Raw genomic sequence first — 72,089 nt, forward strand, 5'->3', positions numbered from 1 at the left:
AACAAGGTAGATGCAATGGATGTTCAGAATTTCCCTTTGTTGTTATGTTATCAGATAAAGTTTACAACATGGGGATGATCTTGCAACTCTAGCAGCCCCTGTTATATTGGTGGCAACATGTGTGAATGCTACCTACCCCCAGGAGAACTACAAATGATTCTGTCATGAAAAACTGAAAAGTATATACCTAGGATGAAGCTAACAATAGTAAGCATATCTGATCATGATGCATAAAATGCATAAGAAAAAAATCCCCCATATGTAGAACATAATAAAAAGTACAAAAGAATAGATGACAATGCCCAAAAGAAATCTGTGATACATTGCATGGAATGCCATCTGAAAAGCCGTACTATATTTTTCGTTACTTTTCCAATGTCATTTCATTTTTGCTGCAATAATTTCCATGCACTCATTTTGGAAGAAAATCATGAAGCTAAAGTTAATTGTAGGCCTAAAGTGCCCTGTCAAAAGAAGCTGAAGCCTTTATTTCAAAGGCAAACAACGTTTACCAAAAAAATTATATTTTAAACATGTGCTATGAATAACTAATAATTCTCGCATTATGCGTGGAAAATATCAGAAAGCAATTGTACTGCTAGTTCCTACTAATGCCTTTGCAAGGGGGCTTAAGATATCATTACTATAAAATGACTCTATATGACTCTCGAGTTCCAGATAAATGCTCATTGGCTCAATTTGAAGCACCAACAACAAAAACATTATGTTGCATCTTCAAAAGTACTTACAAAAATAAACCACTCTATGCACAACATGCCTCTTTTGAATTGGAGTCAAGATAGCATATTGACCACTCTGAGAGTCTGAAATGTACTTTTCCTTTTCATTATTCTCCTTTTTCTGCTTGCCAAGAGCGGTGATCTTGAAGTGCTCTGAAAATGATTGACTAGGGCACAGAAGCATCCATTTAAGATAATTCGTGAAAGCAGGTCCCTATCAAAGTGATAGATATAAAATATAGACATCTTAGATTTCACACTGTGAACTAGTCTCTTTCTGAATTGAAGACACTCTAATTATTCTCCAAATGCACCAAGGCTATTGATAAAACAGAGACCCCACCTCTAAAATAGAGTTTCATCCTCAGATAGATGGGAAAAACTTGGTCAGGTTGAAAGGGAGAGCATAAAACTCTTCACTTCTAGGATCGGTTTTGAATGAACGGAACTTATCCCACCAATGATGGCCTCTGTCTTTCCTTGTTGAACTCTCCCCCATATGTAGAGTGTTATCCAAAAACAATGCTACGCTACCAGCAACTAAAGGTGGTGACGAGAAAATCACATTGATAATGTCATTGAACTGTTAAAAAAGCCATTCAAAAATGCTTAAAGTTAAAAACATTGAAATTTGAAGAATGAAGGGAATGTTGCCACAACGAACTGCTAGCCAAAAAATTTCAATTTAGTCCCTGAAAGAAGTTGTAAGAACCCTACCCATCGTCCATGAGTGTGGACTGGACCATGACCAGAAGAAACTGTAAATTCATTGAAGTACTGTGGTACTGATAATCCCAAAAACAGAGAGAAGCCCAAGATGAACTTCATCCTGAAACTATTTAGATTGCAAAATTGAAGGAAACTGAGACCCCCACGAGCTGCTCATCAAGAATACAAAAAATTTCAGACATGAGGCAAAACCCAAAGAATTGTTGTTCTACCCTACAATTTTAAAGCTGCATCGTACAAACTGTCTGCCAATATAGGTACCCAATGAATTGTTGTTTTACCCTAATATGTTGAAATTGCATTGTACAAACTAAGTGTCTGCCAATATGAGTTAACCTTAAGGTTTTATGCATACATCCATTATACATTATGGCAACAACTAAGATACTACTAGTTGACTGACATTGCAGCATAGGATTTGTGTACACCGTATACATACCAACATAACCAAAGAGGAGACAGTACATGACAGCGACAATGGGTGCTGGAATAGAAGCAAAGATTGCTCCAAATTTGCCTGGAACACATTAACATGAAATTAGCAATGCAAAATCCTAGACTAGGGAATAAACCCCAAAATGAGAACAATATCCCAACTTGAGTTGATTATCACCAAGAACAGAGAAGAATATTATAAACCCTGCTGATATCTGGAGCACCCTGCGACTCCCAACTCATGTAAACCCCAAAAGACTAGCATTCTCACTGCAAATTCCCAAGATAAGACAAATTTCAGAGCTAGTATTGCCAGAAATGGGTCAAGTTGCAACTAAAGTTGCCAGAAATGGGTCAAGTTGCCTGGTTCTTACACTGATACTGTGGACCCATTTCCAGTTCCAAACATCCCATCCAATAAAATTCCAATTCCCTGTAGAGAGGACCATTACATTCCATCAACGACAATGATACAATCTTCCAATTACCTGAAGCCGTAAGGGTGAAAGCAACGAATCCATTTCCTTACCTGCCAGCCTATACCACGGCTGATGATAGATTGAGGGGGAGGTGTGGCACTTGCAAACCTTGAAACAGCATAGAATGCACCAGTAGACTGCAAATTTATGAAAGAAAAAAAAATAGTAGTCAATACCCAATTTTGTTTTTAAATAGAAACCCATAGATAACTATCAGAAATGTCAACGGGATAAAGAAAATAAAAGAGAAGAAAGTATATCTGATATATGGCAAGCAGGCAGACCTCAACAAGAGACACAAATGCTGCAGCCATCATTGCAAAAGACTGTCCTCCATCAAAGAATGCTCAGAACTTTCTTAAAAAACAAGGTAGATGCAATGGATGTTCAGAATTTCCCTTTGTTGTTATGTTATCAGATAAAGTTTACAACATGGGGATGATCTTGCAACTCTAGCGGCCCCTGTTATATTGGTGGCAACATGTGTGAATGCTACCTACCCCAGGAGAACTACAAATGATTCTGTCATGAAAAACTGAAAAGTATATACCTAGGATGAAGCTAACAATAGTAAGCATATCTGATCATGATGCATAAAATGCATAAGAAAAAAATCCCCCATATGTAGAACATAATAAAAAGTACAAAAGAATAGATGACAATGCCCAAAAGAAATCTGTGATACATTGCATGGAATGCCATCTGAAAAGCCGTACTATATTTTTCGTTACTTTTCCAATGTCATTTCATTTTTGCTGCAATAATTTCCATGCACTCATTTTGGAAGAAAATCATGAAGCTAAAGTTAATGGTAAGCCTAAAGTGCCCTGTCAACAGGAGCTGAAGCCTTTATTTCAAAGGCAAACAACGTTTACCAAAAAAATTATATTTTAAACATGTGCTATGAATAACTAATAATTCTCGCATTATGCGTGGAGAATATCAGAAAGAAATTGTACTGCTAGTTCCTACTAATGCCTTTGCAAGGGGGCTTAAGATATCATTACTATAAAATGACTCTATATGACTCTCGAGTTCCAGATAAATGCTCATTGGCTCAATTTGAAGCACCAACAACAAAAACATTCTGTTGCATCTTCAAAAGTACTTACAAAAATAAACCACTCTATGCACAACATGCCTCTTTTGAATTGGAGTCAAGATAGCATATTGACCACTCTGAGAGTCTGAAATGTACTTTTCCTTTTCATTATTCTCCTTTTGCTGCTTGCCAAGAGCGGTGATCTTGAAGTGCTCTGAAAATGATTGACCAGGGCACAGAGGCATCCATTTAAGATAATTCGTGAAAGTAGGTCCCTATCAAAGTGATAGATATAAAATATAGACATCTTAGATTTCACACTGTGAAGTAGTCTCTTTCTGAATTGAAGACACTCTAATTATTCTCCAAATGCACCAAGGCTATTGATAAAACAGAGACCCCACCTCTAAAATAGAGTTTCATCCTCAGACAGATGGGAAAAACTTGGTCAGGTTGAAAGGGAGAGCATAAAACTCTTCACTTCTAGGATCGGTTTTGAATGAACGGAACTTATCCCGCCAATGATGGCCTCTGTCTTTCCTTGTTGAACTCTCCCCCATATGTAGAGTGTTATCCAAAAACAATGCTATGCTGCCAACAACTAAAGGTGGTGACGAGAAAATCACATTGATAATGTCATTGAATTGTTAAAAAAGCCATTCAAAAATGCTTAAAGTTAAAAACATTGAAATTTGAAGAATGAAGAGAATGTTGCCACAACGAATTGCTAGCCAAAAAATTTCAATTTAGTCCCTGAAAGAAGTTGTAAGAACCCTACCCATCGTCCATGAGTGTGGACTGGACCATGACCAGAAGAAACTGTAAATTCATTGAAGTACTGTGGTACTGATAATCCCAAAAACAGAGAGAAGCCCAAGATGAACTTTGTCCTGAAACTATTTAGATTGCAAAATTGAAGGAAACTGAGACCCCCACGAGCTGCTCATCAAGAATACAAAAAATTTCAGACATGAGGCAAAACCCAAAGAATTGTTGTTCTACCCTACAATTTTAAAGCTGCATCGTACAAACTGTCTGCCAATATAGGTACCCAATGAATTGTTGTTTTACCCTAATATGTTGAAATTGCATTGTACAAACTAAGTGTCTGCCAATATGAGTTAACCTTAAGGTTTTATGCATACATCCATTATACATTATGGCAACAGCTAAGATACTACTAGTTGACTGACTTTGCAGCTCAGCACATAGGATTTGTGTACACCGTATACATACCAACATAACCAAAGAGGAGACAGTACACGGCAGCGACAATGGGTGCTGGAATAGAAGCAAAGATTGCTCCAAATTTGCCTGGAACACATTAACATGAAATTAGCAATGCAAAATCCTAGACTAGGGAATAAACCCCAAAATGAGAACAATATCCCAACTTGAGTTGATTATCACCAAGAACAGAGAAGAATATCATAAATCCTGCTGATATCTGGAGCACCCTGCGACTCCCAACTCATGTCAACCCCAAAAGACCAGCATTCTCACTGCAAATTCCCAAGATAAGACAAATTTCAGAGCTAGTATTGCCAGAAATGGGTCAAGTTGCAGCTAAAGTTGCCAGAAATGGGTCAAGTTGCTTGGTTCTTACACTGATACTGTGGACCCATTTCCAGTTCCAAACATCCCATCCAATAAAATTCCAATTCCCTGTAGAGAGGACCATTACATTCCATCAACGACAATGATACAATCTTCCAATTACCTAAAGCCATAAGGGTGAAAGCAATGAATCCATTTCCTTACCTGCCAGCCTATACCACAGCTGATGATAGATTGAGGGGGAGGTGTGGCACTTGCAAACCTTGAAACAGCATAGAATGCACCAGTAGACTGCAAATTTATGAAAGGAAAAAAAAATAGTAGTCAATACCCAATTTTATTTTTAAATAGAAACCCATAGATGACTATCAGAAATGTCAACGGGACAAAGAAAATAAAAGAGAAGAAAGTATATCTGATATATAGCAAGCAGGCAGACCTCAACAAGAGACACAAATGCTGCAGCCATCATTGCAAAAGACTGTCCTCCATCAAAGAATGCTCAGAAATTTCTTAAAAAACAAGGTAGATGCAATGGATGTTCAGAATTTCCCTTTGTTGTTATGTTATCAGATAAAGTTTGCAACATGGGGATGATCTTGCAGCTCTAGTGGCCCCTGTTATATTGGTGGCAACATGTGTGAATGCTACCTACCCCCAGGAGAACTACAAATGATTCTGTCATGAAAAACTGAAAAGTATATGCCTAGGATGAAGCTAACAATAGTAAGCATATCTGATCATGATGCATAAAATGCATAAGAAAAAAATCCCCCATATGTAGAACATAATAAAAAGTACAAAAGAATAGATGACAATGCCCAAAAGAAATCTGTGATACATTGCATGGAATGCCATCTGAAAAGCCGTACTATATTTTCCGTTACTTTGCCAATGTCATTTCATTTTTGCTGCAATAATTTCCATGCACTCATTTTGGAAGAAAATCATGAAGCTAAAGTTAATGGTAAGCCTAAAGTGCCCTGTCAACAGGAGCTGAAGCCTTTATTTCAAAGGCAAACAATGTTTACCAAAAAAATTATATTTTAAACATGTGCTATGAATAACTAATAATTCTCGCATTATGCATGGAGAATATCATAAAGCAATTGTACTGCTAGTTCCTACTAATGCCTTTGCAAGGGGGCTTAAGATATCATTACTATAAAATGACTCTATATGACTCTCGAGTTCTAGATAAATGCTCATTGGCTCAATTTGAAGCACCAACAACAAAAACATTCTGTTGCACCTTCAAAAGTACTTACAAAAATAAACTACTCTATGCACAACATGCCTCTTTTGAATTGGAGTCAAGATAGCATATTGACCACTCTGAGAGTCTGAAATGTACTTTTCCTTTTCATTATTCTCCTTTTGCTGCTTTCCAAGAGCGGTGATCTTGAAGTGCTCTGAAAATGATTGACCAGGGCACAGAGGCATCCATTTAAGATAATTCGTGAAAGCAGTTCCCTATCAAAGTGATAGATATAAAATATAGACATCTTAGATTTCACACTGTGAAGTTGTCTCTTTCTGAATTGAAGACACTCTAATTATTCTCCAAATGCACCAAGGCTATTGATAAAACAGAGACCCCACCTCTAAAATAGAGTTTCATCCTCAGACAGATGGGAAAAACTTGGTCAGGTTGAAAGGGAGAGCATAAAACTCTTCACTTCTAGGATCGGTTTTGAATGAACGGAACTTATCCCACCAATGATGGCCTCTGTCTTTCCTTGTTGAACTCTCCCCCATATGTAGAGTGTTATCCAAAAACAATGCTACGCTGCCAGCAACTAAAGGTGGTGACGAGAAAATCACATTGATAATGTCATTGAACTGTTAAAAAAGCCATTCAAAAATGTTTAAAGTTAAAAACATTGAAATTTGAAGAATGAAGGGAATGTTGCCACAACGAACTGCTAGCCAAAAAATTTCAATTTAGTCCCTGAAAGAAGTTGTAAGAACCCTACCCATCGTCCATGAGTGTGGACTGGACCATGACCCGAAGAAACTGTAAATTCATTGAAGTACTGTGGTACTGATAATCCCAAAAACAGAGAGAAGCCCAAGATGAACTTCGTCCTGAAACTATTTAGATTGCAAAATTGAAGGAAACTGAGACCCCCACGAGCTGCTCATCAAGAATACAAAAAATTTCAGACATGAGGCAAAACCCAAAGAATTGTTGTTCTACCCTACAATTTTAAAGCTGCATCGTACAAACTGTCTGCCAATATAGGTACCCAATGAATTGTTGTTTTACCCTAATATGTTGAAATTGCATTGTACAAACTAAGTGTCTGCCAATATGAGTTAACCTTAAGGTTTTATGCATACATCCATTATACATTATGGAAATAATTCTTTTCAGAACTTACCATGATCCATTTGTGAAACAGTCCAACTCCGAACACTGCTTATTACTAATGTGATTAATATTAATAAAGATCGTACATAATATGCTATTGTGTTAAAAGTTTAAACCTTAAATATATATTAGACGATATAATTAGGAGTAAATCAGGACTAATCTAAGTCAAACATTTCTGAAACATTTTTTATTCACAATACATTTCCCAAAAACATTTTCTGTTTCATCTAGTTTATGCAATATATTTCATCCTGAGTATCTGTGTAAAAGCAGGTGTTAAGTTCCAACCAAACTATCTGTCTATAAATCACCTACGATGCAGAAAAGCACACACTGCCTCCATTCAAAAGAAGAGTCTGCAGATATCAAATCAAAATATCTATTGCTTCAAGATAAATGAAAGTCCAACAGATGGACCTTGTTTAATAGAAATCGTCATCAAGCCCGTAATTATCCAAGCAATATGGGTGCTAGTCAAGTTAGCTAGCATACTTGAGCAGGTCCTTCTGTTCCAAACCAGTTGTAATCACACTGTAATTTTGAGTACCCTGCAGCTTTCCATATTAACTAACAAAAATGCTGGACTAGGGCACTCAAGCTTAGGAATTCTATACCCATATAACTCAAATGCAATTATGGCATTCATTGAAACTTGAAGCATATGAATTCTATTCAAGCAAATAGAAAATTTGTTTAATACCAAGTGAGTGCAATAGAGATCAGCTTCTGAAATAGAATTTGTTTAAGCCAAGTGAACATAACAGAAATGGTGCTCAGTGTCCACTTACCCCCGGGAACCCAAGTTCATAGAGCCCAAGAGCAACAAGAGTTACTAGCGGAACTGCTGAAAGAGGACTCAGATACCTGACACGCACCATGCCATCAAGACAACAAAATCAGGATCTACAGACTGTAAATCCTTAGTACATGTAGAAAATTTGAATGAAATTACTTGAGAAAATGCATAGAGATCAAACCAACCTTAAAACAACAGCCCACAGACCACTGAATCCCAGGATGATTTGCAGTGTTTCGACTTCTTGAACCAAGATTGGATCTACTTAAATTTGATCGACTTCTACTTTTGTTATCATATATATGAATACTTCTATCATAAAACTGAGTGTTTGCAAGAGGTTGCATAGATTTCAGGGAGCCCATCTACTAAAATAAGAGTAGAATGGGTACGCAGTAAAGAGATAATTTTGATAAACATGTGCCATACAAGTAGGACAACCCATAGTGAGATTGGAATGGAAACTCATACCATACGGGTCGGGCAGATCATAAAGAGACCCAAATTAAAACTAATGCCATAGAGGTGGAGAAAACAGTAAACTACAGTGGGATTGGAATCGAAACTCATGCCATAAAGGTGAAGCTGACCACAGAGAAACTCAAATTGAAAATTATGCTATAAGAATGGGGCAAACAAAAGAGAAATTGGAATTTAAACGTATCCCATACAGGAGGGGAAGCCTAAAAAGAGACTTGAATTGAAACTTGTGCCATGCAGATGGACCAAACCATAGAGTGATTGGAATTAAAAATCAAGCCGTAGAGGTGGAGCAGACCAACTGCGGCAACCCAGAAAGAGATTTGAATTGAAAGTTGTGTCATACATTGAGACGAACCACAAAGAGACTCAAATTGAAACGCATGCCATACAGGTGAAGCGAACCATAGAAAATTGGAATTGAAACTCATACCATACCAGTGGAGCAAACCACAAAGAAATTGGAAATGAAACTCGTCCATAAAGGTAATTGAATTGAACTGCATGCTATACAGATAGGGCAGAGCACGGAGAGAATGGAAATGGAAATCATGTCACACAGGAGGGGTCAAACCATAGAGAGATTGGAATCCTAATCTTGGGATTGCCAGGTCTAGAAGCAAAATTCTGCTCTGTGAGCAGAAGAGGAGTGCTTCCAAATTGGATGTCTAGTCACTCAATTTCAAAAACCTTTTCTGGGGCAAGTGACATAGAGATAATCCTTCAGGGAAACATTTTTTTTAGGTATACATCCAAGATGTTATTTGGATAACTTTTCATTGCAGGGTTGATGCATCTTCATTTGAAGATGGGGATGGATTGACAACAATGTGCCTTTCAGGATGTGAAAGGTTTGTACGACCTGAATGCTGCACAAACTTTGCAGGTGACAAGAATGTGCCATGGCACACACAAACTATACTAACCTCATCTCTGCTATAATTGTACAAGAATCCACTAATTGTTTTCCCATTTGGGCCTAGTCCAGTAGTTGAAACACAGGGCATTTTGGGCAATGAGGATTGAGTTGGAGGCAACCCCGTTCTTGTGGCTAAAATAAGCCTTCGCGGTAGAGGGCCTGACACCCTGCAGATCAACCAAGAGCAGAAATAACACCCTGCAGAGCAACCAAGAGCAGAAATAAGGAAACTATTGTAAAACCCTAACCGGAGAACAAATCGAATTCTTCCAATTTTCAGTGGTCACTTACCAGGGTTTACGCATTCTTGCAATTGTCAGTCGTCACTTACCAGGGTTTACGCTCCACATTAGAACAGAAATTTTCCTGTGGGGTCTTCGGATTCAGCAGGGAAGTTGTCTGCGTGATGGATTCAGGCAACGTGGGAGGAACCCTACACATCACAGTAAATTTAACTCACATTAGACATGGGAAATTGAGATAAAATCTAAATTAAACACCTCAGGGCATGATAAAGGCTACATCTGTAGGGCAACTGTGTGAATCAGGAAATCGAAACTCCAGCAAAGCCATCACTACTGTCTGCGAAGGGTTTCGAGCGGGTAATCTCTCCAGCATGAGATAAACAGGGAGTTCAACAAGCACATGCAATCTTAACTGATTAAAATTCCAACTATAATGATCAGATCCAATGGCACAATCTCTTTTAATCGTCTAACACGTCAGATCAATGGTCGAAAATAGGACACGGTGGCATATAAGGGAGTTCTTCCCAGAGGGAAATGCCTTACGGCGTAAATATATATATATATATATCACTGAAGGCACTCTATGTAATTCATCTATTCAATGAGTTATCACGGAAAGGTACGAGTGTTCTTTCAAATCCATTTCGTCACTAAGCTTGGCTACGAGAGCTGAGAGGTCCTGAGCATCATCTCCATTGTCATTCCTGCTTATACTTTTACATAAACCAGCAAAAATTCCATAGCCTATGTCTACCTTATATACTTCATGTCTCTAGTTAATTGTGCTCCAAGCTTAATCCCTTTGCTTTAAATGTTGATGTCTCGTTCGTGCACATTCTTTACTGGAATTTCCATCCTTGCAAGCTTCTCTTTTCATTCAAACTCCTTCAACATCAACTACCCGAGTGTTAGTGGTGTATTATCCATCATTTCCTTGATGTGAAGGTTATATGCATGAAGGTTATATGCATTTATGGTTTGATTCCACCTATCCTTACGGATGATGTCTCCTTCCCTCGCCTCGTACATTGGTTATTCTTTCACCACACTCTCTCTTTGTTTGTTTCCACCCTTCAAGACTCTTCCATTCCTTGAACTTGATGTTGTCAATAAATGGCCTGAAAAGCCTTAATTCCTTTCTAAGCATTCCCTTGTTTGAATAACCACATGAAAATCCCATTCTTTAAATTTTATAGATAATTAAAATTTAAATATTAGAAAATTAATTTTATATATAGATGAAAAATAAGAATAATAATTAATTTTATGTTTATTAATTTATTTCTAATAAATAATATTCAAGTAGGTTATCTTTTAGGTAATTTACATCATTTAATTATATTTTTAATTAAATAAAAATATTAAAAAATAATGTGAGTACATGTTTTGGGATCAACATAATGTATGGCATGTTTAATGTGCTTGTGGGTGTTTAGTGTCAAGACATCTTTATTCATGACATTGAGTGGCATGAGGGTTCAAAGTGTTATAAGGAACAAGAGAATTAGATGATGCTAGTACCACAGGGGATTCACTCAATGAATCTCTAACATAGCACGTGCGTTCATAGCATACTAAACAAAACCCTTAATTTGACTACATATTGGAAAATATCTCTAAAAACAACATTATTTAACCCCTTACCAATACAAACCCAATACACAATCCCAATTTAAAACACCCCTACTTTCACTAGATATTGTAGGTATCCATTTTTTCATGAACATTTTTTATACCCTTTTATATTTTTTCATTAACTTTGAGCTCCATTTTTTATACCAACCAATATAAAAACCCTTTACCCCCTATTAAATGCTCAATATATTATGTCATTTTTTCCTCAATATATATCCCCCAATATGAACGCACGTGGTACTATATTTCTCCCCCAGTGAAGCCCCCGTGGCTAGTACTAGAGGACCAATAATCTCCCAGCATGATAATGTTAATACTTATTGGTTAGTAATCAAATTTGATGATGCAATGGGATGTATGTTGCAGAGGCAGAGGAGACACAACACAAATTCACACGCAAATCCCACGATTTGCGGCTCTTCTATTGATCACACGAAAACTTGATTCTTACAATGAACACGGTGAAGGGTATTTAATCCTTTTCAACAAGCGACTCACCTTAAATATCTTGACATGCAACCACACACTAAAAGTCATCTATCACTTAACTCGACTTGACTCAATGCTCAACACTTCAACACTCAGTGAACTGATTCTTTGATTTTAGCCAACTCCTCATGTAGGAGTAATTAGCTTATTTTAACACTCCCCCTTAATTATGACCGCTAAACTAAAACACGACTCATGACAACTCGAACATGCTTGTTGGTCTATGTCTCACATAGGATTACAATACCCAAGTTTCTTCTATGAAACTCAAACACATATTTCGTTAATGACTTAGTAAATATATTAGCCATTTGATCACTAGATTTACAAGGCTTCAAGTGAACTTTTCCATTGCTCATAAGTTCTCTAATAAAGTGATATCTAGTATCAATATGCTTTCTCTTCTGATGAAACACACTATTCTTGGATAGTGCAATCATTGAGGTGTTGTCACAATATATTCTTGTTGATCCTTGTTGTTTTTTCTTGAGTCCATCAAATACTCCTCTTAACCAAACTGCTTGACATGCTACTAATGTTTTTGCTACATACTTTGTTTCTCATGATGAAAGTTTCATAATGGGTTGCTTCTTAGATGCCCATGAAATCACACCTGAACCAAGATGGAACACATAACCATAAGTGCTCTTCATATCATCCAAACTGCCTGCAAAATCACTATCTATGTATCCAATCAAATCATTATTTTTTGTGCTTGCATACATTATGCCACAATCCCTAGTTCCTACTATGTATCTTAGAATTCTTTTTCCTTCACTCCAATGCGTGTCTTTTAGAGTCTCCATAAACCTAGAAATCAAACTCACTCCTTGCATAATATCTGGTCTTGTAGCTATGAGATACATGAAGCTACCAACCAATCTTTTGAAGAGAGTTGGATTGATATCCGATCCTTCATCATCCTTTCTTAACTTTGTACCTGTTGCAACTAGTGTAAGGACAAGTTTGCAATTTTCCATCCCGAATATTTTCGACAAATATTTGGCATATTTATTTTGACAAATAAAAATTCATTTTTCAGATTGCTCAACTTCTATGCGAAGAAAATATTCCATGAGACCAAGATCTGTCATCTCAAATTATTTCATCATGGCTGCTTTAAATTCATCTAACTCAAAATCACCTGTAAAAATGATGTCATCAACATATAAGCAAACAATCAAAATATATCCATGCTTATTTACCTTTGTGTATAAGGTAGGTTCAATGTTATTTCTACAAAATCCATTCTTGATCATGAAGTTGTCAATTCTATTATACTAAGCTCTAGGCGCTTGCTTCAATCGACAGAGGGCTTTCTTCAACCTGTAAACTTTCTCTTCATTACCTTCAACTTCACATCCTGGAGGTTGCTACACATAAATTTCTTCTTCTAGAATTCCATTCAAGAAGGTTGATTTCATATCCATCTGATATACTTTCCACTTCTTCTAAGCTATTGTGGCTACAACTGTTCTTACAGTATCCAATCTAGCTATCGGAGCAAATGTTTCTCCAAAATCTATTTCTAGTTGCTGCGAGAATCCTTTTGCTAGAAGTCTAGCTTTAAATCTATCAATTTCACATTTCTCATTCAAGTTTGTCTTGTACACCCACTTTAAAACAATGAAATTTTTGTCCTTTGGAAAATCAACCAAATCCCATGTATCATTCTTTTCAATGGCTTCAATTTCTTCATCCGTGGCTTGCACCCAATTTTCATCTCTGATTGCTTCTTCAAATGAAGAATATTGGAATGAAAACAATGTAAAATTTGAACTAACATTGAAATCATCATAAATATCTTTCACACTTCTCATCTTTCTCTTACCATTGCTTGATTCATCACTTGATTGATTGCTGGGAGAATCTCAATTTTTTGATCTGCTTGAAGATCCATGCTGCTCTAAAAATCTTGGCTTCCTTGTTGGTGTGTTTCTATTTGGTGTCTTCACCTGTGATTCTTGCTGCTCCTTTTTTGCTACATCATCTTCTTCCATCAGTGGCACTTGTTCATCAATTATTTTGTCTATAGTTCCATTCCATGACTCTTGTTCTTTGAAAACAACATCTCTGCTAATTATGGTCTTCTTTGTGACATGGTTATATAATTTGAAAGCTTTTGATTGCTCAGTATAACAAGTAAATATGCATTTTTCACTTTTATCATCCAATTTTCCTCTTCGCTCCTTAGGCACATGTGCATAAGCTACAAATCCAAACACTCTTAGATGATATACACTACAATATATGCATGATCGTGCTTTTTTTGGTACTCTATTCTTCACACTCTTCGTAGGAGATCTATTGATCACATAAATAACACCTACAACTACTTCTTCCTAATACTCATTAGACAAGTTTTTGCCTTTCAACATGCTTCTTGCCATGTTCGTAATTATCATGTTCTTTCTCATTGCTACACGATTCTGCTGCGGTGTGTACTTGGTTGTAAAATGTCTTTTGATTCCATATTGTTTGTAGTAATCATGGAATTCCTTTGAATCATATTCTCCACCATGATCTGACCTCAATACCTTGATCTATCGATCGCTTTGGTTATCTACTAAGGATTTGAATTCTTTAAACCTTGCAAAAGTTTTAGACTTCTCCTTCAAGAAGTAAACCCAAGTCTTTCTATTATAGTCATAAATGAAAGTGAGGAAGTAACTACTTCCACCGATTGACTGTGTCCTTATAGGTCCACACAAGTCTGTATGCACTAGCTTAAGAGGTTGCTTTGCTCATTATGCAACTCCCTTTGGAAAACTTTCATGGCGTTGCTTTCCCAAGATGTAACACTCACAAGTACTTGCAGGTTCTTTGATGGGAGGTAATCCTCTGACCATTTGTTTCTACTACAACAATATTAAACTAGAAAAGTACAAGTGTCCAAATCAAAAGTGCCATAACCAATAATCATTAGAACATGAAACTATAAAAGAACTGACCTGATCACTGTAATTCATAATTAGAGGAAAGAGTTTGTTACTCATCATCTACACCTTCGCTATCAGCTACTTGCTTGGGGGCTTGTCATATATAACACATTCTTGACCTTGAAAGATAACTCTATTTCCTTTCTGTGTCAATTGACCAACACTTATCAAATTATGTTTGAGACTAAGAACATAATATACCTCTAATGTTGTCTTCGGCTCCCCCTACCTGGTCAGAATGTTGACCACTCATTTGTCATCTACATCCGCAGTCTTGTTAGTCCCCAACTTTACCTCTATTTTCACAAATTGATCCAAATTTGCAACCAAATTCTTGTTGCCTATCATGTGGTTACTACAACCACTGTCCAATAGCCACACATTATCAGAAGGTCCATGCATGGTATGGAAAGCTAGGAATATGGAGTTAGTACTCTCTATAGTGACATTAGCTCTCTGATTCCCTTGATCAGCTATCTTCTTCTTGCAATCATGAGCATAGTGACCAAATTTATTGCAATAATAACATCTCACCTTTGATTTGTCAAATCTTTGATTATTGCTGAAGTTTCTACAGTTTCTTCCACTTTCATGTTCATGTTCTTCTCGGCCATCTCTCTGACCACCATATCTTCCACCTCATCCTCTGCCTCTCGATCTACTTCTTCCTCGACCTCTATCTCTTGAAATAGAAACCTATCTTTTGAAAGAGATTTCTAAAGTGGAATCCTTATTTCTGTCTATCCTTGCCTCATGTGATAGAAGTGATGCCATCAACTCATCAACCATCAATGATGTTAAATATTTGGCTTTTTCTATGGGTGCTACCACAACATCAAATTTGGTAGATAAAGATCTGAGGACCTTCTCAACCACTGTTTGATCTTTAACGTCTTCACCATAAATTTTTAACTAATTTACGATAGTTATGACCCGATTCATTAAATAATCGATGTCCTATGTCTCCTTCATCTGTAGACTTTCAAAATATCTCCTAGTATTCTACAACTTAACAATATTGACTTTTACCATACCTTTATAGTTTGCCACCAAAGTATCCCATGCTTCCTTTGCTAAAGACGTGATCATAATCTTCTGGAACACTGCTCGATCCACTCCCTGTTGGATAAGCTACAACGCTTGTGCATTCTTCTTTTTGTCTTTCTTCCATAGTTCCCTCTCTGGATTAGTGAGAGCTTGTTCTTATGCTTCATTCTTACATTATCAAAACCCAAACTGGACATAATCCCAAACATCGTGTGCCTGCACCGTGGTCACCATCTTAATGGCCCACACATCATAATCCTTCCCTGTAACTGCTGAGAACTAGGGCTGGAAATTTGCAAAAGTCATCTTTCTTCAAACATTTCTCATTAAAAAACCCTAAAATTTCTCCTTTCTGATAAATTCCAAATTTTGTTTTTTATTAAAAAAAATCTTTAAAAAAATCATTTTTATTTTGAAGACCCTTTTATAAATAAAGATCTCTCCTCTTTTAAAAAAAACTTGTTAAAAAGGCTTTATAAAAAACCTTAATAATACGCTCTTCAAACTTCAAGAATCTTTTAAAAGGCTTTATGAAAAGACCTTTCACCAAGACTTTGTTCTTTCACGTCATGCATAAAAGAAGTCAAACAACGAAATTTGGTACTACACTAATGCTTCCACGCTAATTAAATTCTCCATGCTAATGCTCGATATCGTTTAAACTAGTTGGGTGTTAACGCCTTTCACGTTAATGAGCTTCTGCGTTAGTTCTCTAACGCTGCAAACCATAGATGGAACCCATGTGCATGTGGAAAATGGTAAGTCTAAGAGTTGTAACACGACTCTCTGTTAATCCTACCAGCTATAACACCATGTATACCACAGTAAGGTGCATTATAGCTCAAACAAGAAAAAATTATTTCTCTCTTCTTTCTCAAGGACGGCTGCTAATCTGTTCTCCGTGACACTTTGTAACCTCGCTCTGATACCAATTTGTTGGAAAGAAAGAGGAGGCACAAGAAAAATTCACACACAAATCACAGGAGTTGTGGCTCTTCTATTGATCACACAAAAACTTGATTCTTACAATGAACCCAATGAAAGGTGTTTAAACCTTTTCGACTAACGACTTGCCTAAAATATCTTGACATTCTACCACACACTAAAAGTCGTCTATCAGTTAACTCGTCTTGACTCAACGCTCAACACTCAACACTCAACTAACTACCTCTCTAATTTTAGCCAACTCCTCATGGGGGAGTAATTAGCTTATTTTAATAATGTACTAAGGCAATGATGAAGATAAATGGGAAGGTTGGTTTTATTCGGGATTGTTCTAGGTAAACATCATCACAATGTAGTTCCTTTGGTACTAACCCCCATATATCATTTTTGTTGGCTATTTTTTTTCTTTTCCTTTAGGCATTATGTCTCTTTACTTTGTTGGCTAGTTACTAGCCAAAGGTGGTCATTACTTGCTTTCTTTTATGCTTTGAACTCCACTAGGTCCAACTTGCCTGGTTTTATTTTCTTGTTGGTTGTTCGTTCATGGTAGCCATCCCATTGGGTTTACTACACCCTACACATGTATTCAAGTGGTGGGGGGGTTCTTTCGAGTTATGTTTTGTTTCACAAAGGATTTTATTGGAGTTTCGTGATGTTAGATTTGGTTCTTAGTTATCAACCTAGAAGCACCTTAGTCGAAAAATTAGGGTTCTACTATGAGAAGTAAGGTGCATGGTCAACCTTTCAAGCGTGCCTCTCAACACCATCAAGGCACAGGTGCAAAGAGTCCTATTGCATGACACAAAGGTATTTTCAACCAATGGAATTTTACTAGCTCACCAAAACCGTGGTCCCTTAGGGAATTATAAATTGCATGAACTAGAATTGATGAAGTATTGAAAGTTACAAAGGATAAGTGTTGGAAGTTGCATCCAAAACTAAATTCCTCAATTCAATTAGATACGCCTTCACTTGGCCGCGAGCTCATATCCTTCCTTGATGTTGGACTCGCGGATAAAATACTCGGGGATCTAGGTTGATCCGAAGACCGTACGCGAGATACATAGGCAGTCGACATTAAGGTTGACTACCTAGTAAATTGATGGTGAACCACTGCCTGGTTAGGGAACCCTGACCCTGGATGTGTGAGGGTCAAAGTTGAGTTGAGGTTAGGAAGCCGGGCTGCCTTGCTTCCCACCCTAATCAGCAATCTTGGAGTTCGTGCTCTCTCCCCCTATTGTGGCATTGCCAGAAAGATCCAGTTGGTTACCCAAAGCCTATGTATACCCATTATTATGGCCGAATCAATAATCCCAGCTCCTATTGTGGTGAGGTGGTTCCGAAGTAGCCCGTGTTTGTTTGTTGGCTAGGCCCCTGGTGGTGTGCTTGGCAGTCCTGTACTAGTTGAATGGTGGGTCTAAGTCCCTAGGTATTGGTAGACAGGTTATTGTAGGCACGCATCACAGGAGCGGGATTCTTCTTTACCATTCCTACCCGAGTGTGAATATTGAAAGTCTAGCTAGGGAGCAAAATTCGTATCTCTGGGATAGGAAAATCACGTATTAAGAGACGGGTAATAGGTGTATTCAGTATTCGTGCCCGTGAACAATTCCTTCACTTCCTTCCTTTCTTTCACCGATGGGATTTAACAACTCCTTATTTAAGGTTATCACTCATGAAAATGTAATGAAAACAAGTAACCTTCTTGCCTCTTTCCCACTCTTATGCTCTCTTTATTAGTTTTGGCTTAGACTCAAGGATAGACAAATTCCACTACCCAAACTAAGGACAGAGTGAAGGACAGATGAACCCACCCAACCGAATGATTCCATTCCAATTCAAACAAAAAAGAATGGTGGTCGGATTATATCATTCTCTTACTGGGAGAATATCATGTTTTCCTTTACCTTAATCCGAAGACCATAAAGAAAAATGCAAATGAGAAAAATATCATTGTCATTTATTCAAGCAATGAGGTTGAAAGCAACTTTGATATGGATGATAATATTGTTTGTACATCAATGGAGAATGATGTGAATCTGAGTAGGCTTCAGCAACAAGAAGAGAAGGAAATCGCTAAGCTTTTCCACATAGAAATACAAGTCAAGAACGCAAAAATTAATGTTTTGTTCGATTTAGGGTCAGAAACAAATCTCATTGAAGTAGAACTAGTCAACAAATTGAGGTTGGATATTTGTGATCATCCAAACCCATATCCATTGAAATGAGTACATAAAGGCCCATAAATAAAAGTAAGAAAACAATATACAATTAGATTTTCTATTGGAAGTCCCTATATACATGTAAATATGAAAATAAACTATTACCATATTAGTTACAAAAGATTATTTTTTAAACAATAATTATATTTAAATACTTAGTTATATTTATTGAATAAATTGTTTTTAACCCTTAACAGATCTTTGCATTTATTTTTTTCCAACTTTTGAAATTTATCATTGCATCTCTGGTGTAAATTAATGGTGTGTTGATTTTGCTCCTGTTATGAAAATGAACCTAGATAAAAATTAGAAAATGATTATGTAATTTCTCTCGAGAAAATCTTAATTTATATCATGAATCACAAAAACATCCAATCTAAAATAAAATTTATTATGTTAATTTTTTTTCCTATGCTAAATTCTATTTATATATTTTATATAAAATTTTAAATAATATAAAATATATAAATAATAAAAAAATACGAATTATATCAGCACACAAAACAAAAATACCTAAAAACATGAAATAACTAAAATGCACATTGCAATAAATCGATATCCGTACTCTTGGAGCGTTTTACATATAAAGTAAGAGGATGAATATGATGTATCATTCTTTCCACGTGGTTTCCTTACTTTACATTTAAAAGTAATGTAAGTCATTTGGCTCGACTTTGTTGACTTCAATTCTATATTCGTGAATTTGGCTGCAACCGACAATGCACCCTACGAGGTGCTTAGTGCTGGCCCTGGCCTCGGCTAAAGACAAAATGACCTTATCCAAATTAGGTACGCTCATGAATATATGAAAAAGGCCAGAGTCCACATTCAACTTACGCAGTTCTATCTGGTCCCTTGTCCAGTTGTCTCTCATCTTGCCAGCCATGTTTGACTCCTATTTGATTGCCTCCTGTATTCAAATCCTGAGCTGGAGTCCACAGTATTATATTTAATACCTCTGTACTCACTCTGGCCTTTCCCCTATATATACTCTCAACTCCTCTTCTCTTCTTATCTCCATCATCTATCTGATTCAGATTCATCTATCTATCTATCTAATTCAGAAATTTGTGAATAATGGCTTCCAAGATCGTGCTAGTTTTGGGCATTTGTGTTTTTGCCTTCTTTCTGCTATCTCCTGTCACAGCTACAGAGGATGATCATGCCGTCGAAAGCAAGAAAGAAGCCCAGACAATGGAGACGCCATCAGGTAAAATAAGCCTAAATTCATTATTCCCACAGATTTTATCGCTAGTCTAGAATTTTTTATTTTTTTTTCCTGTTTTCCAGGAAAGCCATATCTTGCACAAGAACTGCGTTGGGTTTTCTAGTCATTCTAAAATTGGTTTGGTATGTATATTGTGTGTAGGGCTGGTGGTGCCCCCTAGGAGTGACCACTATGTGACGGGATGCAAGAGATGCTGTTATTTGGATGAGAGAGGCTGCATTGCATGCTGTTCCAAGGGCCAATAAATAGACAGATTCATGTAGGCAATTTATCTGCCTGCCAGATCTGGTTATAACAGCGAACCCGCTAGTTATTTGCCAAATCTCAGCTCTGGATAGATAAAACAGGCCTCCAATATTAGTGTTACTGTTTGCTTGGAACTAATAATAAATACAATACCGCAACAGGTTTTAATAATAAGGTGCCTTCGGTACTCAGATGGTTGCGTGTTAAAATTTTCAAGTTATTTTCTGTTTCAAATCAGCCCGGGATTACATTTTCCTTATTGTTATATATTTACATTTATATAAATGTGTAATGTAAGAAGTTGTTTTAGTGTGATTTTTTGGATTTTTTTCTGGTTAAATCCAATAGAAAAATGGAAATCTGATGGAAAAATTTGAGGTGAAATCTTGATTTGTGTTATTTAAACTTGTTTTATATATATATATATATGGATTTGTGTTATTTAAACTGGTTTATGAATTTAGAATCAAGAAAAAAACTTAAGCACTAAAATTGTGCAAAGATTACCCATCAAATTTGTGATTTCAATAAATTCCTATTTATTCCTATTTAATTATTTAATTTTTCTGATCACAGAAAAAAAAACCTTCAAAAAAAATATAAAAAAACATCAAATTAACTTTGATAAATAATAATTAAGTCGAATAAAAAGATGGACTAATTTTCAAATCTATTCAAAAGTGTTCCTCCACAACAAACGAAACAATCCAATCAGAATGAAAGCCTACTTGCTTCTCAGGACTCAAGGTTATTAAGAATGAAAGATAGGCATAAATCTGTTATTAACTACGAAGTCATCTAGACAAAGTCTAATGAACAGTGTTTGAAAACTTGAAAAGAGAACACAGTGATCGATCTCGTTAGCTTGACAGAGTTCATTAGCCTATGTTTACTTTGAATTTAATTTCATGTTAAATTTCTTAAATATAAATATTTAAGAATTTGATAAGTAAAACTAAAATTGATGGGTTAGTCTAACTTTTTCACTCAAATTTTAGAATATTCTTCAAATCTGAAAATTAAAATAAAAATAAAAATGTTCAAAATCACATCTAACTTTTACTATCTTTTAACTGCAGTCTTGTCTTATCCATCAATCTAGTTCCTTTTCCCTGCCGTTGGTCATCTTTGACTCCCGTTTCAGATAATGTAGAAGTAGTCTTATCCATGCATCTAGTTACTTTTTCCTGCTCCTCATTTTTTATTCCAATTTCAGATAATATTGTAATGTTGTGGTAGTAACTAGCTTTCCATTTTTTCCCAAAATTTAAAATTAAAATAAAAATGCTCTTTGACTCCTGCGCTAGGGCCAAATTTAGAATTCATATTAAACCCATAAGCTGGAATAGTAAAAACACCACTTTGGCACCACCGAGATAAATATCCTAACTTCACATTAAATTTGACCAGCCCAACAAGGGACTCTAAAACCATTATGAAATCAAACGCCAATACAAGTTGTCAAAATACCAAACCGAGGGAAAAATACTATACATTTGCAAAAAACAAACAAGCCCCCCTGATCAATTCAATCCAATGCCCATAACAACTCGACAACATACCTATTTCATCTACACAAACCCACTGATTTCACAAGCATTCCACTCCAGCATTGCAATGCATTTAATATTGAGGGCAAAGAGTCAAGCAACACGGCAAGAAAGACATTTAACATATGAAAAGGTAACCCAGAGAACCATCAAGATTTTAATGTAACAATACACTCATTGAAATGAAGGTTTAAATGGACTCACTAGCCGCTGCTACCACAATATATAAGTGCATGCCTAATGATATAGGGTTCCCATTTCCCTAAATTACAATCACAAGAGCGTTGCTTTAAAGCAGCTTACCGACACCACATGTCGACTTAGTCGCAGGAACTGCAGTTATTTCTACCACATGTAGCCATCTCAGGACCGGTAAACCGAACAATGAAGAACGGAACTGACTTACCGCTACCCACGACATAAATAGTATAACCCATATTTTAAAAAAAATTCATCTATCCCATATATACAATATATTCGGAATATTTAAAAATCTATTAAAAAAAAAACATAAAATATTTTCAATGTGAATTATTTTCCAAATTGAACATCTCGCTATATTGTACATTTGGCTACACTGGTGGTAATACTGCAAATCGATTCTAAACACCAAAACTCCAAACGCCGATTGAAATTGGTAATAAGACTTGCTATCATATTTTTTGTATCCTCCTACACTACAAATATGGGTGACCCGTCCAAAAATTCCCCATAAATCAATAAAAGCACACTTTCCAAACTGTTTACCTGCTGCCCATTGTAATCTAGACAACATTTTGAGACTCATGGTAACTGACCTAGCCACTAGATTGCTAATATCTTATTAGGAGAATTTTAATTATTCGTCGTAGCCGTCTACTGTCTCACCGCCAGGAGGTTCGATTCTTACAACTGGGGCCATACAACAGGATAAAGTGTGCCAGGAGTTATTGACATAGAAATGGCATAACGTTTGACTAGGCCATGATAGAGTGAAAGTCGACAAAGGAGAAAGCCTTAGGCCTTCCGTTAACATGCATGATTGTTATTTTTTATTCTATTAACTTTCAACTATGTTATGCTTGGTTTGAACCCCTGATCAAATCAGTGGAAATATTGATTTAGAAATTTCCATTTTACGTTGCTGTGTTGTAATTTGTGAGTTTTGTTGAGCGGAAAGAAATTTAATATAACCTTAATTAAGTTAATAACTATGTTTATTTCTAAATAAGATATTCAACTTTCTTTTTTTTAATAAAAAATTAGCTAGATGGGTGAGATGATTTATTGAAGATTGTCTTTTTGTTTTTTTATATATAAGTATTCAAATTATTGTGTAATATTAATTTTGATAATTAATCAATTTTTTCATTATTATTTTATTTCAATTATTTTAATAATTACATATATGTTTTATAGCCATTGTTATGGTGGAAAAAATAAGATAAACAATAAAATAACTATGTTTATTTCTAAATAAGATATTCAACTTTCTTTTTTCTTAATAAAAAATTAGCTAGATGGATGAGATGATTTATTGAAGATTGTCTTTTTGTTTTTTTTTTATATATAAGTATTCAAATTATTGTTTAATATTAATTTTTTTTAATTAATCAATTTTTTCATTATTATTTTATTTCAATTATTTTAATAATTACATATATGTTTTATAGCTATTGTTATGGTGGAAAAAATAAGATAAACAATAAGGATTAAAATAAAAAGGATTTATTGCTCTAAAAAAGTAGAATAAAAAATATGCACTTGATTATAAGAAGGTGGAATTTAACTTCAATGATATTGGATCTATCTGGGTTAACTTAGATAGCTTCCCTAGTCAAATTTTATAATAGGTATGTCAAAGGAACTTAGTTCAAGTGGTATGGTTTATGATTTTTGTCCCAAGTAGTGCATGGTTTCAAGTTTTAGGAGACATGTTGACTAGTGTGGGATTTATGAAATAGTTTTACTAAAGGTTTCTACGAAGTCACTAATTATTCATTTTTATAATTTTAATAATAATAAGATTATAATTTAGTTAATTTTATAATTTATTTATTTATTTTGATAGTGTGAAAGGTACTATAAGATAATTACTTTGATACTCATAGTAATTTAAGCTTATACATATTTATTAACCATTTTCAAAATTTTAATATATTTTTTATATAATTTGATTTGAAATTATTAAATTTTTTTGTTTAAATTAAATTATTTGATCCCAAAAACCACAGCACCTCTATGTTGTCCACTTTGAAACTCCAATTGTCCATGTTTGTAGCCAAGTTGTCCATGGATAAGTGAAGGTGCTCTACGTCCTCATATAATTCATCTATTTGACAAGTTATCAGGGCGAAGTGCGAGTGGGCTTCCAAAGCCATTTTGTCACAAAGCTTGGCTACAAGAGCCGATAGGTCAGACATTATTTTTGCGAGCTGCTCCTTAGTATCGTCTCCGCTGCCATTCCTGCTTGAATATGCCATGCTGTGGTATGCTTGGAATTTTACATAAAGCAACAAAAATTCCATATCTTGTGCCTAACTCATATACTTCATGTCTCTGGTTAATTCTGCTTAATCCCTTCACATTAAATGTCGATGTCTGGTCCCTACACATTATTTACTCAAATTTCCATCCAATAACAGTAAACCACCTTTCATACCAATCAACTAAACGAGCCGCATTGGATCCTCTAGCGTTCATCTCCTCTATGCAATAATCGAGCCATAATTCTATGTTAGGTTTATAATCGGCAATTTGTAATTTGTAGGGATGCTAGTGAGCAGCGTACAACATCCTGCAGCCTGAACAGAGCATGTTCATCGAAGCCTCACAATGTGAGTAGAAGACTAGTTATCTTACAGTGTATGATGCAAAAGATCTAGTGGAATTATGACGGTTTACTAAAACTAGCAGAGTTACTGACTTGTATTCCTGCTTAAAACAACAATCCTTCAACCGAATTAACAATATTGTGCCTAAAATTGCAAATTTATATTCTTGACACAGATGTATCGATCTCTGACCAAACAAATGGCTGAAATATCAGCAGATGATCTCCAATCTGGACAATCTTCAAGTATCAGAACACTTGAAAATAGATCTAGACAGCGTTGGATTTTGAAAATAAATCTAGACAGCGTTGGATTTTTAGTTGACCATTTGACTATAAATCTTCACCATTCAAGCAAGAGATCGAACAATTTCATCGAACAATCACAAATTGTTCTGGTAAATTTATTTTTAAATTGTTTTGGTTATTTTTTTTAAGTTGACAATTTGATAATGTAAATGTTGTTGAACACTAATTTAGGGTTTTCTTGTTTTCTCACTGATCAAGACAAGAGTTAAATCATAAACGACCTCCAACATACAAAGATCCTTCTGATGTCAATTCAAACCCATAAACGACCACCAACATACAAAGATCTTTCTAATGTCTTTACAGACCCAGATTGAAGTGATTTTCATATAAAAGGGGGAAATTCTAATCATGGGCCATTTTCATTTCATTCTTCTAAAAAAGTTTGGCTAAAGAACCAGACAAAAGCAAGGTAAAGGAATTTAGAAGTCGGAAAGAATTTAACTATTTATTTATTTTTTAAAAGACTTGATTACTTACCGTTATTTTTAAAATTTTAGAATTTTTTCAAGTAAAAATTTATTAATAAGGAGGATTGCTGTTAGAATGGTCCACATTTTAGTACTGAGATGAGAACTTTCCGAAAAGTTTTAGAAAAGAAATGACACGAGACTTTTAGAATGCTCTAAAAAAAAATTTATCGAAATTTTATTTTTACAGTAACATTAATATTTGGATCATGCTAGCATTGATATTGAAATTGCAAAAAACTAACATAGAAGGGTTTGGTTAGAGTTTTATACACTATTGGCTTAAAAAACCTTCAGTTAACTTGCACTTTTCAGGATCATATAGTTATTAAATTTATTCAGGGTTCAAAACTTTCGGATCAATGTTGTGATTTAAAATTACATAAAATTATATACAAGTATTGGTAGCCACATGGCCACATGGCAACATGGCAGCTTTAAAAGGAAAAAATGTCAATCACAAATACATGTTCTTGTTCCGAAAACATGTGAGTAATTAACACTAACATTCTCGACTACCAATACATATTGCACTCGACCACCAATGAAACATCTTTAGTAATGTACTCAATACTCAAAATGCCTCCTAAAAATCAGCTACTAAATTTAAAGGGTAACATGTACTACATTATTCAATCGCGGCTTGGAGTTCTAATATCACGATCACAATAGTAATGCAAAAGTAAATCCAATGTTACTTGTTTTTAATGGGAAATGAATTCGACGGTATCAAATATGGAGTGATTTGAATTTGCAATAACGTTTAAATTTTTTTATTTAAAATTTAATATTTTTAAAAATTGTTAAAATAATTTTAAATATAATTGAATTAAAAAACTTTTCTACTCCATTATTTTACTGATTAAAAAATACAAAAACTATCTTGTTAATTACTAAGAGAAAATTACTTATAAAAAAAAAATAGTTAAAAAATACCTGATTACTATGAGCAAAATCTAAAATCTCAAGTTAAAAAAAAAAAATTAACTCTCATTTGTGAAGTGCCCATTTCTTTCCAGAAACCTTCTTTTGCACCGTGAAAACTACGACTTGTCAATGATATGTTATCTAAATATCTACTTTGCACCGTGAAAACTACGACTTGTCAATGATATGTTATCTAAATATCTACAACAAAATTTCAAAGTATACTACAATTGTCAAACATGTTGGCATTATGATGCATGTGTTGTACTTGATGGCAACCCACTTGTAGAAGAACAACTCTCATATACATAACTCTACAGAAGTGATATCAGATGTGAGATGCAGGACAACTCAAAGGAATCAGAAGACAGTTCTCAGTATGACAAATTAGCTTTGCCATCAAGTCCAAAGGGGGAGATTGTTGGCATTATGGTACAAGTGTTGTCCTTGATGGCAACTCACACAGATGACAGATAATAGTGCAACAGGTCAGTAGCAAAGAGTTGATGATCAAATTACAAAGAATGAAGAAAATGAGAGATCCGCAGGTTCCTGTACACAAAGATGCGGTCCTCGGCTGGGTCCGCAGGTGCGCCGTTCACAAGGTGCGGACATGTTCGCAGGTGTTCCGAACAAAAGGTGCGGACCTAAAGTGCACGCACTTTCATGCGAGAAAAGCGCACATGTGGGAAATTTTATGGTTGGTCCATGGTATTTAGTCCGACACTGTTGATCCTATGGTTCTAGTCCGTGGTTTTGCATCTTAAAGTATTGAACCCAAGTTTTGGGTTCCTTGTATTGGCTTTCTATGGTTTTGGTCCATGGTTTGAGTAAAGGCTTATCTATAAAAAGGAAAGGAGATCATTTGGCTGAGCACTCATGAGTTGAATATCAAAAGAAAATAAAGATTTGAATTTCAGGTGATCAGTTGGTGAGTGATAGCTAGATCTGAATCAAGGAGAAGCCTGAGTATTATAGACAAATCCACTGATGGGTTGAGATCTCTTGTGCGCACGATCAAATCTATAAATCTGGAAGTCTGGGTTATAATTGAAAACTGATAAATTGTTTATACCCGAAGATTCGCAGGTGCGGAGGTGCACAAGCCAGAGACAGGGGTAGTGTGGAGGTACGCAGGTGGGCCTCACAAGCAAGTGCGGAGGTGTGCAGGTCAGAGACAGGCGCATTGTGAAGGTGCGCAAGTGAGCCGTAGGAGCAGGTGCGCAGGTGCGCAGGTCAGAGACAGGAGCAGGTGCGGAGGTGCGCAGGCTAGCTGCAGGAGCTGTTGCGGATACCCGCAGATCAGCAGCGTGTGCAGGTGCGGATACCCGCAGATCAGAAGAAAGAACAGGCGCGGATACCCGCAACTTTCTTTTGGTGAAGTTGCGTACCTGTTATTGAAATATGTTTTTGAAGTGTTCTGGGTTTTGAAGTGATGTCTGGTTACTGGTATTATGTTCTGATAACAGCACCCTGAAGTGATTGATTGAATGATTATGTTTAACTTCAGTAGTGATGGATCAGATTCATCTTTATGTGATCTGATGGACTAGATCTGGTTGCTAACACACATATTATCCTTGTATATGTAATGATCTGGTGGTTGGGTGATTCAGAAGATTGATTGATTTTGTGCTTCAATGATATTGATAGGTCCAATATGAAAATTGGATGAAACGTGTCCTTTCAGATTATGATGATGTGTTCCATGAGTATCCAGTATGAAAATGTATGAAACGTGGTACTGAAGAAGAGAATATTGTAGGTCGATGCCTACATACTAGTATCTCAGCCAGTACAAAAGCAAAGGGGGTGGTAGCTCCCTTCTAGTAGCAGTTGGAAAATGAGTAAAGGTTGGAGCATTTCTGCAGATAGCAGCCTGTGTACTAGTAAATGGATAGGCTAAGGGGGTTGTAGCTCCCTTTCAGGGGAGTCTGGAGAACAAGTGAAGGTTGTAGCCTTCTGTAGGTAGAAGCTTGCGTACTGGTATAAGACTGCACCAGTACAGAACCATTGTAAAAGAAGTGTCTTATTAAAAGAAAGATTGAGAAGTCTTGCAGCAGGCAGTTTTCACCCACATTGGGTTTCCACCTTACATCATGGTGTTCATGTGTGCTTCTTGTGTCTGATGATCTGTTCTATTTTACTGCACCTGTTTACTTCTCATATGGTTAATGAAGTTCTGCTGCACTAACTAAAGATCATCATTTAATGGATTAATTGAATCACAAGTACTCTGGTTATTCACGGTTTATGAATCTGAATATGGAAATGAAAAAGTTATATTGATTTGATAATACTGGTTCACCGCCCCCCCTCTTAGTATTATTTCCAACAATTGGTTTCAGAGCAGGTCCTTTGGTAGAAGCTTGATCGCTTGAAAGAGATCCGTAGAACAATGGGAAAGAAGCTTAAGAAGAAAGCACCTAAGAAGAAGAAGACATATCAGAAGAACTATGACAGTGGGAGTATCGATTGGGGAATATGTGGAAGAAGCACTTCAGATTCAGAATCACGTCATGATGAAGATGAACAAGCAAATGATCTATCAGGTATGAATTTGTTATCCTCTGGTGATACAAGTATCTATCCATTTGGAAAAGATGAAAGTGATAGCGAAACAACTGAATTTGCTCTTATGGGTGAGCAAGAAAGATATCAAATAGAGGCAGAATTTAAAAGGCTTACAGAAAAAATTAGAGATCAACAAGGTCTATTGAACAAAAGGGAATGTGCCTTCAAAGAAGAAGCTACCAAACTAAAAGCTCATCTAGAGGAAGGAAACAAGGGTAGGAAGTTATTTAAGGACAAATATCAAAAGTTGCAGGATGAAGTAACATCAGTAAGAGATGAAGTCAATGAGAAGAGCACAACAATCAAGAAACTCAGATATACATCTAGTTACTATGAAAGTCTTGAAGCTACGATCCTCTCGCTGAAGGAAGATCTTGAAGAATCAAAGAAGCAGAATAACAAACTTCTCCAAGCTCATGAAAAACAAGAAAATGAAGTTCTCAATCTAAGACATCAGTTGGAAGAAGGAAGGAAAGCTGAAGAAAACATGGAGAAGCACTATCGTGAAAAGGAAGAGCAACACCAGACTGAGGTAAATATTCTAAAAGATAACTTAGAAGAAAAGGATAAGCTCTTACGATTTCAAGATAGTACTAAGATCTTGGATGATATTCTTAGTAGTCAAAGGTTTCCTACTATCAAAACGGGTCTTGGTTTTCATGAATCTGTTGAAGGAGAATCTAGTTCACAAAGTAAGACAAGGAACTCTAATGTAAAATCTGAAATGCTCAGCAAGGAGATGAAAGGTCAACCTCATCAACAGCCAAGGAAAGAAATTCTTCAAAGAAAATCTGTTACTCCTCCAAATAATAATGTTGAATGTTATGTATGTCATAATCTTGGACCTGTTGCAGCCAGATGCAGAAGAAGAATGGTTCAAGACCATCACACAGAAAGATCATCATGTTCCAGGTACTTTAAGGGATATTGCTTTTCTTGCAATATGTTTGGTCACAAAGCTGTTGATTGTTACAAGAGGAATATGAAACATGTAAGATGTTATGCATGTAACAAGCTTGGACATATATCAAAGGAATGCAGGAGCAAAGTACGAACATCACACCAAAAGGAGAAAACATCATCACACTTGAAGATATGGAAGAAGAAGGAAGTACAGTTAGAGAGATGTGGCACAACACAACATACAAACATAACAGACTCAGGGGGAGCTGAAAGTGTAAAACTTCAGTGTCCTAAATCTCATATGCAAGTTTGTTAAAGGGAAGTCGCGTATATATGCGAGTTGGTTTCTGCTCAGCCACGTATATGTTAGTTTGAAGAAAAGCAGTGGGATAGACTCAAGAAAAGGGGTCTGATATGATTCAGTCCATTATTTGCTCTGTTTCATAATGATTGCAATATGTTAATGTTGTGTGGGAATGTCTTGACACTTGAATGATTTGATCTTAACTTGTTGATGCCTTGATAATTCTTGCTGATATATGAATGTTCAAGATCTGACAATAAACAAATGGCACAAGTTCAGGGGGAGTTTATGCTTTTAATAATGCATTGTTGGCATTATGGTCCTTGGTGATGATGCTTATATATTGTTGTCATATGATTCTTGGGGTTACATAGTTGATCAGATTTATGGTTGATTCTCTGATGATACATATATGGTGTTTACATGGTGATCTTCATAAGGATAAGGAGAAGTACAAAGCTTGAATACACATCTTCATTGCTTGATGATGAGTCACTCATATGTTGTTGTCGTCATATGCATAAAGATCATATAATACAATTATGATGCATGATTCCTATAGTTTTTAGCGCTCATGTTGAAGAGGATTGTTGTTGTTGATGATATCAAGAAATCATGATCTTAAGCTCAAGATACATAGTGCTGGATACATGGATGATTACTTAAGGTTGCATTGTTGGAGTCATGATGATATAATGATGGTTTGATACTTACATATGTTGATTAATGTAGATGTTCCCAAGTGATGATACTTGGATCATGCAGATCTTGATGTTGATGAGATGGCTATGGTATTTCTCACATATAATATGGATGATTCTGGATGAAGTTGATGCTGACATATCTAGTCACAGGATGATGTCATCTACACTAATGGACATATACAGGTTGTTGGTCTGGATGCTGTTGACAGATGCTTATAGAGAAAATCATACACTATGTATGATAGTTGCTGATGACTATCATGGTCTTATTTAGATGTTTGGTCTCTATCATTCAATGTAAAGGTCGTATCAAGACTCATGATGTAATAGTGTGTCTCTATCTAGTGTAGTCATCTGATGAGATCTCTTCTGGTTATAATTGTACTCCCCGCTATGCATAGGAAGGATGATGAAATATTTCAGTCAGTCATGTATTTCATTTATTATCAAGGTCATGTAACGGCCTATGTTGGTTTCCCCACTATGCCTGGGATGGCTGCCGTTATACTATTATGTTATCATGTGTAAACATTGATATATTCCACTTGGTTGGGCGGATGAGTCAAGTTTGGTATATCCCCATTTTGATGGGAGATGGATGTATGTATGAGTCTTTGATGATAGAAAGGTCATTTATGATGTATAGAGTCATGTTCTTCTTGTAGAACATCTTTTTGCAGACCTTGCTTACAGTCAGGGGAAGCATGAACAGCACACTTTAGTATGCACTCATAGGGAGCATGGTTAGATTGGTACACCTTGGCATATTTAAAGTGGGAGTTCATTTAGAGATTTCAGTAGATACTCGGGGGATTATGGATAGCGGAATGGTTATCAAGGAAAGAGAATATCTTGGTCTGCCCTTTGCCCTTGATGTCAAAGGGGGAGAGTGAGTTGGTATTGTTGCCATCAAGTCCAAAGGGGGATATTGTTGGCATTATGATGCATGTGTTATACTTGATGGCACCCCACTTGTAGAAGAACAACTCTCATATACATAACTCTACAGAAGTGATATCAGATGTGAGATGCAGGACATCTCAAAGGAATCAGAAGACAGTTCTCAGTATGACAAATTAGTTTTGCTGTCAAATCTAAAGGGGGAGATTGTTGGCATTATGGTACAAGTGTTGTCCTTGATGGAAACCCACACAAATGAAAGATAATAGTGCAGCAGGTCAGTAGCAAAGAGTTGATGATCAGATTAGAAATAATGAAGAAAATGAGAGATCCACAGGTTCCTGTACACAAAGATACGGTCTTCGGCTAGGTCCACAGGTGCGTCGTTCCCAAGGTGCGGACATGTTCGCAGGCGTTCTGAACAAAAGGTGCGGACCTAAAGTGCACACATTTTCATGCGAGAAAAGCGCACGTGTGGGAAATTTTATGGTTGATCCATGGTATTTAGTCTGACACTGTTGATCTTATGGTTTTGGTCTGTGGTTTTGCATCCTAAAGTATTGAACCCAAGTTTTGGGTCCCTTGTATTGGCTTTCTATGGTTTTGCTCCATGGTTTGAGTAAGGGATTATCTATAAAAAGGAAAGGAGATCATTTGGCTGAGCACTCATGAGTTGAATATCAAAAGAAAATAAAGATTTGAATTTCAGGTGATCAGTTGGTGAGTGATAGCTAAATATGAATCAAGGAGAAACCTGAGTATTATAGGCAAATCTACTGATGGGTCGAGATCTCTTGGGCGCACGATCAAATCTGTAAATCTGGAAGTCTGGGTTATAATTGAAAACTGATAAAATTTTTATACCCAAAGGTCCGCAGGCGTGACACACGTAGGTGCGGAGGTGCGCAGGCCAGAGACAGGCGCAGTGCGGAGGTATACATGTGAGCCTCACGAGCAAGTGCGGAGGTGGATAGGCCAGAGACAGGCACAATGCGGAGGTGCACAGGTGAGCCGCACGAGCAGGTGCGGAGGTGCGCAGGTCAGAGACAGGAGCAGGTGCGGAGGTGCGCAAGCGAGCCGCAGGAGCTGGTGCAGATACCCGTAGATCAGAAGACTCAGCAGTTGCGGATACCCGCAGATCAGCAGTGTGTGCAGGTGTGGATACCCACAGATCCGAAGAAAGAACAGGCGCGGATACCCGCAACTTTCTATTGGTGAAGTTGCGTACCTATTATTGAAATATGTTTTTGCAGTGTTCTGGGTTTTGAAGTGATGTCTGGTTACTGGTATTATGTTCTGATAACAGCACTTTGAAGTGATTGATTGAATGATTATGTTTAACTTCCATAGTGATGAATCAGGTTCATCTTTATGTGATCTGATGGACTAGATCTGGTTGCTAACACACATATTATCCTTGTATATGTAATGATCTAGTGATTGGGTGATTCAGAAGATTGATTGATTTTGTGCTTCAATGATATTGATGGGTCCAGTATGAAAATTGGATGAAACGTGGCCTTTCAGATTATGATGATGTGTTCCATGAGTATCCAATCTGAAAATGTATGAAACGTGGTACCCGAAGAAGAGAAGATTGTAGGCCGGCGCCTACGTACTAGTATCTCAGCCAGTACAAGAGCAAAGGGGGTGGTAGCTCCCTTCCAGTAGCAGTTGGAAAACAAGCAAAGGTTGGAGCATTTTTGCAGGTAGCAGCGTGCATACTAGTAAATGGATCAGCTAAGGGGTTTGTAGCTCCCTTCCAGGGGAGTCTGGAGAACAAGTGAAGGTTGTAGCCTTCTGTAGGTAGAAGCATGCGTACTAGTATAAGACTGCACCAGTACAGAACCATTGTAAAAGAAGTTTCTTATTAAAAGAAAGATTGAGAAGACTTGTAGCAGGTGGTTTTCACCCACATTGGGTTTCCACCTTATATCATGGTGTTCACGTGTGCTTCTTGTGTGTGATGATCTATTCTATTTTACTGAACCTGTTTACTACTCATATGGTTAATGAGGTTCTGTTGCACTAACTAAAGATCATCATTTAATGGATTAATTGAATCATAAGTACTATGGTTATTCACGGTTTATGAATCTGAATATGGAAATGAAAAAGTTATATTGATTTGATAACACTGATTCACCCCCCCCCCCCCCCTCAGTATTATTTCCAACAAAACATGATGGTCGGTAGTAATTTGAGTAGCTGTGAGTAAACACTACCCTTGAGAAACAACAGTGAGGCTGTACCTAAGATTCCTAGAAGGATAATTTATAATGAGGATTTTTATTAGGGTATAAAGAATTTTGGAAATGCAAGTGTGTAATCACTGCAATTCTTATTACAATAGTGTTAGTAATGCTAGAGTTTTCAAAAACACCTGAGCACATCACATAATGCTTCCCAACATGATTAATTCAATTAGTGACAGACTGGACTAATAATTTGTTCGGCCTTGAGAAAGTTATATATCAATTCAGTTGGTAAGAAACATGGAAATTTTGTTCTTCTTTGCAAAGCCAGTAGAAGTTGCCTGTTAGGTATCTACGCTTGCTCGCAATTCCAATCCCATAACTTCAATCGGCTATGGAAGAACACAAGTCCATAAATTTCTGAGATAATTTTTCTAAACTCAGAGAAAATAAGTTATTATAAATTATTATTAGATTATAACCCAGAAGTATTAACAAAATATAGTCGAATACAGAGAATAAAAAACACTATTTTTCCCTTGAATTTGAGGTCGTGTCAGGTTACCAATTTGAGTTTGAAATGCTCCCGGACTGGTTGGAAGAAATTATATCTAAATTTGCTTCAAACTTTCCCGGGGATGTATACGATATTAATATTTATTATATCAAGTTCGTAACTTGTAAGTATGTTAAGGTTTTACAATAGATTAGTGACATAGGTGAATAAGCTCTGATCAAGCAAACATGCCATATTCAGACCACCGCAGATTCGATGGTGCAATAGGGTAAACTAAAAGATGAAAGTGATATATGCAGTGATGTTATTTCTTTTCCCAATTAGTAAGGAAGAATGGCAGAGGCAAATGTAGCACCACAAAACACATAATTCATCAAAGTTGAACAGTTGCAACTGACCACATATGGTTAGATGCCAAAAGTGAAAGTGGTAAATTTGAAGGTTGTTTTCCAAAAGAATCAATGCCAATGCTAATAACTCGGCCATTAAATTTGGTCATCAATATTAGTACGGTGGATGCTTACTCCCATAATGTACCCTTAACTGGCAACTCCCAGAACTTGAAGGAATGGTAGCATCGTAGCTATAGGCATGTAGCCTGTAGGTACTATGCAGTTGGCTCATGGATGGTGCATTATGATTCAGGCAGCTTTATAGATACACAAATTCAGATAGGTACATAGTAAATGGAGTTGTTTTTAATGTGATTTTTTGGATTTTTTAGTGTTGGAACTCGGTTGAAAAAATTGAGGTGAAATTTTGATTTGTGTTACTTAAAATAGTTTTTTATTGTATATATGGATTCAGTACCCTGAAAAATCCTTAGGGCACTTAATCGTGCAGGGGTTACCCATCATACTTGTGATTTCAATAAATTCTTGCAGCATTTCAAAGAAATTAGACCAAAAAAACCCAGCAAGAAAGCTTAAAAAAAAATCACACTAAAAACAACTCACAGAATAAATTAAGAAATCCACGATGCATTTAATGTTGTTTGTTAAACTTTGTAGGCCTATCACCTGATACCGATGTGCATATTATCATTGGATTTTGTAACCTCAGCCTCACGTATAATAGATAATTTCAAAGATTTGTACCTTCATCTACAATAATTTTTTACGATTAAGATTTTAAATTAAAAGTCAAACGGTCGGCTCCCAAATATGTCTTAGACGTCAAACCTGACAGTGTGAAAACTAGAACTTGAAATACATCCTACATGACGTCAATTTCCAAGCCTGCTTGCAAGCTACGCTTTGCATTCAAACTCCTTCAACATTAACTACCAAAATGAAGGTTATATTCATTTAAAGTTTGATTCGATCGATCCTTATGCATGACGTCGCCCCAGGCCTGGAATTTGATGTCCCACAGGACGTATTTTTGATTTCAAAAAGTATTTGACGGCAGGGAGAAAATCTTCCACGTCAGGTTAGACGTGTGGTATACCTTTCCAACCCGTCGTTTTGACATCTAATTTCATAGAGAAAACGTAAAAATCTATAATATCTGTAATGGGACTCTGAGCCTATCTCTTGAAGTCTGTGACTACTGTCAGTAAGTACTAGGTTGAGTCATATGGCTTAATTCCTAGTGTGATATATTATACTCCGTAGTCACCATCTGTCAGAGGGGACTATCCGAATTGGGTGGGGTATTTATTGTGGGCTCTTTGTATCGGGTATTATAATTTATGGATATTAAAGACTCAGACACGTTGGCCCACGAGGCGTTCATTCAAGCCACCCTTTGAACATCTACTTATCTTTGCTAGTTCCATACCAGCCTGGAGTATACGATGCGTTCTCCAAATCAATTGTCTTTTCTTTTCGGCCTTTATCCTCGATTCGGCCACGTTTACTGAAATTAAGTGCCTCGTTTACTGAAATTAAGTGCCTCAGGTTTCATTACTGTAAAATTCTGCATTTCTTGTCAAATCAAGGGTACGTTGTGACAAATTCCTTTAATTTCATTGTGTCGTCAGAGTTAATCTTATCTACAGTGTTCTCAAATTCGAAAAAGCTATGAATTCTTCATTAATTTCATCGCTTGGTTTGCGTTTGGGTTGCAACTTGCGGGCCGCGGCCCATACCGGTATATGTCTTCCCGCAGATGGTATTTTTGTGTTTGTTTTTGAACTTCCCCACACTATACTATACTATACTGGTTTGTGGATGCTCCTTACTGTGTTGTTACGGTTTTAGATGAGCTGTTTCGATATAGTTACTGTTTGGACGTGACCCAGAATCTGCTACCGGTCACTATCTGCAGGTATGTCAATTACTCACTGGCTTTTTTTTATTATCGGTAGTGGTATGTTTGAATGTCACAGGTCCCTTGAAGGTTGTTTCGTATTTGTCTAGGAAGCAATTATTTTGCCGATTGTTTAACAACTATACTGTTTTTAATACTTGTTTTGGGAATGTTCCTTAAATTCTGTGAGTGGTTTTTATGGTCTGAGCTTGTCCATATTCTGGTGCTTACTGTTATATGCATCTATATTTTATGCCGTATTTTTACTATCCATTTCTGGACCACTCAACGACGCTCACATGCATTCGGATATTGAGTACTTTCTCTGCCATTGTTTTTCTTCCTCACTTGAAGGTTGTTATGGTTTGGTGTCTGGAGGGAATTTGCCCTGTTGATAATTAATTAATCCTTTCTATATCACACAACAGTGCTCACAGTTTAGATTTCGTCGGGGGGACTTTTGGTGGACCTACAAGGGCTGTTTTTGCCTTTGCTGTTGTGATGGTGTGTAGTATTTAACAAGTATGATCTGTCTGCACTGGATACTCTAGTAATTTTCTCCATTTCTGGGCAGCTGCACTCGGCCTGCTTGCTCTATAATTTCCGGCTAACTATTCCGGTTCTTTCCCCGTATATCTTATTTCCGAGGCAGTATGTGGCTAGTCACCATCTGTCAGAGGGGACTATCCGAATTGGGTGGGGTATTTATTGTGGGCTCTTTGTATCGGAGCCTCCCTCACTTACCAATAGACAACAACCCCATCGAGTAGTCAGACATGCCTTGGCCAGAGCTTTTCTTCTGTAATTGTGGTAGGCCTTGAATTACAAGTCTACTTGTGATTGACGTTGAATTATACAGGTCTAATGTTCATGGTTCTGCACATTTTTGTGACTTGTAATTTTTTAGGTTGTTAGTGACATATTGGTTGTCTTTTTTCATTGAAATTATAGTGGCGAGATTTGATTACGAAGACGTATTTAAATACAATTGTTATGAAAAAAATTCCACAACGAAAAAATCCAGTACAGATCCATACAGAAGTATACATATCAGAGATTTGAAAATGTATTTAGAAGAATTTCAGTATCACAAAAACGCAATGAACCATGAAAAATATTCATTCTTCAAAGAATTTGCAACGTGGTTTATATTCATAGATTTCTTCCCTTTTTTGAATTTTTATGTGTTGTGGAATAAATTTACAAAAATTGTTAAAATAGAGTTTTCTGTGACACTCACATATTTAGTTAAAACGTAAAATGAAGGGTAAAAAAAATACAAAAACGTCGTCAAATTTTAATTTGACAGGCAAAAAGAATTTGAAATTCCAGGCCTGCGTCGCCCTCGCTCAACTCTGGTTATTCTTTCACCACACTGTCTTCCTGGGTCGCTGCCCATCGAGACTCTTCCATTCCTTGAAAGTGATGTTGTCAATCAATGGTTGGACAGACCTTAATACCTTTCTAATCATTCCCTTCTGTGAATAATAATTAATTTTACAATTATTAATTTATTTCTAATAAATAATATTCAACTAGGTTTTTTTTGGTAATTTATATCATTTAATTCGATAAAGAATATTAAAAAATAATGCAAAAAAGAGTTGAATCACTTTAAAAAAAGTAATTTAATTAATTTATTGCCTAACATAGGGGATGTGAGTAAATGTTTTGGTATCAACCGGCATGTTTTATGTGTTTGTGGGTGTTCAGTGACAAGACTTTTTTATTCCTGACATTGAGTGACACGAGGATTCAAAGTTTAATGAGGAATAAGGGAATTAGATTATACTAGTACAAGAGGACCAATAATCTCCCATTATGATGATGTTAGTATTGGTTAGTAATCACATTTGATAATGCAATGAGATGCATTTGAGGAAATGACGAAGATAAATGAGAAGGTTGACTTTATTTGGGATTGCCTTAGGTAATTATCATCGCAACTTAATTTTTTGGTCCTAACACCCCTATATCTTTTTTTTTGGCTATTTTTTCTTTTCGTTTAGGTATTATGTCTCTTTATTTTGCTGGCCACTACTAGCCAAAGGCGGCATTTAGTTTCTTGTTTTGTTGCTTTGAACTCCACTAGGTCTAGTTTGCTTTGGTTTCTTTTGTGGTTGGTTGCTTGTTCATGGTAGCCTTTGGATTTACTACACCCTACACATGCATTCGAGTGGCAGGGATTCTATGGGGTTATGTTGTATTTCACGAAAGCTTTTATTGGAGTTTTGTGACGTTAGATTTGGTTCTTAGTTGTCAACCTAGAAGCACCTTAGTTTAACAACTAGCATGCTACTCTGAGAAGTAAGGAGCATGTTCAACCTTCCAAGCGTGCCTCTCCACACCCTCAAGACATGGGTGCAAACATGCTTTTTTAATAGAGTATCTCACCAGATACTCAAAAGGAAACTAAAGAATTGGTTAATTCAGTGAAACAACATTGTTAATAGACCTCCACATGGAGATTGACAATGAATTTTAGCACTCCTTTTGGGATTCTTGTTTTTTACAATTACATGACACAAACATATTTTTTGAGCAATATAATTTTTCTAGAAAACCAAAACCTTTGTTTCTTAGTGAATTGTAATTTGCATGAACTAGAATTGATGATGTGTTGAAAGTTACAAAGGATAAGCGTTGGAAGTTACATCCCAAACTTAACTCGAATAACATAAAGAAAAATGCAAATGAGAGGAATCTCATTGCCATTGATTCAAGTAATGAGGTTGAAAGCAACTTTGATATGGATGATAATATTGTCTGTACATAAGTGGAGAATGAGGTGAATCTGAATAGCTTTTAGCAACAAGAGAAAGAAATGACTAAACACTATTCTACATAGAAATACAAATCAAGAACACAAAGATTAATGCTTTGTTATGTGTAAGGTTAAAAAGAAATCTCATTAAAGCAAACCTAGTCAACAAATTAAAATTGGAAATTTGTGATAGTCCAAACACATATCCATTAAAATAGGTAAATAAAAATACATAAATAAAAATAACAAAGCAATGCTAAATTAAATTTTCTATTTGAATTCCCTATATGTAGATGTAAATATGAAAGTAAACTATTACAAAATTAGTTATAAATTATTTTTTTTAACAATAATTCTATTTAAATATAAATAAACTTTATTCTATATAATTTAAAAGTTACAATTTTTTTTAAAATGTTGAATTCTATTTATGTATTTTATATAAAATTTTAAATAATAAAAAATTACTAAATATTTCAGCACGCACAACAGAAATACCTAAACACATAAAATACTAAAACGCACCTTGCAATAAATCGATATCCGTACGCTGGGAGTCTTTGACATATAAAGTAAGAGGATGAATATGATGTATTATTGTTTCCACGTGGTTTCCTTACTGTAGATTAAAATTTAATAAGTCACGTGGCTCGATTTTGTTGACTTAAATTTTATATTCGTGAATTTGGCTGCAACCGACAATGCACCCTACGAGGTGCTCAGTGCTGGCCCTGGCCCCAGCTAAAGACAAATGACCCTATCCAAATTAGGTATGCTGATGAATATATGAAAAAGGCAACAGTCCAGATTCAACTTAAGCAATTCGATCTTGTCCAGTTGTCTGTCATCTTGCCAGCCATCTTTGACTCCTATCTGATTGCCTCCTGTATCCAAATCCTGAGCTGGAGTCCACAATAATATATTTAATACTTCACAGGTCTGTACTCACTGTGGCCATTCCTCTATATATACTCTCAGCTCCTCTTCTTATCTCCATCATCTATCTGATTCAGAAGTTTGTGAATAATGGCTTCCAAGATCGTATTAGTTTCGGTCATTTGTGTTTTTGTCTTGTTTCTGCTATCTCCTGTCACAGCTACAGAGGATGATCATGCAGCCCAGACAATGGAGACACCATCAGGTAAAATCCGACAGATTTTATCACTCATCTCTTTTCATGTTTTTCAAGAAAGCCATATCTTGCAGAAGATCTACGTTGGGTTTTCTAATGATTCTAAAATTGGTTTGATATGTATATTATGTGCAGGGCCGGTGCTGCCCCCAAGGAGTGACCACTATGTGACGGGATGCAAGAGATGCTGTTATTTGGATGAGAGAGGCTGCATTGCATGCTGTTCCAAGGGCCAATAAATAGACAGATTCCACGTAGGCAATTTATCTGCCTGCCAGATCTGGCTATAACACCGAACCCGCTAGTTATTTGCCAAATCTCAGCTCTGGGTAGATAAAACAGGCCTCCAATATTAGTGTTACTGTTTGCTTGGAAATAATAATAAATACAATCCGGCAACAGGTTTTAATAATGAGATGCTTTCGGTACTAACCTGATTGCGTGTTAAAATTTTTAAGTTATTTTCGGTTTCAAATCAGCCCATGGATTATATTTTTCTTATCGTGTATATTTACCTTTACATTCAACTGTGAGTTGTTTTTAGCCTGATTTTTTTGAATTTTCGATGTTTGGAATTTTCGATCTTTGGATTTGATGGAAAAAAGTTTGGAATTTTCGATCGTTGGATTTCATGGAAAAAAAATTGGATTTATGGAAAAATGGAAAAAAAAATTGGATTTGATGGAAAAATTTGGAATGAAATATTGATTTTTGTTATTTAAACTAGTTTGATTTATGTTATTTAAATTAGTTTTTTCACAATATTATTTAAATTAGTTTTTTGACAATATATATTTATATATTGATTCAGAACCCTGGAAAACAGGAGCTTATGGGCATAGTATGTGAAACATTTATGTTATTTAAATTAGTTTTTTGACAATATATATGTATATATGGATCCAGACATTTTTTATTTATACTATTTAAATTAGTTTATGGGCATTTTGAGTATGTGGAACATTTTTTATTTATGTTATTTAAATTAGTTTTTTGACAATATATATGTATATATGGATTCAGACAATTTTGATTTATGCTATTTAAATTAGTTTATTGTCAATTAGTTTTTTGACAATATATATGTATATATGGATTCAGCACCCTGGAAAACAAGAACATTTTGAGTATGTGGAACATTTTGATTATGCAGAGGTTACCCATCAAACTTGAGATTGCGATTCAATAAATTCCTGCCAAATTTTAGAAAAATTAAATAAAAAAAACTCTATCATAAAAACTTCAAAAAAAATTTGCTATAAAAAACAACTTGATAATATAAAGTCAAAAACAACTTATATTGACTTTTCCAAAAAAAAACAACTCGAGAATGTAATGTCAAAGGTAACCGAAAACAACTTGATAATGTAAAGTCAAAAACAACTTATATTGACTTTTCCAAAAAAACAATTCGAGAATGTAATGTCAAAGGTAACTGATGTTGATTGAGATTAATCAATGGGTAAAGTGTGCGAAGTATAGACTTCTAGTCCTTTTAAAATTTACAGTAACTGGAGAGTCCCATTCTAAAAAGCATCTTTGCTGCAACTAAATCTTTACCGTATAAATCAGCAAGAACAATCGCGTAAACTCAGAGATTTACCTTCATAAAACTCTGGTAGTATGTACATTTCTTCACCAATCTCCTACGCGAAATTCAGATTCATATAAATCTGGCAGCATGTGCATCTCTGGGCACATTAATCTCTATTAATCCACTATCTCAAGTTACGTTAAAATCTCGGACCAATTGACTTTGATAAATAATAATTCGATCGAATAAAAAAGATGGGCTAATTTTCAAATCTATTCAAAAGTGTTCCTCTACAACAAACAAAACAATCCAACCAGAATAAAAGCCTAGTTGCTTCTCAGGACTGCAAGGTTATTAAGACTGAAATATAGGCATGAATGTGTTATTAACTACGAAGTCGTCTAGACAAAGTCCAATGAACATTGTTGGAAAGAGAACAGAATGATCGATGTCGCTAGCTTGATCGAGTTCATTAGCCTAGGTTTACTTTGAATTTAATTCCATGCTAAATTATATTTACCTATTTGATAGGTAAAACTAAAATTGATGGTTTAATTTAATTTTTTTATTCAAATTTTAGAATATTTTTAAAATCTGAAAATTAACATAAAAATGTTCAAAATCACATCTAGCTCTTACTATCTTTAACTTCAATTCTGTCTTATCCATCCGTCTAGTTTCTTTTTCCTAGAGTGGGTCATTTTTTATGGCAGCGGCTAACCAACCTGCCATAGGGCATTAAATGCTCGGGGAGATGCAGGCTGGATAGCCCGATAACAAGCAAATTCTCATTTCTTATTTAATGCCCAGTCTCCCCGCTCGCGTGTTATCGAGTTATCCAGCGTGCATCTCCCAGAGCATTTAATGCCCTATGGCAGGCTGGTTAGCCGCTGCCATTTTTGACTCCCGTTTCAGATAGTGTAAAAATAGTCTCATCCATCAAAAATAAGAATTTCAAATCAGAATCACCTGTCAACAATTTAGACAACTTTATAGTAATTTCAAATCAGAATCATCCGTCAACAATTTATACAACTTTATATTATTTATTCAATTCATTAAAAAAAATATAATATCTATTCAATTCATTTAAAAAAAATATTAACAGCTATGAAATTTTTTTTAGGCTGTATTTGCACTCCATGACGAGCAATTTGACTGTCAAATTCCATCTCTGCATCTATCTATCTAGTTACTTTTTCCTGCGGCTGGTCATTTTTATTCAATTTTTAAATTTAAAATATTCCCAAAATCTGAAATTACTTTGACTCCGTACTGTCTTATCCATCCACTAATTCCTTTTCCCGACAGGTCGCCATCTTTGACTCCCGCTTCAGATCGGGTCTTGTCTTATCCATCCATTAGTTCCTTTCCCGACAGGTCGCCATCTTTGACTCCCGCTGCAGATCGGGTCCTGTCTTATCCATCCATTAGTTCCTTTTCCCGGCAAGTCGCCATCTTTGACTCCCGATTCAGATCATGTTGCAGTTGTAAGTAGCGTTGGACTCTGCAATATATTCACATTAATTTTAACTCTGCAGGCATTGGACGTCTCTCTATTTCTCTCCACCGTCTTATCTCATATCTTTTGACTGCAGCCTGTAGTCCTCTTTTTATCTCCGCCTCATCTCCTCTCATTTGGATCCATTCATTACTTTATTTCTGAAATTCGCTATCAATGGATTCGAAGATCTAGTATTAGTTTTGGGCAAACGAAATTTTGCCCTCTTCCTGCTATCACCTGTCACAGCCATAGACGACGATCATACCGTTGAAAACGGCGATCCTTAAGTCGATAACGGATTTTGGAAATGTATGTATGGATAGATATTGGATAGTCGATAACCCAGCATCTTTCTTGATACTCGGAAGGAAATTGAACGATTGGTTAATTCGATGAAACAACATCGTCAACAAACCTCTACTCTTTAGATTTTCTTTGACTTTTAGCATTGGGTTTAGGATTTTCGTTTTTTCGTTGCATGATATCAAGGCTCTTTTTAACAATGGAATTTTATTAGTGTACTAAAACCTTGTTGGCTATTGTTTTAGAGAATCATAAATTAAAATATTGGAAACCAAGTAGGGTGGAAACAAAGCATGGTGATATTGTTTTAGAGAATCATAAATTAAAATATTAGGGTGGAAACCAAGTATGGTGATATTGTTTTAGAGAATCATAAATTAAAAAATTGGAAACCAAGTTCTTAGAAAATCATAACTTAAAAGATTGGAAACCAAATTCACCGTACAAAGTATGATAGATTTTCGATTTCACATTAAAGTGTATACATGATTCTAATAAAGAAGAGAAAACGTTGAAGCAAATGAACAGTTCCACTTCTCAATGCACTAGCTCGTACCCAATTATTATTGAGAATGAACCAAAAGGGAAACAACTCAACAAAGGAAAAGAAGAGGGTCTCCTCTCATCCAGGCCCATATCATCCTTCCTCCCCGATCATGTCTATATTATTTCTAGTTATGTTCTTTCCATTGGTTTAGTTTTAATAGGGACATTTATAAAAGATTATAGTTATTATCAGATATATGGTAGGTTGGATGAGATTTGGTTTTTTTCGATATGCCTTAGGCTACTTTGATCACCTTCAATATTATTATTAATAAGTTAAAAAAATAGCTATATTATCAGAATTATTAGTATATTAGCAAAATTGTTAGTATAAATGTTTGCTAATTATAGGTATAAGTTAGCATAAAGTATAAGTTAAAGGTATTTTAATGGAAAGGTTTTGAGGTTTTCTAATGTGTTTCATTTACATAGAAAAAATGAAAACAATTCAATCTATTACAAGCCTTTTCATGAAATATAACAATATTACACTATGCAAAACTATTTTACCTTCCCGTATAGGTTTAGAGGTTTCACAACACCTTAAAATTGATTTTTTTTTGGAGTTATAAGAGATTATGTGATGATTAAAAGATAAAGAAAAAAATTCATATTTATTTGTGATGACCATAAATCACTTATAAAAAGAATCACAATCCAATGTAATGCATTAATTGTTACAAAATTAGAATCATACTCTTTTAAAGAATAAAACTGATTTCTTAAAAAATTAACAAAATAAGGTAGCTTTAATATATGCCATAGGCTGCTTAATAATGTTAATCCTCACAACCAAAAATGTAAATTCACTTATCACAATTTATTAAAATAAAAAGATTTAATTAAAATTCCTAAGATATCCATGTAACATAGAAAACAACAAATACATCAAAATTTAACAATGTTGCTTTTAAAATTAATAAATAAATCAACTTTAAAATTTTTAATAAAATTGTAATTTTCATCTGTTTTTATTATTTACTAACAATTTCCCCAAAAAGTGCAAAGAGACGCCCATGTAACTCCTAAATTGGAGAAATTGCGATTTGATTTTAAATAGCCATTGTTATATTAAATACAAGTTTTATGGTGTGATGTGAATATACCATTTATACAGTTATTAAATTCCGAGGTCACAAAAATGGAGCCTCTACCCAAAAAAAAAAAAAAAAAAAATTATGGAGTAGAAGCATACGGTCGACAAGTATTTAGCGGCACCTAAACTCTTAACTGCTTACACATTCATGGCTGAAAATTAATGTTTGTGGTAAGTAAAATTCTACAGTTGAGCGTTCTTATCATTACAAACCCAAATCTAATTAAAAGACAAACCCTAAGTAAACATAAAAAAAGATAACATTAAGTAGAAAACTCTCAAAGAGTCTGAAATCAGTTTGACTGTTTAGTAGGACAAGTTTCTTGACCAAATATCATTTTTTTTTATTGCAGAGCCTTCAACCAAAAGAAAGTATCACTATGCTATGTAGCCATTAGTCATATTAGTGCTTTAAGAAGCAAGCGTTCAAGTGGTGGTCTGACAATAGGATTTAATATGGAAATCATTCAACATAAAATTTGCAGTTTCTCAATGAAAGCTATTGCTGAAAACTATTTCTGGCGTAGCCCTTTTCATGGGCATGGTGGGAAAACCATTGTCTTTATTTAATTTTGTATAACAAAAATACAGCAAATGAACATGATGACTCCAAAATTGATACAAGTGTTTGCAAACAAAGGAAAATATAATATTCAAATGTTAAACCAGTGGAAGAAATAAGCATGCAATGTAATACATACAAGGTGAGATATATACAGATGTCATTGATAGTGAGGAACTAATCATATATGCAAATTGATGCATGGCATCGACAACACTAATTAATATCTATTATGATGTCAAAATGTGAAAGGCGTTCCTGCCAATTATATTTTGTTTTGTGCATCTTTTTCATGGATGTGAATAATTTTTTTCAAGAGTATTTTTATGTTGTGAAGCAAGGTAATAGTTGGGCGTAGATAGTAGAGGGAAAGGGATTGTGGTGGCATTATCCTCCTTTGTATATCCTCTAAAGTAAGCTTCCGATGCTGAATTTCTCGACAGTATTCATATAATGTGGACATGTATCTTATAGCTATATCTGGTTGGTCATAAACATAGAGAAAAACAATAATTGTTAGTGAAAATGTATATAAAGAGATGAATTTTATTTTTAATTTTTTAAACAAAGTAAGCAAATATGTTTTTTAGTTTTTTACTAAAAAGTAATAGAACAATATGTGGATATGTGCAATAATAAATAATTGTATGTTAAAGGTGGTTAAGTAACAAGAGATGTTTACCGTGAGTAAATTTAGAGGATAAGGTATATAGGTGATTGAAGTATATTCTATTGTGGGGATTTTGACATGATAAGTGATTCTTCTTTCTGTCTAAGATATGGATTATTTTGCATACATGAGAAGCTTGAGATGTTGGTTATTCAAAGGTTTAACAATGATATGACTCTTGATATGACATTAAATGCTAATCCTTGTCGTTCATTGTTGCCAATGTCTACAGTGTCTTTGTCTAATGTCATACCCTATGATTTATCTATGGTTAAAGCCCATGCCATTAAGAGAGGAAACTCTCGATGTGAAACTCTTGTAATGGGGAAATTGGTACAATGTTGAATGTGAAAGTTCCCATGGTGTACTTCTATATTGGTGGAAGTCAACCACCATGAAACATGGAAACGTTGGAGCCTTTGAGTCAGGTGTATAAAATATTGATTGATTTATTTATTTATTTATTCTGATAGTGTGAAATGTATTATGAGATAATTGCTTTGATGCTTATACGAACTTACACTTATACATAATTTTTTTTAGCCATTTTCAAATTTTTAATATATTTGTTTATCTAATTTTATTTGAAATCAAATTTGAAATTACTAATTTTTTTTTAAATTAAAATATTCGATCCCCAAAGATCTCTTGCACAGAACATCTATGTTATCCAATTTGAAACTCAAATTATCCATATTTGTAGCCAAGTTGTCCATAGATAAGTGAAGGCGCTCTATGTCCTCATGTAATTCATCTATTTGACGAGTTATCACTCAAATTATCCATATTTTTAGCCGAGTTGTCCATAGATAAGTGAAGGCGCTCTATGTCCTCATGTAATTCATCTATTTGACGAGTTATCAGGGTGAAGTGCGAGTGGGTTTCCAAAGCATTTTGTCACTAAGCTTGGCTACGAGAGCCGATAGGTCAGACATTATTTTTGCAAGCTGCTCCTTAGCATCATCTCCGCTGCCATTCCTGCTTGAATATGTCATGCCATCATATGCTTGGAATTTTACATAATCAACAAAATTCTATATCTTGTGCCTAACTTATATACTTAATGTCTCTGGGTAATTCTGCTCCAGGCTTAATCCCTTCACGATAAATGTCGATGTCTCGTCCCTGCACATTATTTACTCGAATTTCCATCCAATAAACCACCTTTCATGCCAATAATCGTAAACCACCTTTCGTACCAATCAACTAAACGAGCCGCATTGGATCCTCGAGCCTCCATCTCTTCTATGAAATAATCGATCCATAATTCTATGTTTGGTTTATAGTCGGAAATCTGTAGTGATGCTAGTGAGCAGCATACAACATCCTGCAGCTAGAACAGAGCATGGTCATCCAAGCCTCACAATGCCTTTCATGCCAATAATCGTAAACCACCTTTCATACCAATCAACTAAACGAGCCGCATTGGATCGTCCAGCCTCCATCTCTTCTATGAAATAATCGATCCATAATTCCATGTTTGGTTTATAGTCGGAAATCTGTAGTGATGCTAGTGAGCAGCATACAACATCCTGCAGCCAGAACAGAGCATGGTCATCCAAGCCTCACAATGTGAGTATAAGACTAGTCATCTTACAGTGTATGATGCAAAACATCGAGTGGAATTATGACTGTTTACCAAAAGTAGCAGAGTTACTGACTTGTATTCTTGCTTAAAACAACAATCCTTAAACCAAATTAACAATATGGTGCCTAAAATTGCAAATTTCTAAAATTGACATAGATGTATCGATCTCTGACAAAAAGAAATGGCTGAAATATCAGCAGATGATCTCCAATCTGGACAATCTTCAAGTATCAAAACACTTGAAAACAAATCTAGACAGCATTGGAAAACAAATCTAGACAACGTTCGATTTTTAAGCTGACAATTCAACTATAACTCTGCACCATGGAAGCAAGAGATCGAACAATTTTCGAACAATTACAAATTGTTTTGATAAATTTATCTTTAGGTTGTTTTGCTAAATTTATCTTTAGGTTGACAATTTGATAATCTGAATGTTGTTAGAACATTAATTTAGAGTTTGCTTATTTTTTAACATATCAAGACGAGTTAAATTCATAAACGACCTCCAACATACAAAGATCCTTCTAATGTCTATACAAACCCAGATTGAAGTCATTTTCTTCATAAACTCTAAAAAAAAAAGAAATTGCCTTTTTCATTCATCTAAAGAAGTTTGGCTAAAGAACAAGACAAAAGGAAGGTAAAAGAAATGAATTTGGAAGTTGGAAAGAATTTAACTATTTATTTATTTTCAAAAAGACTTGATAATAAATGAGATTTAGTTAATGAAAATTTATTAATAAGGAGGATTGCTTTTAGAACGGTCCAAATTTTAGAACTGAGATGAGAACGGTCCAAAAAGTTTTAGAAAAGAAATGACATGAGAATTTTAGAATGGTTTAATTTTTTTTATAGAATTTTTTTTTTACAGTAACATTAATATTTGAATCATGTAAGAATTGACATTGGAATTGCAAAAAACTAACATAGAATCATACGGGGATTGGTTAGAGTTTCACACACACTATCTGCGTAAAAAAACTTCAGTTAGCTTGCACTTTTCAAGATTACAGTTATTAGATTTATTCAAGATTCAAAACTTTTGGATCGGTGTAGATGTTGTGATTTAAAATTACATAAAATTATGTATAAGTATTGGTAGCCACATGGCACCTCCAAAAGAAAAGGGAAAAAATGTCAATGTTTTTGTTTTGAAAGCATGTGACTTATTAACACTAACATTCTCGACTACCGATACATATTTAATAATGTACGCAACACTCATAATGCCTCCTAAAACTCAGCTCATGTATTACATTATTCAATGGCATAGATTACTACATTATTCAATGGCTTGGAGTTCTGATATCACAGTCACAATAGTAATGTAAATGTAAATCCAATGCCACTTGTTTTTAATGGGAAATGGATTCAACGACATTAAATATTCGGTGACTTGATTTTGCAATAATATTTATAATTTTTTTATTTAATTTTTTTTTTTTTTTAAATTTAATAATTTTTAAGATTTTAGCTAAATAATCTTAAATAAAACTGAATTAAGAAACTTTCTTACATCCATCATTTTCAACAAAAATTAATTAAAAAATATCAAAACCATCATGATAATTACTTAGAGAAAAATACTTATAAAGAAAAAATATTAAAAAGTACCTAACCACCCTAATGATTATTAGGGAAAAAATATAAAGGAAAAAAAAAAACCATTTTTACCTCTCATTTTCGAAATGCCCATTTCATTGCAGAAACCTTCTTTTGCACCATGAAAACTGCGACTTGTCAATGGCACGTTATCTAACGTAGAGTCTAAATATCTACAACAAAATTTCAAAGTATACGACAATTGTCAAACACGATGGCCCGTAGTAATTCGAGTAACTATGAGTAAACACTGCTCTTGAGCAACAACAACCGTGAGGCTGTATCTAAGATTCCTAGAAGGATAATTTATAATAAGGATTTTTATTGGGGTATGAAAAATTTTGGTAGTGCAAGTCTGTAATTACTGCCATTCTTATTGCAACAGTTTTAACAATGCGAAGTTTTCAAAAACACGTGAGCATATCACATAATGCTTCCTAACATGATTAATTCAATTAGTGACAAACTAGACTAATAATTTGTTCCACCTTGAGAAACTTATAGATTAATTCAGTTCATAAGAGACATGACTGGAAATTTTGTTCTGACTGAGAAAGTTATGGAATTGTCTTTGCAAAGCTAGTTGTTATGTTATCAGAAACAAGAAACGGGAAACAAGAACGGTACAAGATACGAAGTTTGGAGGTTTCGCATATAAAAAACGAGAGAGAAAAACACAATATTAAAGGTGAACAATATAAACAAAGCAATAATCATAAACCTGCAATGTTTTTGCTCATGAAATTGTAAAAAAACAATTGTAAATACTGACTTAGTTTTAAGAAATAAGTGATAATTTTGTAGATCCAAAAATTTCGCCATCATTAATTCCAAGAAAATAGAAAACATTGATAAGAATAAGAGATTTGAAATATAAATAATTAAATTTGTACTTTTGGATATATATGTATCTCTAAAGTCACTTCTAACAATTCATATCAAAATGCAGGTAAATCTAATAATCTAGATGTTGAAGTTCATTTTCTGGAATAGTTGTTGAGCTTGAGCCAATTCCAAAAGAATTATTTTGGTCAATAGACTTCATGGTATCATCAAGCATGTCTTCAGCATTATCTTGTAGCACCTCAAGTGGAAACTTATCATTTTCATCATTCTGTAACCCACCATAATCTCACATTCTCGTGGGTCCAGTTTTGTATTCTAGTTGTTGTCAAGATAACAAACGTAGATTTGAGTGTACAAACACCAAATCTTGTGCCATTTGTGTGCCTAGGCGATTCATCTTTGCTGAATTGATGAAAGCATATTCACTTCAATTTCTTTCACATGTAGAGGGACTAGTCACCTATAAAATAAAATTAATGTTATGTTATCCATAGTCAATTGAAATCTTATAAGATAAATAATCCAAAATGAGCTTTAGAATTAATTGTTTAAACAATAAATCAATACATTAAAGGTATTTGTGATTAAGAATACCTCTGAAAGCAAACGGATAACCAAACAATGAAGCAAGGGGGTCCCTGTACCATATTGTATTCAGAAGTCGATGGGTCCAAGTTGTTGTCTATTGTATGCACAATCTTCATTTGCAAAGTGGTCTTCTGATCTCAAATACTTTCCTAACTCAAACCGTAAAGCAGTGCGACCTTGACGATCGTAACACCTACTTGTAAAAATATTCCAGTTTTGCATAACCTCTACATCTGACGATGGTTTCTTATGAAACCATTTAGGATTGAGTAAGAATGCAATTGAATGAAGAGGGATATGAAGCATTTTCCACCTTGTCAGACTAAGTTTCCACACTTCATTTCTGGTGTCTTTGTCGATCTTAGAATTTTCATCTTCTATTATGTCATGAATCTTCTCTCTCATTTGATCCATGCTCTCAAAGACACCCCCTAAGCATGGTTAATCACTATCAAATATGTGAAGGGTGGAAACAATAGGTGTAGTAAGGCTGACAATATCCTCCACTCTCCTCCAAAAATTCTCTGAAGAAAGACCAATAATAATTTTCTCAACTTTTAGACCATCCCCAGTATGAGAACCCTTCCACCTTTGCCAATCCATTGATACCACCATCTCTTTCAATGATTGATGCATTTTAATAAGGTGTTGAAGAATAATGAAAGTAGATACAAATCTAGTCTAGGCACATCGAAGAAGCTGAAGTTTTGCATATTTCCTATAAATTGCTAAGGATGCTGCATGATTAATAATAAAATGTTGTAGCATCTTTGATTCAGTTATAGTTTTATCAACCCATGCAATGTTATTAATATCTTTCAGGAGCAAATTCAAGTAGTGCACAGAGCAAGGAGTCCAAAAAATTGTTGGATATTCATCCTTAATCAACCCACCAGCAAGGACATTGTGTGAGGCACTATCTGTAACAATTTGGACCACGTTTTCTCTACCAACCCCCTCTATTGCCTCTTTGAGGAGACCTGTTAGATATGAATCGTCTTTTGTCTTTCCTGTAGTATCATAGGATTTTAGAAACATAACTCCTTTTGGGCTAGAAACCAAAATATTGATAAGGGGATGATGGTTAACATTTGTCCAACCATCTGAGACAATGGAGACCCCAGATTCCTTCCAACTATCTTTAATGTCTTGAATTCTAGCTTCAACTCGAGCCCTCTCTTCAGATAACACAGTTGTCCTCATATTTTCATAACTAGGAGGCTTGTAACCTTTAGGAGCATTGTTAACTAGATCCCTTACCATTTCCTTCCAATAAGGAGACCTACAAACATTGAAAGATATGTCATTTGCGAAAAAAAATCATCCAATGGATGCATCGAGATTTCCCCTCCCTTTTACATCCCATAAGTTTTGAAGGTGAGAAACAGAAACTTGATGTTGAGAACAAGAGTGTGGACCACCAATTGTCAATCCACTAGGATTGTTGTTAGTTTGAACTAAATGTTTAGCAATATGTCTAAGCTTTTCAAATTCATTAAATTGCTTAATTAGAGAAGCTTTCTCTGTTTTAGGTACACTGTCATATAACGCTGATTGTTCTTTTTTCCCCATTCCAAGTAAATGCCATCGAACTCTTCCTACATTCTTCAATTTTTGTTCTTACAATAAGAGCATAACCAAACCTTTGAACTATATGATCCACTTGATTCTCCGCTATAAGATTGAGCGCATTTCATAGCTGCCGTAACCTTGCCTCAAAGGCTTTTTTTGCTTCTTGATATTCTTTGCTTTGCATTTTTTTGGATGCCTCTATGGAAGATTTCTGTTGGGAAAGGGGTGGTCTACTTTGTGACATTGATGAACTTTCTTCCATTGCAATGAGAAATGAGTGGAATAAAAAATAGATGATTCTCCTCTGCAACCAATTTTAATCTACACAATTTATATTTGAAAATTAGTTACAGAAAATAAAATAAAAAAATTGACACCTAATTAGAAAAATATAATTAACTAAAAATTTGAAGAGATAAATTTATTCACATGTATAATTTGATGTACTATATGATGAATGGTTTCTGAAATTTTTTTATGATGCTTGAGCAATGGAAAAATCATCTACAATGTGCAAATAATACCAAATATGTAGTATTTAATTTCTATGTATCTTGTTTTCAAAAGCCAAGTATTGAATTGTGAAAGCAATGGGGAGATTAATTAATATCAATTCTTGTTTGACATATATATATTATTGCTTCAAATAAAATTATCTCCATTTGACCCAAATATGTATTATAAATCTTGGTGCACTAACTCGTCAAATCTCTCACCAAATCACAACACATCACACATCTTATTAGTTTGCACTGGTACCCAACTCTCTCTACTCTACAGTGTTTTTCCAACCAGCGAAGATATACATTTAAAGGTTTTCATTGCAAATGGGCCACGCATCCGGCTATATGAGGAAACCCTGAATTACTTTTTACCCATGCAGGAGTGAGTCCAGCTCTTCTGCGGTGTGCCTTGAAGATGCTTCAACCGAAAATTCTAACCACCAATGTCATTTCCATTGGTTGTTTTAGGTGATTGTCTTTCACCGAGGTACCATGCATGCCTATCCTGGCATAGATGGCATAGAAAGAGACATATCTATTTCTTGAACTCTCCCCATCCCTATTGTAAAAATATTCTATATAAAGTATAATAGACAACATCTTGATTATTATTGATTCTTTTAATAAATCAATATAATCTTTTCAATGTACTTGACATTTATTTAATGGTTTTCACATTCATATCATGTCAGGTTTTCAATTAGCTGTATTAATAGCCTACCCCTCATTTTGAATGGCTAGATTGAGAATTGCATTGCATATTATACTTTTGTCGATACTCCTTTGCTCCTTCTCTTGTCCATGTTTCCGCCTATCTTTCTACTTATAATATTTTATTTTTTCGCATAATTCATTCCCACATAAAAAATTGATTCCCCGTAATGTAATGCCACGTTTAAATTTTAACATGTAATATGTGTGAGTGCTTCAACCTCTTCTAAATTAACTACGGTTTATGAAGTATATTAAAAGCTTTACATATTTTCTATCATCCTCACAGAGAGACATTGTCCACTAGTTATGAGAAAGATGAACTTATCTGAAATATGCTACATGAATCCACACATTTATCAATTACGTGTTTCTTATTATTTTACAATAACTCGTTTTGAACCCTATACAAATTGGTGTGTGCAAGGTGATCCAGGTTTTGGGGGTTTTTCAACCCAGACGCCCCATATGGCTCAATGCTCTAAAACCTTTTGCTTCGTGCCAAAGCGTGAAGGATTCAACTCTGTGGCTCTCCTGGACTCAACTGTAAATGATTCTAGGCTCACATAAAAGGAATTCTTGGTAAATTGCTATAATGATATTGAACCAGAGTTGTAGAGGTACCATTGCAAGTTGGAATTAGTTGTTGAATGAAACTAAACCAAACTGGACCATATCACTGGTATATGATAAATAGACTCTTAGTTACAAATCGTGTAAGCAACTTTCCTTGGTATATTCAATATTAGACCTAAACATGTGGGATCTAGGACAAGTTTATCTGTTGAGCTTCTAGGCATGCATAAGAGTTGTGGCCTAATTCCTCAGATTTGCTGCGGCATGAAAAACGCTGGTATGAAAAAACAGAATTTTCCTTTATTGCATAAAGACGTGGGATGAAAAAAGCTGGTATGAAAAACGCTTGTCAATCAGCATTCATAAAAAAAAAAACCAGAGATTGAAGTTTGTAGGCAGTACCTTTTGACAATAGAATTGACAATGCTGTTGAAGATAACTCGATGGGGGCGTGAAGTTGCTTGGCTCTGATCTGTGCCTTGCTTGCATCTGAGGAGTGATGGGTTTGCTCTCCTCTTCTGCTTAAATCCTTGAAAAAACATGAGCAACTGCACAACTAAAAAAAACCACTGGTTTGCATGGATCACTACCCAATTAAAAAAAATATAACTACTGTCTAAATAAATAAAAATTTCTGAGACATAATAATAATGCTATTCAACTGGAGTCTAGAACTAGAATTTAATGGCAACTGGTGTTTTTCTTTGGCAGCTCTCTCACAATACCCTGCATTCTCTCAAAAATACAGCTAGTGCTTTCTTCAGCTGCTCGCTCACAATACCCTGGAGTGCTCTCACTTTGTATGTTTAACTTCCAGAAAACTAACAGTCAACTGCGAATTAAACTGGACTTAACCCTCTATATGTGTAACTTCTAGAAAACTAATAATCAATTGCTAATTAAACTCGACTTAACCCACGGTTTGAAAAATTAAATTTAACCCGAGTTCGAAAAAATAAATTTAACTGCAAGTCTATCCAGAAACGGAAATTTGTTTCCGAGAAGTAACTGTTTCGTTTCGTAGGAAACTGTTTCTTGCCAGTGAAAAAGAAAACGGCTATTGCAGACGACGTTTCTAGTATGGTTAGGTTTCTTCGAAGGTTTCTGCCAGAAACGGCGAACATCGTCCTGTTTCTGGTAACTAACTGTTGAAGTGCTGAGTCAAGTTACTGGAACAATGGCAAGTTAACCCTATTAGATATCTAGGCCTGCTCGCAATTCCAATCCCATAACTTTAATTTGCCACGAGAGAACACATCACCAAAATTTTTTGAGATAATTTTTCTAAACTCATTGACCAATATGGCCTACGGAGAAGAATAGAAAATAAGTTATTGTAAATTATTATTAAATTATAACCCACAAGTATTAAGAAAATAAAGTGGAATACAGAGAATAAAACACACACACACTATTTTTTCCTTTGAATTTAACGACGTATTAGGCTAGCAATCTAAGGTTGGAAGAAATTACATCTTAATTTGCTTAAAACTTTCCCCAAGGGTTGTATACGATATCAATATTTACTATATCAAGGTCGTAACTTGTAAGTATGTTCAGGTTTTACAATAGATTAGCGGCATAGATGAATAAAGAGTACCTACCTCAGACCACCGCAAATTCGACAAGCATGCCATATTCAGACCACCGTAGATTCGACAATGCAGTAGGGTAAACTAAAAGATGCAAGTGATATATATGCAGAAATAGTAGATGAAAATGTAGCACCACAAAACACATAATTCATCAAAATTGAGCAGTTGCAACTGAACACATATACAGTTGCAAAATTGAGCCCGAAGTACACCTTTGCATCTGCGGATCATCATGCATGAACATGAGCATCGCGCAAGAAATATTGAGCATTTAATACACCGCGACGTGACATTGCAGAGATATCATACATATCACGATGTATGATTATTACGGTTTCCGGAAGCTCCTCCAGTGGGATTTCCGGTCAGTCGGCTACCTTCGCCTTGACCGCAACCACGAGACTTTACACTCATTTGAATTTGGAAACTGGCTGTAACAAGAACTTGAACCCCAACCATTCATATATTCTAAGTTAGTTTGAAATTTGAAATTGAAACCGTGCACCATTTCGAAGAATTTAGCAGTACAGACTCATTCACGAAAGGTCATGAAGCTTCAGTCCAAGATGCCTTTGCCGAGCACATCTGTTGGAAATTTCTGGTAATTTCAAACACAAAAGAACAGAGAACAATGCTCTGTTTTCTACACAGGATCTTTAACACAGGGAAGCAAAAAAAAATTCTGAGGAGAGCAGAGTTTCTCAACCAAAATAAACTTGTTTCATTAATCAAACAACAGTTGATACAAATATATTCTTCCTCTGCCTGAGGGATTACACCAAGAACATTTCAACAAAAATTACTCTGTCTCCTTTTGAAAATATTTACACTGTTGTGTGTAAATTTTTCATTTACATTTACTACTGTAAAAACAATCTTTAACTTCAGAAAATTACATTCACTGTTGTGAAAAAAAAAATTCTTCAATACATATGCTAGAGTGCATTTGCATTACAATGCTCATTTACACTCTGCATATTACACTGCATACATTACATATTAAAAAAAAACAACATTACCCTCACGCTGCTGTGTGAATTGGGTTTTCATTCTCCACAAAAATGATTCTGCGCTGCCCCTGTTTTTCACCCACTTCGCACTTCTGTGCGTTTCATATCATATGCACTCAAAAAAGACATTACATGTTTTAACAAAAAAAAAATATTATATTACATGCCGTGTAAAAAAATAAACTTAAGGACTTTACCAAAGAAATCTACGACCATAATAAATTCAGCATGGTGAAAATTAAGTTCCTCGTCCTTTTTCTGACAAACCTGGCGGTCAACCAAAACATTCATTCGCGCAAGTTCAAAAGGTGCAGGTCCGTTGATTTAATCGAACGGCTATCATTAATTCCCCGGGAGCCCCTTTCAATCGAACTTTACGTTCCGGGGGATTGGTGGTTTTCAAAACGTACAGTGGACACGCATCAACAGGTCGCACTGATCGGAGCCCCCTCCAAAAATACCAGCCAACGTGAAAGGTGGTGTGAGGAAAATACCGACGGTTTTGTGGAATTAACTGCGCTGCCGTCGTTGTCCCTGCACGGCAGTTGAAATTATATTTCAACACTCCCCTTTAATTTCAACTGCTGGATTATCAGTCATACCCAGACATTTCCTCAAAAATTCAAAACTTTGCTGGTCCAATGGCTTGGTCAGTATGTCTGCAACCTGCTCCTGAGTCCTGCAATGTTATAAAACAATTTCTCCATTGCTTACCAATTCCCTGATGTAGTGAAACCTTGTGTCGATGTGTTTCATTCTCTTATGAAACACATAATTCTTGGATAATGCAATAGCTGAGCTGTTGTCACAAAAAATCACCATTGCTTTTACCTGCTCTTGGCATAAGCTCCTTAACATCCTTCTCATCCAAGCTGCTTGACATGCTGCTGCTGTAGCTGCCACATACTCTGCTTCTGCTGTAGACAATGCTACAATAGGCTGTTTCTTAGAAGCCCATGAAATGGCTCCTGAACCCATGTAAAAAACATAACCGGATGTGCTTTTCTGATCATCTACACTTCCAGCCCAATCACTATCAGTGTATCCAATTAAATCCGAACATTCTGAGACAGTATATAAAATGCCAAACCTTTTTGTACCTTTAACATACCTCATAATTCTTTTTGCTGCCTGCCAATGTGCTTATTTTGGCCTCTCCATGAATCTGGAAATTAAACTAACAGCATGCATTATATCCGGCCTAGTTGCAGTCAAATACATGAGGCTGCCAACTATGCTCTTGTATAAACTAGGATCAAAATCCTTGCTGTTGTCCTCTTTGCAGAGTTCTAATCCCATCATTGTGGGAGTGATTGTTGTCTTGCTGTCCTACATATTAAATCTTTCCGATACTTCATTAACATATTTTGTCTGTGAGATAAAAATCCCATTTTCATTTTTATCTACCTCTATTCCTAAGAAGTATCTCAGCAAACCCATGTCAGTCATTTCAAATTCTTCTTTCATGACTGTTTTGAAATTTTCAATAAGATAGTCATCATTACCTGTAAAAATAACATCAACAACATATAACACAACAATTAAAATTTTACCATCCTTTTCTTTGATGTAGACGGTGGGTTCTCCCTCACATTTGTCAAATTCATTTTCCAGTGGATAGGAATCTATCCTACTGTACCATGCTCTTGGTGCTTGCTTCAGCCCATAAAGAGCTTTTTTCAATCTGCACACTTTGTGCTCTTGGTCTTTCTTTTCATAGCCTGGAAGTTGTTCAATGTAAACCTCTTCCATTAATATTCTATTTAGGAATTCTGACTTCACATCCATTTGGTAAACCTTTCACTTGTTTTGTGTTGCTAAGAACAACACTGCTCTCACGGTTTCCATTCTAGCAACTAGTGCGAAAGCTTCCTCATAGTCTCTCCCATACTGTTGCTTGTATCCTTTGACAACCAGTGTTTCCTTGTGTCTTTCTATTTTTCCTTCAGCATTACTTTTGATCTTGTAGACCCATTTAACTCCAATGACTTCTTTACCTTTTGGTAGTTCAACCAAATCCCATGTCTTCTTTCTTTCTATGGCATTGATCTCCTCATCCATAGCTTCTATCCATTTCCTATCCTTAATTGCTTCTTCGAAATGAATAGGGTCATCAACATGACAATATAAAGCAAATAAAGAGTTCATACCTTCATCATAAATGTCACTTAAATTTCTGAACTTCTTACCTCTTTCATTTGGTGTGCAAGTGCTTGAAGAAGCACTTGAATTTCCTCCTTGTGGTGTGCTTGGAGAAGCACTTTCATTTCTCCTCAAGGGTGTCTCTTGCTGTCCTTGTGTTGGCACTGCTGTTTGTGGATGTATTTCAACCATCTCCTCATCATCTTCATCATGAGACAAACAATTTTTAACATTCACTGTTTTCTCTATGCTTCCATTCCAAGCCTCCTCAATGAATTGAACATCTCTGCGCGCAAAAAACTTCTTGGTAGATGGGATATACAACCTGTAAGCTTTGGATTCCTCACTGTATCCAATGAAAATACATTTCTCCCCTTTGTTGTCCAACTTCTTAGCTGATCTGGAATGTGTGCATAGGCCACACATCCAAAAACTTTCATGTGGGTGACTCCTTACTTTCTCCCACTCCATGTTTTTTCTGTCACTCTGTTCATGACTACTTTTGTAGGACACCTATTCAAAATATATACTGCACAATGTATAGCTTCAGCCCAATAATCATTTGGCAAATGCTTTGCATTCAACTTGCTCCTCGCCATATCCATAATTGTCCTGTTCTTCCTTTCAGCAACTCCATTTTGCTGCGGGGTGTACCTAGCTGTAAATTGCTTATGAATTCCATTTTCTCTACAAAACCATAGGAATTCCTTGGAGATATACTCACCTCCTCTGTCAGTTCTTAGAACTTTGATATGTAGCCCGATTTGGTTTTCTACAAGTGCTTTGAAATTGAGAAATTTTTCAAACACTTCACTTTTGTTCTTTAAAAAATAAACCCAAGTTTTTCTAGTAAAATCATGAATGAATGTTAGAAAATATTGGCTGCCTACTAGTGATGGAGTTTGCATCGGTTCACATAAGTCTGAGTGGACAATCTCTAAGGGAGACAGGCTTCGATGGCTTTCATCCATCAACCACCGGGGGGAAATAATCTTCCATGCCGGCTTCTGGATTCTTCACCTTCGAATCCTCCACAGATCGGCAGGAAGATCTGCCACCAACTGCGTAGGGGTGACCATGATCACAACCCACTGCAGAACCAGAACTCGAAACAGGAGAACGCAGATCAGAAAAAGGACCGGTTCCATCCGAGGTAGCTGCGATCTCCAGAGAAGGGGAACCAGAGATCCCACCTGAGCGCTCAGATAACCATTCCTTGAGAGCTGAGATTTGGCCTGATGAGACACGGCTACGACAAACCTCACCTAAGGATCTAGCAGAATTACCAGCAAGCCTTTGAAACTTAGAAGCCTGATTCAGCTTTCGCATCTCCTCTAACCGAAGGGATTTCAGAGCTGAACAAGCATCTATTCTGGCCCAATCATCATGTTTGCATTGAGGAAGCTAGTGTTATCGCTAAGGTTTCGCATTTTCATCATCGGAAATTTAGGGAAGCTATTGAGATTGAAAAGAGACCCGACAATCTCAATAGAGATGATGGTTGGAAAATCAGTAGGTGCTGGGTCCCAGCACTTTCTTCTTGATCGTTTTTCCTGTCTCTTACTTTTATTTATATTTTTATTATGAGTTATTAATCCATTACTTATTAAACAATTACTATTAAAAATTGCAAATAAGAAACTTTTAACAATTACTTTACTTATTAAACAGTACTATAATAAACTATTACTATATACTATTTTATAATAAACGATTACTATATACTAATATTTAGTCTTGTCTCTTATTTTATTTTTATTTTTATTTGTTTATTTATTTGATTCTATTATTTTTATTATTTATTTATTTAATAACTTAATTATTAATTATTTTATTTGTTTATAAACTATTACTAATTACTATTGTTTAGTAATATAATAAACAATTACGAAATACTATTATTTGGTAATCGTTTTTTACTTTATTTTTATTTTTATTTATTTATTTTTTTAATTATTATTTTTATTTATTTATTTTCTATAACTTATTATTATTATTATTATTATTATTACTATTACTATTAACTTATTTCTATTATTATTTTGGTTATTACTTTTATTTATTATTTCCAATACTCTTTCTTCTTAATAACCCTTTTATTTGTTTATTATAAGGAATGGTCCCTTATTACCTTTAAGAATATTTTATCATTCTTCATTTATATATTTATATTTATATTTAATAAATAAATAATTTATTATTAATTTATAATTCTTTATTTATATATTTATATATCTATTTATTTATCTTACACCTAATATAACTAAATTTATATATATATAAATTTTATTTACCTTACTAATGATACCATTTATTTTTATTTTTTCATTAAATAAATAATTTATTTACATATTTACTATTATATTTATTAATTAATTAATTTATTTATTTAATAAATAAATAAATAATTTATTATTATTTTATATTTCTTCATTTATATATTTATATATTTATTTAATAAATAAATAGTTTATTATTATTTTATAATTCTTCATATATTTATTTATTTATCTTACACCTAATATAACTAATTTTATATATTTATATATAAATTTATATATATTTATTTATTTTGATTTATTTATTATTATATTATAATTTATTTATTTATTTATTTTATACCTAATATAACTAAATTTGACCTTGCTCCTTAAGTCAACTTTTTGCCCAGGTAACCGTTGGTGTCTCTGCTCTAGCTATTTAAACAGGCTAAGCTGGATCTGTTTTTCAACTTGTCCTGACGATGAACCACACTGGTTGGTTCGAAACGAGTCGACAGATGGTTTCTCATGTGATTTTCGCCGAAAAATCTATCATTAACTTGTTTTCAATGTTGTTTGGTATTAATTGTAATCATTTTATATTTTATTATATTCAAACTAATTTAGATTTTTTTTGAAATGGGTGAAAACTTAAAGCGAATAAATTTTTTTGGGCATATTATGTGAAAAATAATTATAATGTTAAAAATATAAAAATGATTATTTTTTTAAATAAAATTATTCATTTATTATTTATTTAAAATTTAATTATTATATAAATTCTCTTTATCCAATAAGGTAAAGGAGGATTTTTTAAGGAATTTCTCAAAGGTAGATTAAGATCATTTTTATGCCCCTATGGGACATATAACATGTATTTGGGTCTGAATTTTTTTGTGGTGCTAAAGTTAATATTAGGTATAGACATTTTTTTATTTTTTTATATTTAAAAAAAAATATTTGAGATTTGAGAGTTCCACAATTATTCATATTCCATGTATCTTTCGGAGAAAACTATGTAAACGTTTACATTGACTGATGTTTTAGGTGGACAATCTACCCATCATTAGGGATTAGAAAGCAAGAAGACACTCCATGCATCTGTTTGTTGTATAGTCCCTAGTGATGGGTGGAGTGTCCACCCAAAACATCGGACAGGGTAAATGCTTACACAATTTTCTTCAAAAGATACAAGGAATTTAAAAAAAATTCTAAATATTTATTGGATGCCTAAGTGTTGGCAATAGGTTAGAATTGTGTGCCCATGATGGGGCGACAGGGTGACGTGAGTATGCCATCCAGAGCTATGCAATCTCCATTCAGGGCATAATTATGATGATGTAGCTAACTAATGCATTTAAATTGGATCAATAGAAAAGAATGCAACTTTGTCTTTCAAATTTGAACCATCTATTGAGAAGAGATCCTTGATCGTGGCATTGAAAGAAGCAACTAAATCTCCATTGTACTGGTGGTCATAATTGAAGGACAAAATTGCTATATAGTTGTTTCTTGGATATGATGACCTTGCATGAGTGATGGTTGGTGTGATTTGATTAGGGTGACTTGTCATTTGACATGGCTTCCCATGTCACCCCAAGAAAAAAATCCCATAAGAAACAAGAAGAATCCTTCAAGAAATCACCACGGTGATCATCCTCGAGTTGAAATCAAAAGGGAGGTAAATGATGGTCCAATGGGAACGTCGTACGATAAACAAAAGTCCTTGTGGAGGGTTGACTCACCCTGAGAATAAAATCCTAGAGGTAATCGAAGGTATATGTATTGAAAACTGTAGGGAGAAAAGGCTCGTGACTACATGGAAGGAAAGGGAATCAAAGCCCAATAAAATAACTAGAAACATAAGTGGGATGGCAGCCCATATGCTTATATGTATTGATGAGTTTCCTTGGGATTTTATCCCCAAAAATTTTCAATGGAGTAATGAATGAAATTCCCAGGGAAGACCATTACTAGATGTTTGAGTGATGCGCGAGGTTAGAATTTTGTGCCTGAGATGGGGCAATGGGGTGATATGAGTATGTCATTCAGAGCTCTCAATGGTATCAATGGTAAATATTTGCAAGGAAAATCGACAATGCAAATATCCCTCTCCCTTTGCTTACCCATTCACAGCCTAATTAGGGTGATGAATATTAATGTTTTCACATTAATTCTCTAAGAAAATTTGTGCAAATATCTTTACGTGTATTTTATGGATTTGAGAATGAAACAATCTCCATTTATAACCCATTCATAGTGTAATTATGGTGATGTAGTTACTAACTGCAAATTTTAGATTTATAGCCATGAATCTCTAAAAGTGTATGTTACAATGGTTGGGAATGACACAATCTCCATTTAGGGCACAATTACGTTGATGTAGCTAACTAATGGATTAAATTTTGATCGATAGCCATGAATGAAACTCTGCCTTTAAAGGTTGAACCAATGGTTGAGAAGAGATGCTTGATCATGGCATTCAAAGAAACAACTAAATCTCCACTATACTGGAGGTCATAATTGAAGGGTGAAATAACTAGACAATTTCTTTTTGAAAACAGAGCGGGCATGGGTAAAAATAGAGAGATAAAAAAATGCATCTTTTGTCAATCAAGACTATGGTGCTTAGTAAATCAAGTATAATAATAATATAAAACAATAGCAACTTTGAATTCTAGTAGTGGTGATCATATTAATGTAGTTTGGGTAGATGTTTAATGAGGTGTTGTTGGGATAAATAAATAATAATAATAATAAAACAATGACATAATTGATAATAATAATAATATTGCATGCTTACAACTTTTTAACGGTGATATTCAGTTCACCTATATTATTTGTGCAACCTTTTGGAAACCTCTACGGGAGCTTCAAAGTTAGTATGTCATATGACAATTTCATTACTTTGGTGGCTATTCTGTTCTTACTTTTGGTCCAACCATCACCACCCTATGAGTCCAACATAATTATCCTTGGTGTTCAATTTAGTGTCTTCCATGGATTGATGGAGTATACAAAGCTTGGTTATGTATTTTCTTTCTCTTTTGAAGATTTGCATCTCTTGCCATTAAATTAACTAGGTGTAGCCAAGGGAACTACAGAGGAATCAACTGGACGGTTTGAACCCAAGCGCTTTATCCCCTTTTTTTTGTATATGTGCATATAAAATCCAAATGATTTCCTGTCATATTAAGAACATATGTCATTAATTGGGTGTCAAATTTTAGTGATAGCTTGAATTTCACACGATTGATGTTCTACGTATTGCAAGAGTCTCTTCCTATGAGTTTTACCCCATTTAAAACAAACCCATATGCTCATAAGATCTACAGAGTTTGGGATTGATATCAAATCTGACTTGTAAAGTTTCTCAACTCAAGCAGGGAGGGAAGAGTTCTACAAATTTAGCCTAATCCATAAAGGAATAGTGTTAATGTTTCCTAAATAAAATTTACATCATACAGACTATAACATGTTTATATATCAGATCCATTCATTGTCCTACCCAGTAAAACCCTGAGAACTAGGGATTGTAACAAATGCTTGAGAATTGTGTAGGATGAATAAGTGAAATAATGAAGAAAACAAGAAACTCAACAGAATAACCAAGATAAGAAACTGAATTTGTTATTCATCAATGATTCTCCGCGTTACATTTCATGGGCATTTGATAGTTTTATATCACCAACTATCGTTACATAACTAATTATTTGGTATACAACTATCTATTTACATTTTACCTAAAGTTACTAATTCGTTGTCAAACTAACAAACTCCACCTTGACAACAATTTTCCCATTCATCATCTTTCCTGCAAGCCAAGAGAAGCTAAACACCACCACAACTTCTCTACTGTAACTAGCTTTGTGGATATGTTTGCACAATTTTCTCATGTATGGACCTTTTTAAGAGCTACTTTTCCGCCATCGATCACATGTCTCAGAAAATGATATCTTACATCAATGTGCTTGGTTCTGCTATGATAGGCAGGGTTTGTAGCCAAGTGAATAGCACTTTGATTGTCACAAAGTACATTCACTTTCTCATGCGTTCTTCCAATTTCATCGAGCAGACCCTTTAACCAGATTGCCTCTTTATTGGCATCTGAAGCAGCAATATATTCGGCTTCAGTAGTGGACAATGCAACCGTGTCTTGAAGCTTTGACATCCAACTAATTGCTCCACCTGCAAGAGTAAAGACGTAACCTGTAGTAGATCTTCTTTTGTCCAAATCACCTGCATAGTCAGCATCTACATATCCACAGACTGATCCATCACTACCATTAAAGATGATGCAATGGTCACTTGTGCCTCTTAGATATCGAAGCACCCATTTCACTACTTGTCAATGTTCTTTACCTGGATTTGTCATGAACCTGTTGACAACTCCAACTGCATGTGAAATGTCAGGTCTTGTAGATACCATCACATACATTAAGTTGCATACCGCATTTGCATATGGTACATGAGACATATACTGCTTTTCTTCATCAGCTCTAGGACTCAAAACTGAAGAAATCTTAAAATGGGAAGCTAAAGGAACATTAACAGGTTTCACATTATTCATAGAGAACTTTTCAAGTACCTTCTCCACATACTTCTGCTGTGACAACCAAAGCTTACCATTTTTCCTGTTTCTATGTATCTCCATGCCCAAGATATGTTTTGCTACTCCAAGATCCTTCATATCAAACGTCCTAGAGAGTTGAGCCTTTAACGTATTAATCTCTTCCATGCTTTTGCTTGCAATAAGCATATCGTCAAAATACAAGGCTAAGATAATGAATATGCCATTGAAACTTTTGAAGCACACAGAATGATCATACTCACTTCTTATAAAGTTCTGGCTCACCATGAAGGAATAAAACTTCTTGTACCATTGTCTGGGAGACTGCCTCAGACCATACAATGATTTCCTGAGCTTGCAAACTAATCTTCTACTGCGACTTCATACAAAACCTTCTGGTTGTTCCATATATATCTCTTCGTTCAAATCACCATGTAGAAAAGTTGTTTTAACATCTAACTGTTCTAACTCAAGATTAAGCAACGCAGTTAGTGCCAACACAGTACGTATAGAAACAAGTTTTACAACTGGAGAAAAAATCTCATGAAAGTCTATACCTTCAACCTGAGAATACCCTTTTACTACCAGTCGCACCTTATACCTTTCAATACTACCATCAACTTTCCGTTTCAGCTTGAAGACCCATTTACATCCAACAACACTTCTCCCTTCAGGAAGCTCTACAAGATCCCAGGTATTGTTCTTGGCCAAAGAGTCCATTTCTTCTTCCATAGCCATTTTCCATTTCTCGCTATCTGTATCATCTACTGCTTCCTGATAACAAGAAGGTTCCCCATCTTCAGTAATCAAAGCAAAAGATGAAGTAGAATCTTCATACCTTTTGGGAGTTTTCCTTTCCCTTGTAGACCTTCTCAGAGCAACTGGTTGCTGAACTGGTTCAGAAACTTGCATTGGTTCAGAAGCTTCAACGGCTTCCTTTGTGTCTTCAACACCTTTTTCTCCAGAAGTCTCTCCTTCCTTTCGACTATCACTGAAAGGTCTAGCCTCCAACTGAACTTGTTGACTCGGCGATACCTGTTCCTGTTCAATTCTTTCAACATTTGATTTTAACAAAGAGGATTCATCAAATGTTACATCTCTACTAATGACTATCTTCCGCAATGTATGATCCCACAACCTATATCCTTTCACTGCATAGTCATACCCAACAAAGACATAACATTTTGACTTTGGATCTAATTTTGAACGCTGATTTTTCGGAATAAGAGAATAAGCATCACGGCCAAATATCCTCAAATGTGAATAGTCACAAGACTGACCTGTCCAAACTTCTTCAGGAATTTTACAATCAATTGCTACTGAAGGTGACCTGTTAGCTAAATAACACGCAGTAGATACTGCTTCTGCCCACAACTCTTTTTGCAAGTTAGCATTGCTGATCATGCTTCTGGCTCTTTCCATAAGAGTCCGATTCATACGCTCAGCAACACCATTTTGCTGAGGAGTATAAACAGTAGTTTTGTGTCTAACAATGCCCTCATCCTTACAGTATTGTTCAAATTCAACAGAAGTGAACTCACCACCATTGTCATTTCTTAGACATTTAATAGATTTGCCTGTTCTTTTCTCTACCATTACTTTAAATTGTTTAAAGACATTTAATACATCAGCTTTCCTTTTTAGCATATAGACCCAAACTCTACGGGAGTAATCATCAATGAATGTTAAAAAATACAATGCACCTCCATATGACATAACAGGGGAAGGCCCCCACAGATCAGAATGAATGTAGTCTAAAACATCTTTACTATTATGATTTCCAACTTTAAATCTCTGTTTACACTGTTTTCCATACACACAATGTTTACAGAAATCTAAATTCAAGGATTTCAGACCGGGAAGAGATTTACGTTTCATTGGTATATGAAGACCTTTCTCGCTCATATGACCCAATCGCTGATGCCACAGACGAGTCCCTGCTTCTTCCTTTTCTGACGCAACCGCTGCTTCACTGACCTGAGTACTTCCTTTTAACCTGTAAAGATTTCCGACCTTCTATGCCTTCATAACTACAAGGGCTCCTTTAAAGACTTTCAAGACGCCATCCTGACCTGTAAACTTATAACCATCTGAATCCAACACTCCCAAAGAGATTAAATTTTTCTTCAAATCAGGTACATGTCTAACACTAGTTAATGTCCTAACTGTGTTATCATACATCTTAATCCTGATATCTCTCATCCCAACAGTTTGACATGACACATTGTTACCCATAAACACAGAACTACCGTTTACATTTTCATACGAGGTAAACCAATTTCTATGTGGGCACATGTGATGCGAAGCACCAGAATCTAACAACCAGCTATCAAAACTCTGAGAGACATTACATTCAGGTGAAGTTTCATCTATCATACATAATTCTTCAGCAGATAAAACTTCGTCTATCATACCTGAATCGACCTGATTCGCTTCATTCTTCGGGTTTTCGAATTCCTTCCATTTCCAACAGGCCTTCTTCAAGTATCCAACTTTACCCCAGTTCCAACATTTTGCCTTACACTTCTTTCCCTTCGATTTCGACCTGGAAGACCCCCTTGGTTTTTCTCCTCTTTCCTTTGAGCGTCCTCTAGCGACCATGGCTTCTGATGCAGCTGTTTCAGTGCTGGATTTCCTTCGTACTTCTTCAGACAGAAGAGCTCCCACGACTGATTCAAACTTCAAAGAATCAGCAGAGCTGAAGCTTATTGAAGTTACGAAGTGATCCCATGATTCAGGCAGAGAACACAACAAGGTTATGGCTTTATCTTCTTCCTGTATTTTGACTTCCATATCTGTTAATTGACAAATTAGTGTATTAAAAACATTCAAATGTTCTGCAACGCTTGAACCTTCTTTCATTCGAAGACTGTATAACTGTCGTTTCAGATAAATTCTGTTGGTTAATGATTTTGTCATATAGAGGTTTTCAAGTTTTTCCCACAATCCTGACGCCGTAGTCTCTTCAACAATGTTGAAGAGAACTTCATCCGCTAGGCATAAGCGGATGGTACTGAGAGCTTGGGCATCCAAGTCCTCCTAGTCTGAAGTAGTCATGGTTGCAGGTTTCTTAGTTACCCCATCTAATGCCTTGTGCAACCCTTGTTGCACAAGCAGATCCTTAACCTTCAGTTTCCAAAGAGCAAAATTGCTCTTTCCGGTGAATTTCTCCACCTCGAATTTTGCATTCGACATCTTGGCCATTTTCTAAGACTTTCAATCTTCAGTCTAGGGTTTTAAAAAAATTATTTCAATTTTCTTCTTCCAAAAAAAAAATTCAAATGCCAACCAAGGATTTCCCAATTGTTGTAACTCTCCCTACTTCAATTTAAAAAAAAAAATTCTGAATATTTTTCAGGGAAAAACCTTTGTTTTTGTCAATTCAAAGAAAACCCTTTAAAAAAACTTCTTTTCTCCTTTCCTTTTAAAAAAAACTGTCTTCTTTTCCTCACTATCTCACATTCACCACTGTATTCAAAACAATTTCTGAAACAAAAATTTCTTTTTAAAAAAAAAATACCCGGATTTCTTTTGCTGATCGAAATCCTGACAGCACGCAGAGTAGTCAGCGAATGTCTGGCAAATAGTCTGGCAAATACAGGTCACACCTTCCCAGCGTATACCTCACGCAGACTCAGGGGTTTTCTTTGCACGCAAAGCAGCCCACACTCTGGTCTTCAGACGCAGGAGAAACAACGTTCTGGTTTCTGGTCTTTATACGCAGGTTCTGTTCATACGCAGGAGAAACAACGTTCTGGTTTCTGGTCTTTATACGCGGGTTCAGAACACTTCAACCTCACGCAACCTCACGCTCTGATACAGCCACCAGCTCTGTGCCTTTTTTTTTATAACACGCAGCACTGAAACCTCCTCACGCAGGTCTTTCAGCCTCACGCAGGGCTTGACACAGTCACGCAGGTGGTTAAACTCCTCACGCAGGTCTTTCAGCCTCATGCAGGGCTTGACACAGTCACGCAGGTGGTACAACCGCTTTATTCACAACAGACAGACAACCTTTCACGCCCTCGGAGCTCTGATACCACTTGTAGGATGAATAAGTGAAATAATGAAGAAAACAAGAAACTCAACAGAATAACCAAGATAAGAAACTGAATTAGAAACTGAATTTGTTATTCAACAATGATTCTCCGCGTTACATTTCATGGGCATTTGATAGTTTTATATCACCAACTATCATTACATAACTAATTCGTTGTCAAACTAACAAATTGAATGCTTTAAAACATAGGATCATCTCAACAGACATGAATGGGGTTTCTATATCGTAATCATTCAATATCTTGTCCAATGAATTTATGAGAACTATGGATTGTAACAAACCCTTGAGAATTAAGTGCTTTAGAACCTTAGATAATGTCAACAGACATGAAGGGGGTTTCTAGATATGGGAAACTTAAAAATCCATGTGTGGAATTAATGAAATGTGATACATGCAATGGGAGGTTTAAGCCCAAATCATGTTACCATGACAAAATGTCATGCTTGTATAGGAGCTTTGTGAGTGTTTCTTTGTCCATATTTTATGTTAATTTAGATTGTTGCTACTACGTGGAAGGAGAGACGTGACCATTTGGAGAGGACCCACAGTTCGAATGAGTTGTGCATGGAGTCGTGAATCATCGAGCTTGTGGCTGCTTGGTAACTTGAGCTCTTGTCCTATTTTGAGGGTTGAATTCATTGAAGTAAATTGAATTATCTACATTGCAAGAGCTATGTTGTGAGAACTGTGTGGATCACTTTATATCACTAACAATGTACATGAGTTGTGTGTATTTGGGCATATTGGAGTAGATTCGAGTGGGGTGTCATTGTATAGAGAATTTACATTAGATTACAACATTATGATCCTTGTAGGAGACTCCTCCACACACTGACACCCCAGTTGAATCTAATCCAATATGCCCAAAAGGCCCATATACAAGCATGGCATTTTGTCATGGAATCTCATATAATAAGTTGTTGCTTCCGTGTAAATTACAAAGTTTTGTCTAGAAATATTATTTTGAACTTCATGTTTATGATAAGTTTCTTTCCATCATATAAACTTCTTGATGCATTGAAAGTAATTCTCAAGGTTTATCAATTGGATTGGTCGATTTTTTTAGGAAACTTGGCTCATGGATTTTTGGGTTGTTAAGGCTTTGCTTTTAAGTTTTCATCAAAGAGTTAGATAAATATGATTTTATTAATTAAGAAACTTAAATTAAATAATATGTTTTCGTTGAGTATGTTAATTTTTTAAGTAGACAACTTAAGCGAGAGATTAAGAATATATATGGTTAGAATACATGACATTATTTCCAATAAAGAAATGTAAGATAAATGGCATATAGACATTCAATTATTGATGAGAGAGTAGAAAGATGTCATCATCAAGGTGAATCCTGATATTGTGAAGTGGCAATATTGGGACAATGTC

The 72,089-nt window shown here is 35.3% G+C and overlaps 1 protein-coding gene and 2 long non-coding RNA genes across 6 annotated transcripts; 1 reads left to right on the forward strand and 2 right to left on the reverse strand.

Annotated features, from left to right (window-relative positions):
• Window positions 1-4,244: 4,244 nt before the first annotated feature.
• Window positions 4,245-8,237, reverse strand: LOC149226442 (uncharacterized). Its single transcript, XM_089380203.1, has 6 exons — window positions 8,148-8,237; window positions 6,612-6,824; window positions 6,264-6,455; window positions 5,187-5,273; window positions 5,032-5,090; window positions 4,245-4,927 (listed from the first exon to the last, which is right to left on the reverse strand). The coding sequence occupies exons 1-6, from the start codon at window positions 8,235-8,237 to the stop codon at window positions 4,897-4,899; spliced, it is 672 nt and encodes a 223-aa protein (XP_089236329.1). The 3' UTR covers window positions 4,245-4,896.
• LOC149226443 (uncharacterized) lies at window positions 8,064-10,314 on the reverse strand. Of its 2 annotated transcripts, none has more exons than XR_016247728.1 (2): window positions 9,886-10,314; window positions 8,064-9,752 (listed from the first exon to the last, which is right to left on the reverse strand). It is a non-coding gene; the product is annotated as an uncharacterized LOC149226443 (long non-coding RNA). The 2 variants fall into 2 exon arrangements; XR_016247729.1 differs by having other exon boundaries at window positions 9,846-10,314.
• A 9,675-nt stretch (window positions 10,315-19,989) lies between these two features.
• Window positions 19,990-41,410, forward strand: LOC149226444 (uncharacterized). Of its 3 annotated transcripts, none has more exons than XR_016247731.1 (2): window positions 19,990-20,289; window positions 41,003-41,410. It is a non-coding gene; the product is annotated as an uncharacterized LOC149226444 (long non-coding RNA). The 3 variants fall into 3 exon arrangements; XR_016247730.1 differs by lacking the exon at window positions 41,003-41,410 and adding an exon at window positions 20,449-20,773 and having other exon boundaries at window positions 20,042-20,289; XR_016247732.1 differs by lacking the exon at window positions 19,990-20,289 and adding an exon at window positions 40,689-40,876.
• The last annotated feature ends 30,679 nt before the right edge of the window (window positions 41,411-72,089 follow it).

The sequence above is a fragment of the Pinus tabuliformis genome, chromosome J (assembly GCF_031772625.1).
Source record: "Pinus tabuliformis cultivar Carrire ecotype Pingquan chromosome J, CPIR1, whole genome shotgun sequence".
NCBI classification, from domain to species: Eukaryota; Viridiplantae; Streptophyta; class Pinopsida; order Pinales; family Pinaceae; genus Pinus; species Pinus tabuliformis.

Excerpts from the sequence above, each read along its gene's own strand:
- LOC149226442 (XM_089380203.1), bottom strand. The coding sequence starts at position 8,237 with ATGGTGCGTGTCAGGTATCTGAGTCCTCTTTCAGCAGTTCCGCTAGTA. Across the intron at positions 6,456-6,611 it reads TGACCAAGTTTTTCCCATCT|GGAACTGCTTTCACGAATTA; the intron begins GTCTGAGGATGA and ends TCACTTTGATAG. Across the intron at positions 5,091-5,186 it reads GCTGTGGTATAGGCTGGCAG|GGAATTGGAATTTTATTGGA; the intron begins GTAAGGAAATGG and ends TCCTCTCTACAG.